Source organism: Astatotilapia calliptera, chromosome 14 (assembly GCF_900246225.1).
Source record: "Astatotilapia calliptera chromosome 14, fAstCal1.2, whole genome shotgun sequence".
Classification (NCBI taxonomy): Eukaryota; Metazoa; Chordata; class Actinopteri; order Cichliformes; family Cichlidae; genus Astatotilapia; species Astatotilapia calliptera.
In genome coordinates this window covers 25,971,802-26,043,890 of record NC_039315.1, presented here as the reverse complement: position 1 = coordinate 26,043,890, position 72,089 = coordinate 25,971,802, and the positions used below count along the sequence as shown (strand labels likewise).

General features: G+C 39.1%; 1 protein-coding gene and 2 long non-coding RNA genes across 4 annotated transcripts; 1 reads left to right on the top strand and 2 right to left on the bottom strand.

The window, feature by feature from the left end:
- Positions 1 to 20,203: 20,203 nt before the first annotated feature.
- LOC113036938 (uncharacterized) lies at positions 20,204 to 22,168 on the bottom strand. Its single transcript, XR_003274524.1, has 2 exons — positions 21,602 to 22,168; positions 20,204 to 20,803 (listed from the first exon to the last, which is right to left on the bottom strand). It is a non-coding gene; the product is annotated as an uncharacterized LOC113036938 (long non-coding RNA).
- Positions 22,169 to 50,587: 28,419 nt separating this feature from the next.
- On the top strand, positions 50,588 to 54,460 carry LOC113036999 (uncharacterized). Of its 2 annotated transcripts, XM_026193685.1 has the most exons (5): positions 50,588 to 50,713; positions 50,919 to 51,024; positions 51,636 to 52,365; positions 53,339 to 53,557; positions 54,169 to 54,460. In XM_026193685.1, the coding sequence occupies exons 2-5, from the start codon at positions 50,922 to 50,924 to the stop codon at positions 54,377 to 54,379; spliced, it is 1,263 nt and encodes a 420-aa protein (XP_026049470.1). In that variant the 5' UTR covers positions 50,588 to 50,713; positions 50,919 to 50,921; the 3' UTR covers positions 54,380 to 54,460. The 2 variants fall into 2 exon arrangements, with proteins under 2 accessions (XP_026049470.1, XP_026049471.1); XM_026193686.1 differs by lacking the exon at positions 50,919 to 51,024.
- A 98-nt stretch (positions 54,461 to 54,558) lies between these two features.
- On the bottom strand, positions 54,559 to 55,665 carry LOC113037000 (uncharacterized). Its single transcript, XR_003274537.1, has 2 exons — positions 55,448 to 55,665; positions 54,559 to 55,331 (listed from the first exon to the last, which is right to left on the bottom strand). It is a non-coding gene; the product is annotated as an uncharacterized LOC113037000 (long non-coding RNA).
- Positions 55,666 to 72,089: the final 16,424 nt, after the last annotated feature.

The window sequence follows — 72,089 nt, the reverse complement described above, 5'->3', positions numbered from 1 at the left end:
AAGATGCCTAGCAGATTTACTTTACCAAGTGGATCATCATGGCCTTGCCATATTGGTACATTTGATTGACCTTTATTATACTTATGTATTATTTTATTTTCAGTTGTTATAGACGGGACAGACATGACTGGGGGATAGGACAGGGAGAAAGAAAGAATGAAAGAAAGAGAGGGAGAGAAAGACAAAATAGATGGGAGAAGAGATAGTGAGAAAGGGGGAAAGAAAAAAAGAAAAACAAACAAACAAAAAAAAGCCACCTGGATCACCTGTCGAGAGAAGAAAAAAAAACAGAAGAGAAAACAAACAAAAAAGAGCATAACCATCACAATAAACTAGCTAACAGTGGATAACAGTAGATACTAAATATTAAATGTTATTGTGCAGCACGCAAGATCGACAGCGCACAATGTGCTTTGAGGTAGCAGCCAAGAAAGGTGTAGTTTGTGTCTGTGAACACGTGTGTGTACGCCTGTGTGCACACCTGTGTGGCTCAGCACGCTTTTATTCAAAAGGTTTCTCCATGTAACGATCTGCTAGGGAGTGTGGGGAGCCATAGCCCTGTCCCCCAGGGCATGAAGCAGGTATGGAGGAGATCCAGGCCCCAGACATCCAGAGGGCCCAGAGTACGAGGACCCAAGGACGAACACCAAAGGGGCAACCGTGCCACCCCCCTGGGAAGAGCTGAGGAGAGCCCCAGACAAGGGGTCACTCAGCAGCCACGGAGGAGAGGCCAGAGGGGATTGCAGTGACGTGCCCGTGGGCTCTGCCGGCAGCCAGCTGTGCCAGAGAAGACCGAGCCCCAGGCCCAGAGTGCCTGAGGAGCGCAGTTAAAACAGTGAAAACACTGTTTTAACTACACTACCTCAGCCAGGTCCATGGCTCTGAACCATAGCAAAGAGACCTCTGGATAATGCTTCAGGTTCCGTGTCTGGCTCATAGCCGGTAACTAGCTTTACTGTCCGGGTCAACTTTACAAAGTGAGAGATAGAGAGAGGTATTGAAAGGCTGCTCCAATGGAACTATTCTTTCTACTCTCCCTCTGTCTGTCATGAAATGGTGCTGATCTGGCAGGCACGTTTAGACCTTAACGCAGGACTCAAAACACAACAGGATTAGCTAAAAGAGGCAGCTTTATTGGTTGTGCAAACTTGAACACTCGATACAAAAAGCAACCAAAAACTAGGAAACTAAGAAGTTAGGAGACTAGAAACAAAGAAACAACAAGGGAAACCCAGCACATGGGGAAAACACAAAGCAATGAGGGACAACGCGACAACGGCAGAGAAAAACACGGGGCTTAAATACACGAAGGGTAATGAGGGGATGAGACACATGAGGGGAACACAACTAGGTGTAATCACACCCAATGAGACAGAGAGGAACCAAAACTGAATACATTGAACACAGGACAAGGAACTATCAAAATTAAACAGAAAACACAAAGACAGAAACTCAGACTCAAAACAAGCGAGCTTAACACAGTGAGTGGGGAGACGTATGAATAACCATGGAGACAGAAGTTAACATGCACGAAAGACAAAAAAGACTAAACATGGAGGCACGAAAAGGGAAAACAGATTAAAAGAAACAAGAAACTCAGAACTGGAAATACAAGTGACTAAAACAGGAAAAACAAGGAAACTGAACCATGAACAAAATCTAGATCAGAGAGGATAATTTAAACCTGAAAATGCAGACCCAGTGCCATGACACACTTGCGCTCACACAAACATACAGCGGAGGAGAGGTCCCTCACATCCTCTCTGTAGCACGGAATAAATTTCCCATCAGGTTACCTTCTGAAAGGACTATGCCTGTAACAACTGTGACAAAGGTGGCTCTTTTTAACTGGTTAGGGTGAACATTTAATTTGGTCCAAATCAGGTTATTTGCAGAGTTTTTGGTTTAAAATAGCCTGGAAGCGCCACATTTTTGCTGATTCTTTCTTTTGAGAGTTTTTCCATGCCTCCATGTTTAAAGCAAGCAGTTAATAGTTTCAGAGATCTAATGTGTGGCTGTCAGGTTAAAGAGTTAATAGTTAAATAAAAGGCAGCACTGTGAGTGCACTGAGTGATGAAATAGAGATACTAATACTAATATTGATATAACTTTACATTACAGTGATAGCAACAGCTGCCATGGTTTCATTTACAAACAGGAATGATCATGCTTAACACAAACTGAAAGGAAATCTGGAAACAAGTAAAAACTGTTGTAAGGCAGAAATAAAAGACAAACAGGAATCATGCCACTATAAATCACAATGTTACATGGAAAATGTTATAATGTTATAATCAGTGTTGGGACTAACACATTATTAAGTAACGCGTTACAGTAACTACGTTATTATTGTGGTAACGAGCACGGTAACTAGTTATTATGCCAAAATCAGGAACGCGTTAATTGTTACTGGGATTTAGATAGGGTCGTTATTCGTTACTTCGTGTGGTGGCTATCGTGGAGCTTCCACAGATTCAGTAACATTAGCAAGTGGTGGAGGCCAGCAGGTGGATGAAGGAAAGGGGAGGCAGGAGGAGCAGAGAACCGAGTGCCGGTGCGAGTGTCAGGTGAACTGAACTTCAGGTAAGAAGTTATAACCTGCAGTCTATCTGGGTCAGATATAAACCGAGTTTAGGTGGAGTTTATTTTCGTTGTGCTGAGAATTCTCCTTTCTGAGAATTCTGACATAAATCTTGGAATTCTAACTTTTTTTTTCTTTTTAGATTTCTGAGCTGAAACAGAGAGCTTTTGCTTTAATGTCAGAATTTTAACTTTAATTCTATAACTGAGCTTTTTTCTCAGAATTGCCATTTCAGTGTTCTGACATTTTTCTCGAAATTCAGATTTTTTTCTCCTCAGAACTGTGACTTTCTTCCCCAGAAATCTTTTTAATTTGAGTTCTCATTTTAATTATATTATTTTGATTTTTTTTTCTCACAGTGTTGAATTTATTCTTAAAATTGTTTACTTTACTTGTTGTTGACTCACACTGATCTGGTCTTGTAAATGTTTGCTGTGTTGATGATTATAAAGTAAGCTGCTGGTGCTCACTGATATTGTTATGTTTAGGGAATTTGCAGCCTTGGAGAAACAAGCAGACCACATGGTGTAGTTGCAGAGAGCCATTAGAGGAGAAGAATTCCCTAAGGTGCCTAAAGAGAAAGTTTCTTGCTGAGGTGGACTACTATTAAGCTCAAAGTGTTGTGTTTTGATCCACAGTAGACTGCAGCTATGGTGATTAGAAAAATGAGTTTTATGCTTTGTGAAAAGTAAAGCCACAAAGCTGCATGACACACTCTGATCCACAGTTAACCTACACAGAACTCTCCTTTTATCTGGAAGAAAGAGATATCCATGTTTTTCAAAGGAAACAGATGGATTTGATTAAGGGTAAATTATTTGCAAAAAGAATTATTTCTTTTAACAAAATGAGAAAAATATGTGAAAAACTCGGGCCATGCTCCTTCAGATGAATATAGCTACACTACATGCAAGCACGTGGGCCATGTGCATGGAACCACATGCATGGCAGACAGATAAGAACTCTAGCTTGCCAAAGCTTAGAGCTGGTCAATCCCAAACTGATACATTAAAACACATACTAGTGCCTTGTGTCTATGAGAAACTGAACAGATGTCAAAAAAGGAAATTCCACACTAAGTAAGCAACTTAAAGGGACAATACGTAAGACCTCACAGCTACACACTAACTGAGAGAAAACTTATGCTTCACACCTCTCTGAGACCAGAGACCTACAAGTTTTCTACAAATGACAGTGTACAAAAAAGGAACCAGCGAAAAAGAAGTCAGCCTGGATGGCAATACGCTGGAAATTTCTGTTTTACATGGAAATTCATTTAAGTGTACATGCAACTGTGATGTTTTAAAAGCTTTCCACATTCCAGGCCAATAGGGGGCATCATACTGTCATACTATTTCATGTGAAAAGAAACACAGCAAGTGTTGCATGTGGACCTGTGAAATGTGTGCTTGTGTTAAAGTTACAGTCTGCCTGGTTATTCTCCCCTAAGTGCATTATTACAAAAGTATAAGAAAATAGAAGAAGGGAAGCTGATACTGAAGATGATTGCTGCAAGATCTGTTTCAACAACTGAATTTCACAAATCATGGGTAGCACTCAAAGAGTTCTCCATTACTGTGTGACCCACACAGAAACATGACTCATATGGAGGACAACTGAGCAGCGAGCTGTTCACTTACACTGTAGGATTATATTCCTGGAGAGTCATTTATCATTGCAGATCATCTGCCATGATCTGTTTACAAACCACATCTGCTCAGTTAACTATATATAGGGAGCCTTGTGTGAGAATATGCTCACAGACATATACAATTCAGTTCAGGCCTCTTGGATAATTTCCATACAGAGAACCACAGAGGTCAGGCAAGTCACAAGGTAGGATATCAAAAATTGGGATGATCTCCTTAGATTTTCAAATTTTCAGTCAGTTAGAAGACAAATTGACATAAAACGTTGAGTTTGGAATCTGACCTCAGTTGACTTTACCATTGTAACATATGTGTTCAACGAAATGCTTACTCAAATTAACAACTTAACCAATACCTAATAGTTGTGATACACTAACTGGTTTCCTAAACCAACCACTTCCAGTACTTTAAGATGCTCACTTACGGTAAAAATAAAAAATGGCAACCTCATATCTGCAAGATCTTTACATGAGTGCGCTGGTCGCTGCTGGTCTATCTTGTCTCAGTAGACTGCTAGGTTTGCATGGTTAGGTTTGCTTTAGAGTAGATATCAAGTTATGGAAAAATGAAAGCTTCTCTTCTCACAGTTTTTGAAGCATATTTAACTTAGTGATCTTTCACACACAGATACATCAACACACATGTGCACACACACATAGACACACACACACTGGTAAGCATAGGTTATTTTAAGCCTATTTTGCTGCTTTGTTTTTTTTTTTATTGTATTCCTCCCTTTTAGCCACTGACAATATAATATTACTACCTGGGATTTTTTTAAAGAAGCATGTAGCATAATGTTGAAATGATTAACTTGGTTTGAACTAGTCCAGCTGGTTTTAACTACATTAGATTCCGAACCTTTAGTAAAAGTGTCACAGGATGAAACAGTGCGTCATATGTTGATAGCTAAGTTCAGGGTTTTTTGTCAGAGACAACAAAACTGTTGTTGAAAAGGCATGAGCCTCTGCTCTTGCAACTTTTGTGCACATACATGCACATCTGTGTGGCCCTCTGCCTTGCTTCTACTACAAATACAGTGTAATTCTGGAGGAATCAGAAAGGCACAAATTGAAATATGCAGAGTAACCTCCCAGATACAGTGGGGCAAAAAAGTATTTAGTCAGCCACCGATTGTGCAAGTTCCCCCACCTAAAATGATGACAGAGGTCAGTAATTTGCACCAGAGGTACACTTCAACTGTGAGAGACAGAATGTGAAAAAAAAATCCATGAATCCACATGGTAGGATTTATAAAGAATTTATTCGTAAATCAGGGTGGAAAATAAGTATTTGGTCAATAACAAAAATACAACTCAATACTTTGTAACATAACCTTTGTTGGCAATAACAGAGGTCAAACGTTTACTATAGGTCTTTACCAGGTTTGCACACACAGTAGCTGGTATTTTGGCCCATTCCTGCATGCAGATCTTCTCGAGAGCAGTGATGTTTTGGGGCTCAAAATCTCACGATACATGGCCCCATTCATTCTGTCCTTAACGCGGATCAGTCGTCCTGTCCCCTTGGCAGAAAAACAGCCCCATAGCATGATGTTTCCACCCCCATGCTTCACAGTAGGTATGGTGTTCTTGGGATGCAACTCAGTATTCTTCTTCCTCCAAACACGACGAGTTGAGTTTATAGCAAAAAGTTCTACTTTGGTTTCATCTGACCACATGACATTCCCCCAATCCTCTGCTGTATCATCCATGTGCTCTCTGGCAAACTTCAGACGGGCCTGGACATGCACTGGCTTCAGCAGCGGAACACGTCTGGCACTGCGGGATTTGATTCCCTGCCGTTGTAGTGTGTTACTGATGGTGACCTTTGTTACTTTGGTCCCAGCTCTCTGCAGGTCATTCACCAGGTCCCCCCGTGTGGTTCTGGGATCTTTGCTCACCGTTCTCATGATCATTTTGACCCCACTGGATGAGATCTTGCGTGGAGCCCCAGATCGAGGGAGATTATCAGTGGTCTTGTATGTCTTCCATTTTCTGATGATTGCTCCCACAGTTAATTTTTTCACACCAAGCTGCTTGCCTATTGTAGATTCACTCTTCCCAGTCTGGTGCAGGTCTACAATACTTTTCCTGGTGTCCTTCGAAAGCTCTTTGGTCTTGGCCATGGCGGAGTTTGAAGTCTGACTGTTTGAGGCTGTGGACAGGTGTCTTTTATACAGATGATGAGTTCAAACAGGTGCCATTCATACAGGTAACAAGTGGGGGACAGAAAAGCTTCTTACAGAAGACGTTACAGGTCTGTGAGAGCCAGAGATTTTCCTTGTTTGAGGTGACCAAATACTTATTTTCCACCCTGATTTACGAATAAATTCTTTACAAATCCTACCATGTGAATTCATGGATTTTTTTTTCACATTCTGTCTCTCACAGTTGAAGTGTACCTCTGGTGCAAATTACTGACCTCTGTCATCATTTTAAGTGGGGGAACTTGCACAATCGGTGGCTGACTAAATACTTTTTTGCCCCACTGTAACAGCTATGACTTGCACTAATGAAAAGTCATGATATTGTTGAAATGATTTGATGAGATATATGTTCTTGCATAAAAATATGGCATTAACATCCTATTCTCAAGCACACTGCAATACAGAAGTATTGCCTATTAAATTTCCTTGTTAATATACAATATTAAATACTGTACACAGCTACAATCACAATCATAAAGTTGCACTTGTTTCCTTGGCACCAGCTTACCTGTAATCTGGCGAGCAATGTGTACACACATGTGCGTGTGTGTGAGAAAGACAACAAAGTAGCATATCAAATGAAGAGGAACATATGAAAGACAGAAGGCAAGGAGAGAGCACAGGTTGAGGGGTGGGGGTGGGGGGGGGGGGGGGGGTGGAACTACCACTGAGAGAGAAAGAAATACAGAGGGCCAGAGGGAGAGGGTAAGTGGGAAGTGGGAAACCCAATCTGTGAGTTTATGGGGCTCCACAGCACAGCAGCAAAATCAATTTGACTGCCGCTGCTTCTGCTTTCAATGAGAAGCAAGGATGATGGAGTGAGAAAGTGGAGAAGCGAAAGGAGATGGAGAGCAGGATGACTGGACAAGGATGGAACTGTGAAGTCAATATGAGTGTGGCAGTAAAACGATGGTAAAAAGATAGACAGAATAAGGAGAGATGGAAGGGTCAGAGAGGGGACAGAAGAGAACGCTGAGGTAATGGATAGGAAATATAACACATGCAACTTGTGGATACAAGGATACAAGAGCATCTTTGAGATATACACTACATAAAACAAAAGAAAACGTGTCCCAGCCTATCAGATACTGACAAATACTGGGAAATTAAGAATAAATAACTAGATAGACAATTCAGTGTCTAAGAATTTAGAATTGTGCACTCAAGCTGGAAAGAACTACACTATACAAAACATGCAGTTTATTGTTTTTTTATACACTGTATCTGCTGACAGTAATAGAAATGCATAGAGTGTCTGCTGAAGGAAGTAGAATTTAATAGCTTCTTTTTATGCATTATTAGTGGCAGTAAATGCACTCATTGCCTTGTTTTAGTGTAAGGAAACAATACATCTGGCCACCATTCCTCATTACCATCTTTCCTTAAAAACAGTATATTATCTGGAGTAGCACTTGAACTAATTAGCTGTACAGCTTATTAGCTAATTGCCAGAAGAGGGACAATGATGGCCTTCATATTACTATCAACAGGTACCAGAATGGCTAGAATCCAGCTCTTCCCCTTATACTGGCTTTGTCTTTGTTTGAAAAGCATTATAATCAGTATGGCTTTGTATAATGTAGGTGGACTGCAAAACTAATAGAAATGCTTTTATCTGCCTGGGAGAGATGCAGCTCTGGTACTATTGTAGACTTGTTGTGCACTGATGTGTGATCTCAGTGTGATGCTTAATGACACACAAGATGAGTTGCAGCAATACAAGTAGAAACTGTAATGTATTTGTGTCTGGGTGTTTTAGATAAAACAGACAAATCTTGAACATTTGGAGTATGGATAATAGAAAAGCCCACAGAAAAGCATAAATTGTTTTTGTCTCCTTGTCTGTTTGCATATCATTTTATTTATTTATATTTATTGATATGTTTTTATTTGTTAATTTGTTTGTTCCATTGTTTTATAATAAAAGTGTCTAGTATAGTGATTGCATATTCATAGCTTAGCCATGTTCTGCAGCAGCAACTGTGAGGAACATGTCATATCACACGTTCTTTTTTGTCTTTCTTTTTTTCTCAATAATTCACCTGAAAGTGAACCGACATGATAGATTGGGATCACCTCCTCAGTGTCATAAAAATTTGTTCAGTTAGACAGGTAGGATAGAGAAGTCTAGCACAGTTAAATACACACTATTTCCAGCCTACTCAAAAGGATACCCTAGGTTTTATTAACAACCATGCATTATATATAATACCCAGCCATTGCAGAAAAAGCTGCGTAACCACCCAGTCTAAGTAGCCCAATGTCACTTACATAATGTGTTGTGGGAAGGAATGTCAGGGAAAGGTAATAAATGGTAATATTTAAAATGTCAAAGTAAATAACATTGAAAATTATTTATTTCTTATAACCATTTTGTCAAAATCCATAACTTAAAGCGACCAGGAATTTAAAACAACTGCTGCATCAATTTTAAGTAACCGTGTGTATTTGTGTCAGTATGTTCCCTCAGCCACAGTATCCTAATTGTATCATGAAGGCTGCTACCTCCAAAATGGAACTCCTTATTTTCTCATTGCTGCTGACAGCCTCAGCCAAGAGGCTGCTATTTTTAAAAAGGAGTGGGTGACTGTGCGAGCTAATAAATGAGCTCACACACAAAAACAGACACACACACACACACACGCTCTCACTCTCTTTCGCTCTCTCTCTCACACACACACAGACACATTCTTATACACAGATACATGTAGGCAAACATCAGTTTCATTAAAAACAGAAATATATATGTTCACCTTAAGTCAGTCATGCAATAACAGGCATTTTCAAAAACATCTGTATTTTCATATATTTATGCTACAGAGAGAAGCACACATATCTTCCGATGGTTAGAATAATGGATATCTTTTTATGTAAAGCTGTCCAATGTTAGTGTCACCACCTGACAACAGCATGCTGCTAAAACTCAGTCATGATCCAATGTAGCAAGAGATGTTACCACATCTGTTCTTGCACAGTAAGGGGCAGAGGGGCAAAGAGGAAGACATGAGAGAGAAAGAGAGTCACAGAAGGAGTGAGCAAGTACAGAGTTCCAACATGCCTTCGCCTTCAAGTTATTACATTGTCATTGTTTTTATACATGGTCAAACATAAAAATATCTGAATCATAAAAGATAACTCTCATGTGTGATTTCATCCAAAACTTGTAGTTCTTTTTTTTTGCCTTCCTATCTCATAATAGATGCTTGACTTATAGGTTGGCATAGTGTTGCTACCTATTTAGTTTCCATTGACATCACTGTATTGTAAGGTTATTGAGTAGGGTCAAATGTATTAGTTATGATGTTGCTAAATGCCCAGTGCATATGTCACCTTTAAATGTGGCACAGTTACTTAGGACATCAAAGTGTTCACTAGAGTTAAGTATGGAGGGTTTCACCCCAAGTTCAGCACCCTGAGGATGTACGCTAAGAGGAAGGAAGGAGGCCGGGGAATGGTGAGTGTCAACACCACGGTCCAGGATGAGACAATGAACATCCACGAATACATCACAAAGATGACCCCAACTGACAGCGTGCTCAGTGAATATCTCAGGCAGCAAAAACCCAAGAAAGAGGAGGAAGGCGAGGAACCATCATGGAAGGACAGGCCCCTGCACAGTATGTACCACCGGCAGATAGCGGAGGTGGCTGATATCCAGAAATCCAACAGTGGCTGGACAAAGCTGGACTGAAAGACAGCACAGAGGCACTAATCATGGCAGCACAGGAACAAGTTCTGAGCACAAGATGCATAGAGGCTGGGGTCTATCACACCAGGCAAGACCCCAGGTGCAAGCCGTGTAAAGATGCCCCTGAGACAATCCAGCACATAACAGCAGGGTGCAAGATGCTAGCAGGCAAGGCATACATGGAACGCCATAACCAAGCGCCTGGCATAGTATACAGGAACATCTGTGCCGAGTATAACCTGGAAGTTCCGAGGTCAAAATGGGAGACGCCCCTCAGGGTGGTGGAGAATGACCGAGCTAAGATTCTGTGGGACTTCCAGATACAGACGGACAAAATGGTGGTGGCTAACCAACCGGACATAGTGGTGGTAGACAAACATGAGAAGACGGCTGTAGTGATCGATGTAGCAGTCCTGAATGATGGCAACATCAGAAAGAAGGAACACGAGAAGCTGGAGAAATACCAAAGGGCTTAGAGAAGAGCTCGAGAAAATGTGGAGGGTGAAGGTGATGGTGGTCCCAGTGGTAATCGGAGCACTAGGTGCGGTGACTCCCAAGCTAGGCGAGTGGCTCCAGCAGATCCCGGGAACAACATTGGAGATCTCTGTCCAGAAGAGCGCAGTCCTAGGAACAGCTAAGATACTGCGCAGGACCCTCAAGCTCCCAGGCCTCTGGCAAAGGACCCGAGCTTGAAGGATAGACCACCCACAGGGGCGAGCGGGGGATTATTTTATATATATATATATATATATATTAGGGGTGCAACGATACACAAAATTCACGGTTCGGTTCAATACTTTGGTGTCACGGTTCGATATTTTTTCGATACAAAAAAATGTTCATGCTTTTTTAATTTGTCATTTATTAAAATTATAAATATATATATTTTAACTCAAAAGTACAGTTTTTAAATTTAATGTTGCTGAAACAACAAAGTAATAAAAAAATAAATCTATCTGATCGAGAAATCCCTCATCTTTGGAAAAGAGAGTTTATTACAGAGAAATGGCTCTTTCCAAAATAAAAGCTATACTATCCGCTTCTTCTGGGCTATATTCTCAGCAGCATATTAAACATATCAGGTCCCCATAAGGAGAATCATGTGCTAACGGCTGTCTAAATGACTCAGGTAAAGTTTGTAGCATGCGTGCTTGTTGTTTTTGTCTGCTTCCACTTGTCTTTGCACTAGGATGATGTCTGCATAAATGTGCAGTCATATTCATTATGTTCCCACTAGTGCTGTCAGCGTTAATCTGAACGTTAACGCCACAACACAGCAAATCTCCGTTAACGAGCTACCGCGGATCGCCCCTTGCTTGGGGCTGGACAGCGCAACACGTTAACGAACTAACTGCGCTAACGCAGTAGTTCCCACCCATGTAATTGAGCATTGCGTGGCACATCCGACATACTGTTTTACTTTTGTCCATGACGCGCTTACCTTCAGGGTCATACGTCACATGAAAACCAAAACAGTTCCAAAGGCGAGATCTAAATGAGCTTGGGGGAGGTTCAATTTGCCATGTTGCAACGAGCTTAGCTTCTGTCTTGCTAGTTTGTGCTGCGCTCAGTGGATCTGCGCTCGACAGTGCAGCCTAGGCGGAGTAGTCGAACGCAGATCCACTGAGCTCTCAACACAGACAGCATCGTCAGAAGAAAAGTTGATAAAATAAATTAAAAACTTTGTATTGTTCGATACATATGCGTACCGAACTGAACCGAAAGCACTGTATTGAACGGTTCAATATCTACACGAGTATCGTTGCACCCCTAATATATATATATATATATATGTATATATATGAGAGAGATGAGAGAAATGAGAGAGTAAAGTATTGCTTGACATTGACACAGTGACAGCGTATGGGTCATGTGTAATGCATTGTGTCTCTGTGCGCTGGTTCTCTGTCTAGCTCCACTCTCTTTTTGTTAGTGTGACATTGAAACTTGCTGCTTATCCCATGATCACCACTATCTTCATTTGTCTCAATTAACTACGACAGCTTTTAGTTTTCTAATGTCCACTTCAGTTAGCTGGTTTCACAACATTGCACATGTACCTATGTCAAAGACAGCATGTGGAAAGCTGCTACGAAAAGTTTGTAACTCTTTTGGGATCACCAGGGTTTCTGAAATGATCTTCACACAAGTGTCAATTATAAACACAAATCACCAACACACAAACTTGACTCTATTGATATTGTTAATAATGATAATCAATTCATTTAAAAAGAAAATTACCCTTACTTCTAGTTTCTTTCTTTCTTTCTTTCTTTCTTTCTTTCCTTTTATTTTTTAGATTTCAATCACTTGTTTATGTTTGTTGTTTTGTACCTGGAGCAGCAAGACTTTTCTCGAGGACAGGAAGACATAGGTTTTAATGTCCTACATTGCCATAGTCTATCAAATCCATTGGTTTTGTCTCCTCTTCAGCTCTGATGAAAAGAATCATTATTACTTCACACAAAGGTCGTAACTAACAGGAGTATGTAACCACAGATATAACACTCTGTAATCCAAAATTCAAAGAGACTTGGCCCTAATTATTATATTACCCTTTTTTGTCAAGGGTTCAAATTTAAAAGAAGTTTATTTATATAATAACAGTCATTCACTCCAGCTTTAGTACCACACTGCGAAAGGTAACAATCAAAATAGTTCTTATGTGGACCTTAATTTCTCTTATGTGGGATTCTATTTGGAAAACTTACCATCCATCTATTGGAGAAACAAAAGCACAACTGGACACATAAGCACATAAGGACACATGCACATGACTCATTTGTGTCAATCAGCTAGATCCTAAGTACCTAAAGCCTAAATGTGTCACTCTAATACTTTTCTCACAAGTTTTGTATCACATTCACCTAAATAAGTGTGAACATTCGTACAAAGAAATATGTTTAACAGCTTCCACAATGTCAGGAACAAATTAAGTCTAACCTAAAAGCACCATATGCTCTATCACCAACAAATATTATCCAATTTTCACACTTCTTATAAAATACTTTCCTTATGGAGTAGGACTGATTTCAAATGTGTTACTCTAAAGTGTGACTTTCTCTCCTTGTAAACACCAAAACATAAATTTGAATGTCATTCCAATTTTCTTTTGCACACTTTGGGCAAATTCTGATTATTATTATTATTATTATTATTATTATTATTATTGTTGTTGTTATTGCTTATATTTAAGTGTTATTTATATTGTGTCAGTCAGTTGTATTGTTTATACTCATTACTGATAAAGTATAATTGTAATTGTTTCTTTTGAATAATTTCAAAGGAGATTAGAGGGCAATTTTTACTTCAGTCATGTTATTTTCACTTGAATTCGAATTTCTCTCTAGTTCAGTCAATACATTTTGGATTTTTCCTTCAGGCTTTAAAGAACCTCTGCTCAAAGTACAGGTTATAGTTATTTGAAGACAGCAGTAGTTAACATTTGTAGTGCATTTGTAATCTCCAGTGTGTGCTGTCTGTATTTATATTTGCTTTCAAGCTGAACTGATTAGGAAAAGAGGGGTAGTTCACAATGAAGACATTGAGTGGCTGCTTGCCCGCAGCACCAAAAGGAAGACAAAGATCCACGCAATAAGACTAGACACATCCTTGGGACCCAAGAAAAGGGATTTTCCACTAAAATAAGGGATTCACCAGTATATCCACCAAAGTGATCAATTTTAGTGTTTGCCATGTAAGCATACGCAATGTTGGCTTAGGACACAAGTCGATTTCATGTTACATAATCTCAAGTTATAGTTGAGAACAGAAAGCATTATGTGCAAGCCTGAGAGTAATTTCTTTCCCTGACTTGAAGTAGCACTTGGGCTCATTCTGAGATAGTGTCACTCTCTTTGTCCCTCAGCTCTGTTCTTCTGTCTTTTTCTGTCTTTCTGTCCTTCAGGTTTTCTCTTTTCACTAGTCGTGGGGGGGCAGTGTTCCCTTTTGTTATGTTGGACCTCCTTCTTGATTTGCTCCCTAGATGTTACCATGGAAACTACAAGACACTACATCACCTCAAGTAGAAGTTTCTCAGAGTGCTTGTCTGCGTGCTTGTTAATGTGTGTATGTGCGTGAGCAAGTGTGAATGTGTATGTGGGTGGAGCTCTTTGCCAAAATGCTGATACTGTATTTCTAATTTACTGACACTAAAATGCGAAAGTAGTAGATGAGAACTCAACAACCACGCCACCCGCCTCCAAACGCCTCGTCCACAAAACAAAAAACAAAAAAAACTAACTAAATGAAACAGACTTGAACATACTCATGCTTATGTAGTACGACTTATTTGTAAAAAGACATTGAATTAAAGTTTAGTGGATAGAGATTATGAAGTGTTACAGGGGTTACACTGAAAAAGGAGGAGTATCCCAGATCTGGAAACAGTTACCATGGTAACAGAGGTACAGTAGAGATAGGTTTAAGAAAAATATGGTCTTTGTGTCATTATTCTATGTCAGAGTATAAACACATCTACCTCAAATGATCTTGTTATCACACTGGCAGTTACAGATATGCTGAGGTTACACATTGACAAGAAACACAAACATCCACAGATAATACTGGGCGTCCTTCTTAAAAGGAAATGTTGCAAGTTACTGACACCATGAAAAAATAAAGGGAGAGTATGAAATTGACTCTAAAGTAAAGAATGAAGAAATTGTGATGCTAAGCACACTGAATAAAATCGATTGTGTATTAAGTCTATATGTGTTATGTGGCTCCACTGACTGAAAAGACAGCATTATGTCTGTGTAGATCTCAGCTCAGATCAGTTAGGCACCACTACTTTTTTAGTGCAGTGGAGCATGGGATTAAATGCAGACTCTGGATCAGCTGCTATGACTCATTCTTTGCTCTGGGCTCCCGATGCTGTGCACCTGGTCAATGAGAAAGAGTAGGCAATTATTATGAAGGAGTGATAGACACACACATTTTCTGCCACCAAAACCACCGTGTCCTTGTTCATTACTCTCTGAATAATAACAACTATTGAAACCTTGACGTGAGCATAGCAACTGTGATGTCACCATAGTTTTGTTTCAAGAGAAGGCTTTGAAGCCTGCAGTTGGGTTTACCGCTCACTGCCCTCTTGGCAGTTGCTAAAAGCCAGGAAATCTGAATTTGGCCAGTGCAATGAAGCCTGAGGGGAGCTGAGGTGGAGTGAGCAAGCAGCATTTACTGTTGCAGAAAGCGATAGCCTGAGTAAAATTAAGAAAAACACATATAAGCTTTAAAAGTCAGCATCCTCAAGTATGTCATTTGTAAAGTCAAAATGACATACTTGAGATAACGAATTACTTACTGAGATATAAGGAGCAGATACCTTATTTAATGTGCTGTTTCTCACTCATTTTATTATATCCAACTCTTTTAAGAGCTAGCACCGGCTTGATGACCAGATCTAAAAACAGCTTTATGCTGACTTAAATACGTAGTTTAGAACTTGTCTGTTTAAACTGTACAGGGGAACCAGCAAAGAAAAAAAAGTAGGGCAGTCAGGAAAAAGAAGAAAGTAGACAGGAGTACTTGGAATCTAGGTGTTCAAGAAAGAAAGCAAAGTAAAAGGCTCATAGTCAGCTGTATTAGAGGCTGGACACTAAGGAAGGATAAAAGAACTTTGTCTATAATTGATTGCCTAAGTAATGAGATTGAGCTAGAAAGGATGTGCAGCATGTTAACATGATTAAGGATAAAAATGGAAGTAAACTAACAAGTGAAGCGAGTGCGCTGAGAACATAGAAGGAGTACTTTGAAGAGAGAGGAGGACAGAAGTCGGACAGTTAGTGAATCAGGAGGTGTAGATGATTAGTAAGGAAGAAGTGTGTAGTAGGGACAGATGGGTAGGAGATGTGGATATGATTGCATCAAGAATTAGTTCTGATCCTGTTTTTGTTTGTTATGGTGATGGACAGGTTGACAGATAAGTTCAGGAGGGGAGTCTGTGGACTATGATGCTTGAGGATGAAATTGTGGTCTGTAATGAGAGTAGGGAGGAGGTAGAGGAGAGTCTAGAGAAGTATGCACAGGAGAGAGGAATTAACGTCAGTAGAAACTAGACAGAACAAGGATAGCAACAAAAGTGAAAAGGACGGTTTACAAGATGATAGCAAGACCCGCCATGATTTGGTTTGGAGATTTTAGCACTAACAAAAGAGTGGATGCCGAAATGGATTTTTGCTGGAAGTGACCAGATTTGTCTGTGTGGGATTCTCTAAGAAGAATAATAAGAAGCCTTTTGTCACGGACCTGGGTCTGAGGGACCCAGGCTCCTTGAGCATTGTGGACTCTCATTATTATTGTTATTATATGTGTTTTCAACATATCAGTAAGTGTAAGCCTGCCGCAGTTGGAAAGTGTCTAAAGTCTGCCTCTGCTATTTCCCAGGAGGAGCCTGGAAAAGAGAGGGCAGCAAGCACGGGGTGCATGGACACTTGGAAGTGAGGACACAGGGCATGGACACTGGGAGGAAGACATGGCACGGGAGTCTGGGGCGCACGGGGATTTATTGTTGTGTATTATTTACGTCACTGTAAATAAACGCACTGCTTGCATTGTAAAGTCCTGCATTTTGGGTCCTACTTTCCCACACACCCACGTTTTGCCAGCGCGAACCGTGACACCTTTATTGTCATTGTACATTTGAAATTTAGAACAAGATTCATAAAACTATTGTGTTCAGTGCAAAACAGTAGGTGAAAAATAAATAAATAAATATGGCTTAAAAATAAAAGCATTAAGAGCAGGTAAACATGTTAGTACATTTAGAGCATGGCTGGAGTTAAAGGAATGACATTCACAACAGAATAGCTATTGCACTCAAAAAGAAATATTGTAAAATGTTTCAGATTTGGAAGGTTTTCTTTATTTACAGCAGTTGAGAGTTCAAATGGCCCAGGGGATGAAATTGTTTTTAAGCCTATTTGTCCAGCTCGTTATGCACCTGTACCACCTGCTCAAGGGCAGGAGGTTGAACAAGTGCTGTTCAGGGTGGGAAGATTCTTTGATTATTTTCTTTGCCCTGCTGAGACACAGAGAGCTGGAGATGTCCTCTAGGGAGGGCAGTGTGCAGCCACTGGTTCTCTGGGCATTGTTGATAACCCTCTGCACAGCTCTTGTCTGCTGCTGAGCAGCCAGTGTACCACACTGTGATACAGTACATCAGTACACTCTCAATGGTGAAGCGGAGAAGGCCTCCGACAGCTTTTCCTCTGTGCAAGTCCTCCTAAGCACTCACAGGAAAACTAGTCTCTGATGTGCCTTTTTAACCACCGCTGCTATTGTTCGCACACCCAGAGAGAGGCTCCTGTGACGGAGTTACACCGTCCCGAGCCGCAGACAGCTGATCTGGGCGCATACACGCACCACCACCATTAGTTTCTACAATTACCGTGGCTGCGCGTCTTTTCGTCGACCGGGCAGATAAACAACAAGGGGTGAGAGGTATATTTTGGGCAGCGCAGAAGGGTGGCCAACATATTTTCCCACTTACCTTCAATAAAGCCGGTCGCGGAGACTCGCTGTGATCGCCGATTATGCGGGGTTATGCAAGCCGATGGTATGGAACTCCAAAGTGTTCAAAATTAAATAAATAAATAGGTCAAGATGAAATAAATAACTATGTGAATAAATAAGACACAGATATGTAATGTGAGAATGATATTGTGAAATAATGGAACACATTTTGAAAACAATGCTCATTATTGTGAAACATATTACATTCTGCTATATAAATTTTCTTATTATTGTGAAATATTATTTCATGGTCATTATTTTTCACAATAACAGAGATTATTCCTGAGGCATTTTATTTATTTCCAGCCGTTTATATTCCAATATGACCTTTTTTCAAAGTCAGTCTTTATTTCAAAATCCCGTTTTTCCCGATGGTCTATTTATTTCATAATGCGACTTTTCAGCAGAATGACTTTGTCTGTCAATCAAGAAAGACAGGGCGGAGCCAGTTGTGTAATTGGTTGCTCCTTTACTCAGACATAAGTAATAGCACATGAATTGTCGATTTAGGTTTAATGGTGCAATGCATCGCCTATGCAGCTGGCGGCAGTATGCAGCTCAAAATAAACTTAAGGCACCGACAAATGCAAAACACTGGGCGCGAATAACGTTACAGGTGTATCAATTCTTGTGAAGGGCATGGCTGCAGGAAACAAGTCCGTTTCTGAGTTACTCAGAGAACTTGCTAACCGCTTAGATTGAACGTCTTCACCTCAGTCTGCGTATTGCAGCAGTGTACTGGAGATGAAGTGGTCCCTGGTCCAAGTTCTCATCACAACCGCACAGTGTTAACGTTAGCAAATGCTAACGCTATCACAGCTAGCTCCACTCCACGAAACGCTGTTCAGGGTAAGTAACGATATGTTATTATTGCTTGGTTAGTCTGTCTGTCTGGCAAAAATGAGCTTTTTAATCAGTTTAGTCACAGATTTTTTTTAATACTGTTTTTTATCATAGCAAAGAATTCTATAAATTAGGTAAGAGAAAATAATTGTCTTCTGGGTTAATGTCTGTATTACTATTTACATTGTTGTAGGTAATAGTTATTCATGACTGTTTTAAAGTGGCTTATCTTCTGTGCTAATATGGAAGACAAGTAATCTATGTGAAAGAAAAGAAAGCAATTTTAGTTCAACGTAGTGATTTTGTAAGTGGGTATAATTTGAAAATGCTTTATCAGTACAGTGGATGTTCTTTAAATATTTAACATTTAAAGTGTGTGTCACTTTACAGACTCCAACTTCAGTTTTGGTTTGGTCTCACCGTTGTAGGTCATAACACAAACAAGTCGTCAAGTCAAGCAGCTGAGGAAAGGGCTTAAGGAAACCATGGTATGGCCGCTTCTGACAGAAAGATCAGACATCATTCCTCCTTTCTTACCAAGGGAATCAGAGACTGCTCCCTGTTGTGAGGTAAGGTCAGGTCACATCTTTTAACATCTGAATAGTAAAGCTATTTGGTTAATTTATGAAGGATGAACATTAATTGTTGACACAAAACACCAATATACTGTTTTGTATGCGTGGGTTACTTGAACAGCTGGGTTACATTTAATAAAAATACACCTAATGTTGCTGATGCTCTTAAGACTACAAGATAAGTAAAGCTATAAAATGACTGTGGCCTGCCACAGAAGATGAAGATGAGGAAGAAGAGGAATGCTCTCGAGGATAAATGCAGAGTGGCAGGTTACCTTCAGTCCTTCATTGAAAATGGTAAGTCTGCTGCGATAGGTATTTTGCCATTGGTTTTCTCTGATTATACTTTGGTAAATTACATACAGTCCAGTGATCTTGGGTCATTAACAAAGTACACTATAGTAGAGCTGGGCGATATGAGATTTTTTCATATCACGATATTTATTTTTATTTATTTTTTTATAAAAAGGACAAGAGCAGTGAGGTCTATCGCAATAGTTTAATTTTTCTATTGAGAAAAAGTTATTTCGCAATACATATCGTTATCGTTCTATCGCCCAGCTCTACGCTATAGTATAATTTTGTTTTGTTATTTGCTCCATGCAATACATAAGAGTGGTGGCATTATCAGTTGCACTAGAATTGTATGTAGACTACTTTTAGCTTTGTTAACATAAAAATATCTATAAAAGCTACAACAGCAATTTGAGTGGGGCAAAAATGTCTGGTGCCCTGTATGTAAGTGGTCATCTTTTATGGTATTTCTCCATAAAAGATTCAAAATAATGAATATAGGATGTCATTATAGTTTAAAACAATCTTCTGTTGCAGCATCTTGTGCACAACAAAAAGCCCTCATCAAGTTTTGGACAGGATGGGAAGTCTTGCCGAGAAATGACTGTGGAAGTGGTCAACAGCAATCTTCCAAAGTCTTCCACCGGTTTTGAAGTACTACGTCTTCCTGCACACTACTGTACCTATGAGTCATTTCTAATGGACATTCAGGTGTGTCTCAACTCTACTGACTCAGGTTTTGGTCTGGTTTACGATTGATTCCATAACCACATGGTAAAATTAGACCATTTCTTCTTTCTTGCATCACATTACTGTACTCGGTGTTCAAAGAAACGGACAATCTAGTGAGTTCTAGTTCTTTTTAATACACTTGACAGTGAAAAATACAGAGTACAGGTGTGCATTTATGGCTTTTTTAATATAAACTGATGAAGAGTTCAGATATCAAAATCAGTTGTTCACTGTACATTATAAATTACACAATATGTTTTGTTTATACTCGCTACTGATACAAAAAAAATTTCTAGAAAAAATTATTTGAATTAAGATGTTACACTACTCTACTGTGTTCATTGTATTAAATCTGCTCAGAGTTGACATGTACTGTATATCCAACCAAGAAATGAATATCATTAAAGTGACAGCTGTATAAAACAAATCCTGTTTTATAGCCACTCACTGTTTTGTTGAAAATGAAATTGGTTATGCTGTTTTGAGTCAGTATTAGCTACAAAGCTGTAGAAATTTAAAAAAAAAAAAATCCTCCTGACATAGAAACTGATTAAATGTAATAATGTCTTTCTACAAGTGATTTTGAAGTATTGGTAGCACAGCAGGGTCTTGTTCATTCATTGCATCTGGGAGCTGAATCTCAGGAATGGTGATCTCATTTGATGGGCAGCGATTATGTTGTCCTGTCCAGTCCACACCATAATCCTCATCAACCTGAAAGAGCATGCACATGTTTTAAATCTAAACTGAAGAGGTGTTTCCTGCAGCTGTTCCTAGATGGACTTATTGAGTCTGCCAGGGCCTATGTGAGTTGCTTAGGCATTGGCTACCAACTAATTATTCATTCACCCATTCTAGGTCAGGATTGGTTCTCTTCAGGTATAACAAATTTAACTTTGTTTAAAGTATTGCCATCTATACCTGACAGGTGGGATAAAAGAGAATGGCTTGGGAGGCGCACAGCAAATCTCAAAGTTTTCCAATTAATGCTGAAAGAACCAAGGATGTAAATGTATTCTTGTTTTAGCTTTACCGAAGACACCAGAGAAAGTATATCTATAATGCTGCTGAAATAGACAAAACCATTTCAATAAACTCGCTATTTAACATCAACCTTGTTATGCGTTATCAGAGAACAATCAACTGCAAACAGCAATGAAACATTCAACTATGTACTATTTAAAGCACTAATGACCCTGTTGTCTAACAAGATGTGATAAGTAAGTAGACTGTGGAAAGCTGGTGGGTCTACTCTCTGTGTAAAAGGTTCCTACAGGCTCCACTGACCCCAGTCTCCGAGTTAACACACTAACAGCTAACACTGCTAAACGTGTCTCAACGCCGAGATGGCGCCGATAGCTTTAGCCGTAGCTGCCCCACTTAGTTTAGACAGTAACAAAACAAAAAAAAGTAAGCGATAATAATTCATTGTCAAACGTCATAATTAAGGTCAACACCTAAACAATGCTGTGTACAGAATCACACAGGTGCTCAATTACAGCATAAACTTACCTTAGACCATCCTCCGTCATTTTCCTCCTAATTGTGCTCGGAGACACAGAAAATGTATCGGCAATTACCCCGACGGTTATCCCGGACAGCACTAAAGTCCTGAGTGCTGCACCGGGATTTCTAGACGTGGACGGCCAACATTTGAAGACTGTTCTTCCTCGGCGTATTCCAAACGAACACGGTGCTGAATTGATCTTAAACCTTTGACAATGCTGTCATCGATGCGAACATCTTGAAGAGCAATTATCATCCCAAGCATTTCAGAAACATCTAAACGACTCAAAACAGTATCTACAGGTAAATGATCCCTCTCTATCTGATTTGCTTAAATGAGCAGAACTGGCTGAAGTTCACACCAGTCCGCCATCCTCCGTGACTTTTGACCTAGCACGCTGTTGCTAGCTGCAGTAGCCGTCCGCGGAGCCGGTATCCAGGAAAACTAGTCGATGGTAAACGATAAGCCAATAGGTGCAAAGGTCCAGCCCACTTACATTGATTGACAGACAAAGTCATTCTGCTGAAAAGTCGCATTATGAAATAAATAGACCATCGGGAAAAACGGGATTTTGAAATAAAAACTGACTTTGAAAAAAGGTCATTTTGGACTAAAAACGGCTGGAAATAAATAAAATGCCTCAGGAATAATCTCTGTTATTGTGAAAAATAATGACCATGAAATAATATTTCACAATAATAAGTAAATTTATATAGCAGAATGCAATATATTTCACAATAATGAGCATTTTTTTCAAAATGTGTTCCATTATTTCACAATATCATTCTCACATTACATATCTGTGTCTTATTTATTCACATAGTTATTTATTTCATCTTGACCTATTTATTTATTTAATTTTGAACACTTTGGAGTTCCATACGATGGCATAGTGTTCCGGGGTTTAAATAATGGGTTCGCGCGCGCTGGGAGGGTCACGTGAACTGCATTATTTTTTGGTTTGTTTTGTGTTATTGTGAAACACTGTAGGCTGCCTGGAAATGGCCATAGATGTTTGTATATACATATATGTATTGTAGGAATACAGCAGGAAATAAGCTGAGGGGGAAAGACTGTTTGATAAAAGAAATAATAAAGAGATGACCATTACGCCTAGTGGGAGGGGCTATGGGGTATAAGAGAAGGCGGTCAGGGCCTACCTGTGTTCTTCTCTCCAGAGAGCTGTTACAGAGAGGGTAACATGCAGACTGTGTTTTTATATGGATGTTTGTTTGTGATGACTTAAGTCAGTTCTATTTTCTTTGTAAATAACTTTTTGTGCACCTGGGAGGCCGGCAGAATAAATTATCCTCACTGAATGCTTTCTGACTACGCCTGTATTTGTTCGGGAGAAGCTTAGGAGAGGACCCCGCGACACTCCGCAATGTAGGTTTCCAGGAATTTAAAGGATGAAACTCTGATGACAGAGTCCCTGTAGAAGTCGAGCTGGGTAGAGTCTTCCGTTAGTGATGGGTCGTTCGCGAACGAAATGGCTCTTAGAGCCGACTCTTTGACGTGAACGACGCGAGCCGGCTCCTTATCGCGAGCCGTCACGTGGGTTTTTTTTTTTTTCTTTCTCTCAGCCTCTCTCTCGCACTTTTTTTCCGCTTCACTCTGCACGCGAGCCTTGTGCTTTACGCTGGGCAGAGGGGGGAGGGGCGGTAGTTACACTCAGTAGCACAGGAACAGAGCCAGAGAGAAAGAGAGGCAGGGACAACAACATTAGAAAGGTATAGTAATCATCCACAACTATTTTCGGTTGCAGATGATAAAGGATTGAGAAAGTTTATTCATGCAGGTCCATATGACAGAGAATATGCATGTTCTTTTAGTTTTCATATTATAATTTATATTTAATTGTGTTGTGGTTTGCAGTGTTTTGTGTTCTTTTCACTTTAAATTTGTGAAAGGAAAAAGCTGAAAATTTAAATAGTTAAAACTTGAAATGTGAATAGTTGATTTTTGTATTATATGATTTATTTATTACATTTTATGTGGAGTGAATAAATAAAAGTATATTTACGGTGGCCCCTAGAGACAAAGCACATACAAACTTCAAATCACGTACGAACTCTGAAGCATGTACAAACTCCAAAACACGTAAAAACACGTACAAACTCCAAAACACGTAAAAACTCCAAAACACGTAAAAACACGTACAAACTCCGAAGCACGTAAAAACTCAGAAGCATATAAAAACTCAGAAGCACATAAAAACTCAAAACACGTACAAAAGACAACAGAAGTGCTCCAGGATGCTGGGCGCAGTGTTGAGCCTTTGTTATCTTGTGGCTACACAAGCCAGCAAGTACCAACGACCGGATTTGGTGTGTGGTAATAACAGGTAAATGAACGTTTTTTTAAATTATTTGAATATATATATGAGTGCCTGTGTATAAATACACAAACAATACACACATGCTTTCAATTGTGTAATTTAAGTGATCTAGTAGCTCTGCTTTGGAAGTTCAGTTCATGCTAGAAATGTGTTTTGGAGTTTGTACATGTTTTGTCTCTAGGGGCCACCGCATATATTTATATATAAACATATATAAATAAAACCACTTTTTACGTTAGTAATTCCTTTTGTGCATAATTTTATATTATTGTTAATAATAAATTAATTAAAGCAACAAAACAACCTGAAGAGCCGGTTCGGAGCCGAAAGAGCCGGCTCTTTTTAGTGAGCCGAACCGAAAGAGCCGGATCTCTAAAAAGAGCCGGAAATCCCATCACTATCTTCCGTATGTCTCCTGTAGTCACTGGCCATCTCTTTGGTTTTATTGGTGTTAAGTGCCAGGTTATTAAACAGAGCACCTACTATTTTATGTTGCTGCAGCATTGCAAAAACGCCTCATCACATCATGCATGATGACATTTGCTTAACACCTTTGCACCCAAAGGCTCATAGGATTTCATTAAATATTTTTCACTGCAATTCCTTTCAAAAATGTAGTTGTACGAAAACAGTGGAACAGGGGGTGTAATTCGCCACATGAACAACAAAAAAAATCAGTAAATGGTCATAATAAATCAGTCTGGTATTTAGTTTGTTGCATCAATTGAAATTACATTGCACATTTTCACTGACTCTTACATGGCTGCTTTTACCAGAAGGGTCATTCAGTCTCAAATCAGCTAATTTTTGGAACATTTTCTTCTCAGCCATCTCTGATTTGATTCAAAATTGTATGGTACAAAAATTGAAGATATATAATGAGTCCTGTGAAATCTTACCTTTATATATCAAATAGTTTTCTAGATATAGGCCTTTTCCCCCACACAATGAACTCTGAGGCAATGTTTGAAAGTAAATACAGTCCCGATCAAAAGTTTAAGACCGCTTGAAAAATGGCAAAAAAAAAATAAAAAATCATATTTTGCATATTATCTTGGATCTTAACAAGGTTCCAAGTAGAGCATGAACATGCAACAAGAATAAAATGGAGTGAGACAAAACATGCCATTTATTGAAAAAAACAATATATAGAAAGTAAAAAGCAAACAAGTCATCTGTCTTTTTCAATATTTATTTTCAAATAGACTGACTTCTTAACTGCAAAACTGCTACACTAAGAAAACAGCCCTAAATTAAATTTAATAATTTATTTGAAAAAAAAAAACAACACATTGATGTCCAAAATGTAAATTGACATTCCTTATTTATTTGGTGTAAATCTCCAATCACAATGAAACAGGAATGGTAGAAATACATTTCATCTCTTCTTCCTGTTCTGAAGACAAACAAACAATGTCTTCATTATAGTCAGCATGCTGTCAGAGTGAAAACAGATCAGTCTCTGCTGTAATTCAGCTGGTTAAACCTTCACTCTCCAGCTGGGCAATATGTTTGCATCTTTAGACAGGTTTCCTCTAAGATGGTAGTTTGGAGTAACATTGATATCTAAATTTAAGAGAGATAGTAACCTACCAAAAAGTGTAAATCTGAATTGTAATGATCTAAAAATAAATATGTTAGCAAAAGATTTGGACCCCTATTGTCACGGTCCGCGTGGCAGACCATGGGGATGTGGAGAAAAATAGGACCCAAAACGTAGGACTCTTCACTGCAAACGGTGCGTTTATTTACCGTGCAATAAATGGCAATAAATCCCCATGCTCTCCCTTTACTCCCGTGTGGTGTCCTCCCCGAAAAGTCCGCGTCTCAGCACTCCCCGTGCTGGCTGCTGTCTGGCGCTCGACACTTCTCCTGGGGAAACAATAGGAGTCCTGGGGCCCGTTCTTCGTACGTCGCTTACTACATCCAAGATCAAATGACACATCCAAGATCAAATCATCGCGCTAACCGTGAGCTCGCTAATCCGGTTCCCCGAACACACCTGCTGTTGACGATTACTACAGCTGGACGCAGGAATGTGACATCACTGGGTGTCGTAAAAGGGGCTACGCATCGATAGTAGAAACATTGATCGGCAACCCGCTGATTGGTCGGCGAAAATGTCGAAGGGGCGTGCTCGGTATTTTCCGGCAGCAGAGCAAGAACTCATGAGTGAGGGATTTCAGGAGTTTCAGAGTTTAATTAAAACGCAAGAGAACACTGCAAAGGCTGCAAAAGCAAGGAGAGAGGGCTGGCAGAAAGTTGCTGACAAATCAAACTCGTAGGTAATTTAATAATAATAATAATAATGGATTGGATTTATATAGCGCTTTCCAAGGCACCCAAAGCGCTTTACGATACCACTAATCATTGACTCCCACATTCACACACTGGTGGAGGCAGCTACGGTTGTAGCCAGGCTGCCATATCGCGCCATCGGCCCCTCTGGCCAACACCAGTAGGCGGTAGGGTAGATCTATCATATGACACTATATTGTCCAATATCATATGGTATTATATTATATTATAATATGTTATATTATATCCCCTTTCACATTAGAGCCACAACAGGACCCACAAGAACATGGGAACAAGTAAAAGTGGAATACAGGAGTATTCTACAGAATGGTAATATTTATCTCTTAGATTGCTTTGCGTCTCTTGGCAAGGTAATACTGGCCTGTAATACTCTGTTAGTTTGTTCATAACAGCAACCAAGAAAAGGGCAGAGGAAAAAAAGACAGGTGGTGGTCCTGCACCCCCTCGTCAACAAGTTGGTTAAGTAAATAATACCCTCACGGGAATATCGATATCTCTCTATGAGCACACTGTCGCGCTGAGCTAAAGGATCCTGTCTATCCCGCAATATACGCTGAATTCTGAGGACTCTCCTTATCAATCTTGCACCTTCCGCAATGGGTTGGTCGCGTATACGGACAGGACATGGCTGCGACAGGCTTCCCAAATCCACCTTCGCTTTTATAGCCGTGGTCTCTCATCTTGATTACACGAAGTAATTTACAATTACTACTCTGAAATATGAATTACATCTGTAATAATCACATACATGTAATAGAATGTTAATAGTTCATTTCCCTTTTTTAGGAAATGACCTGTATGTATCTGTGTGACATCAATAAAAGGATCAAGTGCTGCATTATCTTTAGTTACATTGATAATATTTATTTATGGTGAAACAGTGGAAAAATATCGCTGTTGCTTTCGTATAAATGAAGCGGACATACCTGCGTGGCCGCGATCTAATCCTGTTTACATAAAGTAAACCTGCTCGGGAGCAGGTTTACGCTTACGGCTCTGTTGCTATGACAGCAAGTCCCGGATGAGCTTCGGGGAACCGACTGATCCAGGATCACGCGAAATCGTCAACAATCTAATCCGGCTAACCTACTTAGCGAGGTACGAAGAACGGGCCCCAGGAGTCTCATGCAATAATCCCACGTCGAGGAGCTCTCAGCCACACTGCTTTGTAGCTCCTGATCAGTTGCAGGTGTGTGATCCTCTCCCTCAGGTGTGGCCAGCCTCCAGCCTGAACACACCCACCAGACCTGATGATGCCTGTAAACCGGTGCTCAGCACACACACACACACACACACACACACACACAAGACGAGGGACAGCAGCACCAAAAATATACATGTCCATAACATATTTAATAACACTGGGTCCCTCAGACCCAGGCCCGTGACACCTATACTTACTCTTACGTTAACTGAAAAGAGTGCAATCTGATTTTTATGCATTGTTTGGGGATTCAAGACAGATATGATAAAAAAGAAAAATCTAGACTCGACAGAGCTGAAGAAGTACTTTGCAACACTAGTTTAAAAAGAGAATTGTTTTAAATGTTTGGTTACAATTGCAGCGTTCCAAAAACATCAGCAGTTGGAAGTATTGTACCAAAACAAGTATTTTACTAACACTGTGCTTTTGATTTATTTATTTACTGGACTGTGTTGCCAGAGAGGAGCTCCACTGTGGGTTAGTTAGGTAGACAGCAGTGCGGATATTCTTCAAATTGCTCAATCAAGGCATTTGAACCACAGGGATCAGTCAAGCAGGAATTCTTCATTGCACAGTAAGTAACAAAATCAGCAGCAGCACACAATGCAAACACATTTGCAAAGAAAGCAGGAAGTCAATTAGAAGACAGAGACTTTTGAAAACGCATGAGAGGGTAGCACAGTGTGGCAGTGTTTAGTCCTCACAGCAAAAATGTTCTTGGTTAAAACCTTCTTTGTCAGGTTTCTGTATCATTTGAATCCAGAGTCTGGCAACACTGCTATAGGGATTTCACTTAATATAAATCTTACAAAGTTTGTTAGACTAAAAAGTCATATTTAACTTCCATGAATTTCCTAGTTTCTAGGTCCTTCTGAGATCTTTCTGACTACTCAGTCAGTTAAGATTACAAGTATAAATGTGACTATTGTTCTTTTATTTATTTATTAAGCATCAGGTGTAGAACTGTAACTAATGAACTGTATTTATATACTGGTATGAATGCATTGTTTTCTGTGTGTGTGTGTGTGTGTGTGTTTTATAAGTACATATTTGTGTTTATTTTTGTAGGTTATGCAGAAAGCTTTCTGAAGTGTTTTGCAGTGTGTGTGTGTGTGTGTGTGTGTGTGTGTGTGTGTGTGTGTGTGTGTGTGTGTGAGCGCATTCATGTCTTTATCTGTTTGTGGTTGAGAGCTTGAAGGCATATCCTGCTGCTGGTAAATTACCCAAAGCAACGTGGCATGGAGAGAAAGCAGTGGGAGGGAGTGAGGAGAGGTGAAGTAGGAGCTCGAGAGAGGAGGAGAGAAAGCGAAAGACAGAGGAGTGATCATTTGGAACCCCAGGTCTTATCAAACATTGTTAGTGCACCCTACTGCCTCTCATTTACAATCTTATCCCCTCGTGTAGCACACACAAACAGAGGAACATTAGGAAAAAGATTTCAAAAGGCCCAGGTATGTAGAGCACATAGTAGCTATTCATTGTTTATACAATAAACTACTTTTATACAAATATGGCTAAAGTACTGTGCAAAGGTCTCTTGCCACCCCTCACTTCACAAGTTTTTATTTGGACATTGGCTACTTTTTCATCCAATTTCAATCCATCCTTGTACCTCACCATTTTTAGAGGATTTTTTAAGCAATTTAATATTAACCTTTGATTAATTCAAAGCACCAAAACTCAAGGCATGAACCACTGTTGTGACTACACATTACAGGCAACTTAGCAAAGAACCAATAAGTAGTTTTTTAACATCAGGAAAATATTCAGCAATGACCTGACACAGGACCTGAGAGAACCTGCATGAAGTACTCAAGCAAGGGAAAAAGGGAGAAAAGGCTGATATATGCTAAACTGCACGAGAACTGCATGTGATGAATCCCAAATTAAAATTCTTGTATTGTGTAGAGAAGGTCAGAAAAGAGGTACAAAAACTGAGTGTCTGTATCAGTAAAACACAGTTAAGACTATCGTGTTTTGGGGCTACATTTAAGCTAGTGATATAGGGAATCTTGTCAAAACTGGTGTAATTATAAACACAGAAAAGTACTATTAGACTTTGATACACCATCCAATACTATGCGAAAAGGCATCCTTTTTCAGTATGACAATGATTCCAAACACAGTGCCAGTGCAGTGAAAGAATACCTGAATAGAAAAACACACAATGGAACACTATCATGGATTGGCCTCCCCAGAGCTCAGACCTCAACATTACTGATGCAGTGTGGGATCATCTTAACAGTTAATAGAACAAAAGGCATTTAGCTTATATAAGGAAGAGTCTTCAAAATTCCTTCAAGAACCCTGAAAACCTGGTCCTGAAGACTACTTAAAGAAAATACACACAAGATTACCTAAAAGAGTGTATGTGTAATTTATGCTTACTTTCATTTGTCTGTGTTATCCAGTATAGTGTACAGCATATAAACCATTTTATGTTTAACAACACCTATTCAGTACACAATAGGGATTACACTGTACCTCAACACCAGTTAGGCATGCTGCACATAATCATGTCTGTTCTCTTACCATTGCTGGTATGGATCCATCCATCCATCCATCCATTCGCTTCCGCTTCTCCTTTTCAGGGTCGCGGGGGGTGCTGGAGCCTATCCCAGCTGTCATAGGGCGAGAGGCAGGGTACACCCTGGACAGGTCGCCAGTCTGTCGCAGGGCTAACACACAGGGACAGACAACCATTCACACTCACATTCACTCGCACATTCACACCTAGTGGCAATTTGGATTATCCAATTAACCTAACCCCACAAGCTGCATGTCTTTGGATGGTGGGAGGAAGCCAGAGTACCCGGAGAGAACCCACGCAAACATGGGGAGAACATGCAAACTCCACACAGAAAGACCCCGGCCTGATGGTGGAATTGAACTCAGGACCTTCTTGCTGTGCGGCAGCAGTGCTAACCACCGTGCCACCGTGCTGCCCTGGTATGGATTCCTGGTATGGATTTTTTTTTTTTTTCTTTGGTATGGATTCCAAAAAAAAAAAAAAAAAGTGTGCGTATGTATGTACATATATGTACATGTGTGTGTAGATATATATGTATGTATATGTATGTGTGTTTGTTACTTGTAGTTATTACTGCCTGTTACCTGTGGTAATGCAATTTATAATTTATATATTCTGTATTCAGTTATGAAGGCTCTAATTGTTGTTTGTGAGCTGCCGTTTAGATGCTTGTATGTGCCCGGGGCTGTTGATGGGTCTGTATGCAATGATGGGCGTAGCTGCGGGAAGTTTGTTTTTTTTGTTGATGAGTGAGTATAGGGGTGGGATTTAATAAGTTTTCTTCGTCCCACTCCTTTTTCAGGCAATTTTTGTTTTTTGTTTTGTGCATTTTATGTTCAATATAGGTATTTGTTGTGCCTGAAAATGAACAAATAAATGAAATGAATGAAATGATGACAGATGCAGTGCTTTATTAGGGTGTTAATGATGAGCTCTGTTATGTGCTTCTTTATTACATTGAAAAGGTTAAGACATGAAAAGTACATGATAAAAACATGGGCAAAACAAACCAATCTCTCTTGGACTACTAACAGTATCAAAGTTATTCTCCCATTTTAATTTTTGCTTTTTCTGGAGCCTTTTATATTTTCTATCTTTCTACCTGTGGTCTTTCTTTTAAGCTGTTTTTTCTCTTTTGTTCTTTTTTGTATTTAAAGTTGAGAACTGAGTGTACTTAACCATAAATAAGATACAAAAGAGACACCAAGAAAGGAAGACAGAGTAGCAGTGATAGTATGGTAATGGATTTGTTGAGAAAAACAAATGGCTATTAATTGATGACCAAGAAAAACACCAGAGATGACATGAGATTGGTATTTAGCTAACAAACAAACAAACAAACAAACAAAAAAAACCATAACTTTTCAAGTAGTTGTAATAAGAACCATCTTGAAATTTGATTTCCAGATGTGACCGGGGTCAGAAGTATATAATACATAAAAATAAATGAAAAATAGTTTCTTGTAATGCCTAAAACACTAAGCAAATACTACATGGGGTAAACAACTGCTTAATCTCCTGCTGAATTTGTGACTTTGCTCATTAACATAGAAATAAAAAGCAGGTATTGGAATAATACTAGCACGATAAGATAAATACTTAAGAACATTGCTCCTGTTCTTCAGAAAATACACAGAATATATTTTAAGGTCATGCTTTCCAAACATTCAGAGATGAACTTACACACCTGCTTGTACTTCTCTGGGATAGCTTGCTCTGAGATGAAATGCCAGTTCGGCAGCATATAGCGAGGCTCCAAATGCTCCATTAAGCATCGAAAACCGACATTTTCCACAACAGAAGGGGTTGGTCATCAAGCACAATAAATTCAACAATTTTCTCCATTATCAGCTTTGCTTTATTGCTTTCTGGAGGGAGTTTCTCACGCCTCTGAATACTTTCTGTTTGTGTGTTTCTTCGGAACATTGGAGGCCTGGATAAATTCCATGTACTCCTTTCTCTGGTATTTCGGTAAGTGGTTAATCATGTTTGCGGTGTTAAAGTTCCCAACACTGCTACCACCTTGTGAAACACTTGCATTGCATAAGTTACACTCAGCAGTCTTGCTTTTTTCTTCTTTCAGCCTGAAGTAACTCACACCGCTGACATGACCGCCGACAATCTCGCACACGATAACCACTCTATCACGTGACGCATACTGTTCCGATGTGCTAAGGTCATGACCTTGGTTATGCCATGTCACAAGTTTTGTGAGGTTTTTTTGTGATATTTATTGGATTGGGTTACATATTTTTATTTCTCCCCGATATCCAATCCTGTTAGGTGACTCTAAAGGGTGGACTCATGTGACAGAAACACACAGAGGCTCGGGAGTGCAGTGAATTAGGTTTATTTACAGTGACGGGGTATTTACAAAGGTGAGAGCTATTTGCAGTGACAGGGTAAATGTACAATGATGAGGAGAAAACGAAAGCACAGAGCCTGGCGTGCTGGGAGGACTGATGCCGTACTTGAGCGATCTAAGGGAGAATGACAAATAGAGTAAGACGCTGACCCTAAAAACTGAGAGCAAAACATATGCAGATAGGGAGAATTGGAGAGCTTACTGACTGAAGAAGTCATTAGGGTGAGTGATGAAATGTTTCGCCCACTGAAAACACAACGTCCAGAACAGAATCAACTTTTTGGTACATATCATCATCATCATCATCATCATCAATTATTTATTTATATAGCACTTTAAAAACACACCTGGTAGACCAAAGTGCTGTACAATACTAATATGCACATAGTAATAAAACCAGACATAGCAATAAAGTTAAAAAACAATAAAAAAAATGAAAAAAATAATAATAATAATAATAAAAATAAAATAAAATAAAAATGTCAGTTACCCACAGAGTTAAAAGCCAGGGAATAAAAATAGGTTTTTAATAAAGACTTAAAAACTGGCACTGATGCAGCCTGTCTAATATGGAGAGGAAGGTTATTCCAAAGCATCGGTGCGGGAACAGAGAACGCTCGGTCTCCTCTAAGTTTCAGCCGTGACTTTGGAACAGAAAGCAGCAACTGCTCAGCTGACCGAAGGGAACGAGTGGGGACGTGGGGCTTCAACAAATCAGACAAATAAACAGGTGCCAGACCATTTAGAGATTTAAAAGCCAATAAAAGGACTTTAAAACTGAATTCAATTGGAAGCCAGTGTAAAGAGGCCAAAATCGGAGTGATGTGATCAAATTTTCTTCTACCAGTTAAAAATCGTGCCGCAGCATTTTGCACTAATTGCAAGCGTGACAAAGTGCCCTGCCCAACCCCTGTTAAAAGAGAATTACAATAATCTAAACGTGAGGTAATAAAGGCATGAATAACGCTTTCCAAGTCACGTTTGGAAAGAAAGGGCTTAACCTTTGATAAACGTCTGAGGTGATAAAATGCTGATTTTACCACCCCGTTTACATGGTCATCAAAGGTGAGTGCAGAATCAATTTTAACTCCGAGATTTGTGATCGAACTCTTTAGTTGGGAAGTCAAAGCTGCAAGATCAACATCCAGAGTATGAGAAGAACGATTTGGGCCAAATAAAATTGCTTCTGTCTTCCGATCATTAAAATTTAAAAAGTTGTTTGCCATCCATGCTTTGACATCAGTAAGGCAGTCAAGCAGAGGTCCAGTTGGGAGACTATCAGAATGACTAAAAGGTAAGTAGAGCTGGCAGTCATCTGCGTATAGATGGAATGGCACTTTATGCTTTCGGAAAATCGCGGCAAGAGGCAAGAGGTACAATGAAAACAATAACGGCCCAAGAATAGATCCCTGTGGAACACCCCAAAGCAGAGGGGCCACAGAGGATGAAGCCGACCCCAACTTAACACAAAATGTCCTATTTAAAAGATAGGACTTTAACCACAAAAGTGCCGAACCAGTAATTCCCACACCGTGCTGTAAGCGGGAGATCAGCCAATCGTGATCCACAGTGTCAAATGCAGCTGTCATGTCCAACAAGACCAGCACTGCATATTTACCACGGTCTGTCGCTATCAGGATGTCATTCATAACTTTTACGAGGGCTGTCTCCGTGCTGTGGAATGGCTTAAAGCCGGACTGAAAGATTTCTGACAATTTAGAGTCATTCAAGTAGTCCATCAACTGAGTATAAACAATCCTTTACAGAATCTTACTAAGAAAGGGAAGCTTAGAGATGGGTCTAAAATTTGATATGACTGAACTGTCTAAGCCTGGTTTCTTAAGTAAAGGATGTATGACTGCATGCTTAAATTCCCTAGGTACTTGACCAGACAAAAGACTAGTATTAATAATGTTCAGAATATGTGGTCCGATGATAGGAAATACCTTTTTAAGAAAACGGGGAGGAACAACGTCATTTGGAGAGCCACACGGTTTAGCATTCAACACAAGTTTCTCTAAATCAGATAAAACAATTGGTAGAAAAGCAGAGAACAGACTTGAGCAAGAACCATGCATGGCTGGGTCAGCAATAGGTAGAGTCGGAGGTCTCAAACTAGCAACCTTTTCCACAAAATAATTAAGAAACTTATTGCACATAACCGCAGAAGAGTGCAAAAGAATATAGCCTTCCGGATTAAGTACAGAATTTATAGTGTTATATAGAACACGAGGGTTATGCGAGCTGGCAGCAATAAGTTGAGAAAAATAGGAGTGCTTGGCAGCCTTTACTGCTCTCTGATAGACTTTCCAGCTAGTCTTAAGAGCTTCCATAGAGACGCACAGCCTATCTTTTTTCCACCGTCTTTCACATCTTCTACATTCTTTTCTAGCGGCTCTGGTAAAATCAGTTAGGGTTAGGGTTAGGACTAGCCTTTGGCTTGCATTGTCTGAATATAAAAGGAGCGACAGCGTCGAGGACAGATTTACAAGTAGAATCCAAACAAGAAACTAATCCATCTGAGATGGACAACTCAGGAGGATAAGAAATAAATTGGTCAAACAATATGGAAAACCGCTCGGCAGTATCTGAGCCAAAAGCACGATAACATCGAGCAGGTACAGCACGCTTAAGAACAGGATTAAAAAGAACAATATCACATAAAATAGGCATATGGTCAGAAAACACCGCATCCTCGACAAGTACGTTTTGGACAGATAAACCATGTGATAAAACCAAGTCCAGTGTGTGACCACGTTCTTGAGTGGCACCTTTAACAGACTGAATAAAGTTAAAAGAGTTCACTAAGTCCAGAAAGTCCTTAGCCAGGGGCTTCCCCGGGCAGCAGACGTGTATATTAAAATCACCAAGTAAAAGGATCTGGTCATACCGTGATGCACAGTCAGCAAGAAACTCTGAGAACTCGGATAAAAACTCCTTGTTATATTTTGGGGGCCGATAAACAATCGCACACAACAGCGAAGACGAGTGGCCCAGTTCACACAAACAGAGTTCAAAACTGGTGTGGCGTGTTGATGGGGATAGCTGCTTAAAGTCAAGATGTGCCTTAAAAACAACAGCTAGCCCTCTCGGAACACTAAAAAAGGCACAACCAGCCGGCAGTAATTCAGAAAAGGCACTTAACTCACCGGGTGGAATCCAAGTTTCAGTCAAGCAAAGAAAATCCAGTGCATGGGAAGCGAAAAATTCCTTCAAAATGAATGTCTTATTTGCCACCGATCTGGCGTTAATTAATCCCAACCTGAGAGGAATTGGCTCGGGAGCTTCCGAGGCAGCAACAACCAGATCCACAGGTCGGAGGTTTGTTTGGTCCACTCCACGCCAACGCAGATGTCGGAGAGGAGAGGGTTTTGCAGAACCCTTCTCGAGAGATCCCACAACAGGAACCAAGCAGGAGTCCACCGGGTCCAAAGCACGCAACGGCACCAAGAGTCGCGGGCAGGATCGACAAATTGAGCGAAGCTCATGAGGAAAACAAGAGATCCTGAGTCTCAGTTTGACAAGGTGACCTCCACGGTTACCTCGTCTCCTGCGTCGCTTCCGCACATCCAGTGGCAATGGTAAGGAGCGCCAGTGAGGTGGTGTTACTTCCAAATCGGGAGGCAGAAAGCCTTGGTTGTCATTTCCAAACCGAGCTAAAGCTTGGGTAGATGAGCCTATTTCCAATAATGTCTGGCGATCATAAAACAATGCAGGGCTGACATGTTGCACAAAATTGACTAAAAACAATAAAATAAAACAAATAGAAGAGAGCGATAGATGGCATGCCAAACACACAGGCGCCATCTTTGGCCCTTCACACAACAATACACTAACATATATACATATACTGTAATCAGGGTTCATACGCCTTTTTCAGGGTCAAATTCAAGCACTTTTTAAGTACTTTCAAGGTCCCTTTTCAAGCTTTTCCAGCACATCCCCCCCAGCCAACAAAAAAAAAAAAGAATGCACGTGTCTCAATTCGCATCACCTCAGTAAGACCATGTGAAAATTAAAACAAATCATCCTAGGTGAACTTAAACACCTTTGTTCCCCTTCTGTTAAGACATAGAAAACGCACCACACAAAAATATCTGCAAAATGAAACCGTCACCTTATATACATAGTGTATGAACTGAAAATGCAAATTTCAGTTAAAAATTAAGATCAAATCAACTTGTTAGAGATATTCTTCTCCTGTTGAAAAACAAAAACAAAAAAGAAATAAATAAGTTTTCTCATCAGATATTGATGTGTCTTTCCTGTGTGACAAGAAATAGGAGACAGATGTTTGTTTGTTGTTTCTTTTATAAGTTAATTCCCAATAAAACTGTTTTATTGCTAACTACATTGCTGTCTGCATTATTGCTGAAGTCCTAAATGATCACCTTTAAAGTGGTTGTGCTAATAACATCATGTACAGTCAGACAGGCATGGAGAACAGCACTGACTGGGAGAGGCTTTGAACACATCACATAGTTCAATTTAACATATAAGACTTTAAAAATGCACAAGCATCTACTTAAAATCTATTTAATTTATCATCTGTGATATTATTATGTACAATTCCAATGTATTTTGTTCATCTCCCTTAAATAAACAGGCAGCCTTAAAGTATGAAATATTCATATACAAATACACATAAATGTGTCTACTGTCTCAGTGGCTGATAGTGCCCCACGGGCCTCGGTGTGAGCTTGAAGACATTTATAATGTTTAAGTAGTTTAATGTGTCGGTGCTGACGATAAACATTTTGAGTGAAAGCCGGGGAACTTTGGTAGCACAGAAACAAGTGGCCATTCTTTGTGACCATATGGATCGGTCCCTCATATTACCATTATTTCACCCAAAGGCACCAAGTTAATACTCAAAAAAGCTGCAGCAATACACACAAATAATAACAGTACTTGGTGACAACTTTGCTTTTAGCCTTTAACCCTCTGGTGTCCAGGGTATAATTGGCCATTTTTGACTACTTTTGATTTGGCCTCTATATTTCACCTTTAAAAACTATTTATCTCGCGCCAATCTGTTATTTTCTCATTTTGACAAACTATATCAGCACCATTTATCTAAATTCAGACAAAATTTAAAATACCAGTAGAAAGTGATATTTTTGACTGCAAAAACCACAAGCATGTTTAACGAATAATTTTCATAATTGTAATTGTAAATTTTTTAAAAATATGCACAACTTTTGCAAACAACAAAGTTATATGGTTATATGGTACAATCAGGTGCTCTGCATCGAATAAAAAGGGACACACGTTATTTATGCAACTCCAAAAAATAGTTTGTGTCCACTATAACATAGATGAGAACAGCACAGGGATAAATCCGGCAGGTCTGACAGCAGGTGTATCACTCCTGTTTTCCATGTGGAGACAGCGTTTACACTGCAATATGCCTTTGGTGGCTTTTTTGCAGCAACTGTGACATTCACTAGTAGAACTGACACACAAAACAAAAAAACCACTACACTACACACTACCTACACAAGACAACATACTAACTTGAGACTCCAAACATGGTAAACGTCACAAATCTCTCAAATATCAAAACTCTCTCTCTCTCTCTTTCGCTCACTCGCTTTCTCTCGCCGGTCACTCCTAAAACTTCCCCCTCTTCCCAAACAACCAAATGCCACATGTTGCCATATCATTTTTTTATTGGTTGACATGGTACATTTTTCCACCAATATGGAAGGAGTGTTTTTTCTTTTTCTTTTTTCACTCACAGGCAAAGCGTGTTTGCTAGCGCTCTCCTTAGAAAACGTCGTTTTTACCGTTTCTTCCCAGAGTAAATGCCACTGTTTTATTCAGAAAAACAAACAAACATCAGTTTTACGTGGCCTATCAACACAATTTAAAAAGCAGCATATAGTTTGAAGTCCGCACGTTCGACCCAAGTTGAAATGGAGACTCTGGGTCCGTCAACCCCAGAGGGTTAATCAGAAAGCCTTAAGTTGGCTAGTTATGCATCGGGCTAATGTTAAGTAATGTTAGCTAAGTTCACAGCATATTCCATAATAGCGCTGCCATACTGCATCACACTCAGTGCATTTCTCCAGCGAGTTTGATAGCTGGCAAAATAATAGTCATAATTTTTAAAAATAGCTTCTGTAATGTACACGTACTGGGAAATGATTTACTAGGACTCACCTGTCATGCGACTAGAGAACGCAAACTCCACCATTGTTGTTTTCTGTACCATAAGTGGAAGAAAGGCATAAAAGATGCGAAAGTTAAAGCCAACTGTGGTAACTGGAGCATGTGACCTCCAAACTCAATAAGTGGCTCCAGCAGATCCCAGGAATGACATCTGAGATCTCTGTCTAGAAGAGACTTAGGAACAGCAAATACACTGCACAGAACACTCAAACTTCCAGCTTAAAGGATAAAATGCTGCCAGCAGGGGCAAGTGTCAGCAGGGGCCAAAGGCCTGTACAGAACTGGACTCAAGTGCAGAACCAGGTACGGAGACACCTGAGTTAAATTCACACAAAACAAAGGTCTAAGTGGTGAGTTGGGTGCAGAGATGAAGAGCTGACCTGGATTCCAGGATTCCCTGTGAGTGACGGTGGAAGAAGGGCTGGCAGTGAGTTGTGGAAATTTCCCTCCTAGAGATTGGAGTGTGGTGTAATTCCAATGATAGTTATAACCAGTATCCAAAAGGCGAGTTCAGTTGGAGCGGTGGTGTAACGATGGAACTGTAGCACAAAGAAATCGAGGTAAGTATACACAAAACTGGGACATAGAGCAAGAACTCTATTTATTTGTATTACTTTAGTACTTGCATTTATAATACTCAGGGTGTTGTGCTCTATTTATTTGTATTACTTGTTATTCTGCTTTCTTTTTATTCTGTTTCTTTCGCTCCGGGACCTTGTGCACGTAATTTTGTTCCACCTCATTTTTTTTTATTTATGAGCATTGTATATATGTTTTTCTTCAGTTAGATGTTTATGACAGTTTAAAATTGAGATGCAAGCTTAGGACATAAACATAGCTCAAGCAAATTTCCCCTTTATCTACAATACCGGAATAAAGATTCATCTAGAAAAATACGGAAAAGCTTGGTATTATCAACGATTAAATCTGACAACAGCTGGGAATAGGGAACTTAACCTTTAATGGACATGTAATAAACAATAAAGTTGAAAAATATTTGTGACTATCATAATTACCGGAAACTGATAAAATGATGATAAGGGAGTGGAAATGAAGAGTTGACTTTTTGGAGATTTCTTAAATAAATGTAAAAGAAATAAATCAGAAATTAAAAAAAAAACAAAAAAAAAACAATTATATCATTATCAAAACATCATAAAATGTGAAACTAGGAAAAGAGAAGACAGTTTTAGCCTGTGCTATTTGAGAGAAAGAGAAATTTAAATGAGAAGAGGGAAAAAAAGCTTAATGGACTGCTGACGTGCTTAATGATACATTTGTTGAATGCCCATGAAACATCTTTTGTGTAAATTGCTTCAAGTTTTTGAAAGTGGCTTGAATATCTCCAATCACCTTTTCCAAGTCCAATTTTCATCCATCCTTTAAAAAAAAAAGAAAAACCTTTCTTTCCCCCCTTGTCCTCCCCCCCCCCCCCCACTGCCCACCCTTCCCCCATCTCTCCCAGTCCTTTTTTCACCTCTTTTCTTTGGTTCTTATTACCCAACCTAATGATAGCCAGTCTTCACACAGAGAGGCACTGATGGCAATGTGCGCCTATCGTTATATTTAGATCTAATTAAAGATCATTATAATCTATCACCACAATGGAGACCAGACTGTGATAGAGTCAGAAGAATGGGGATGGGAGACAGAAAGGGAAGCAGGGAGAAAGAAAGACAGGACAAAAGAAAAAAGACAGAAAGGCTTATTGTGGGATCTGTGCAGGAGGAGTTTGAGAACTTGAATGTGTCTCAGTTGTGGAAAACTACTACTCCATATTGTTCCATAACTACACCCTTTTTTCCCCAATTATCAAATTGGGAAATGTGATTACAACACATTACAGTGATTGCGATCCTTGTTGTGGCTCAAGAGGAAAAAGAAAAAGGATAAAAGGAGTAGTGATGAAAAAGTAACAACTAAAGAGAGGTGCAACAATAAGGTGACCCCCAGTAGTTTTACTAACCCTTGAGAGAGGATGTTTTTTGTATGGTATTAAAATTAAATTGGATTTTCTTGGGTAAGGCAATATTTAATACACGAACTGTATATAATCAATATGTACAATACAGTCTTACAGCAACTATTTATAAGTGTGAGCTAAAGAATTCTTGCAAAACACCTTAAGCACAGGTAGCCCCATTGAGACTCAATGTCTCTTTTACAAAAGAGATCCTACCCATAGGATAGAGCATGGCTATTCAACTACGAAGTTAGTTGGGCCAGATTTTCAAACCGAGGAATTTATCTGGGCCAGATATTTTTTTTTAAGCCAGTAAGCAGCAGATCATGATCAATTTCAAACCCACACAACTGTATTGAAAAACAAATAATTGTTTTATTCCTATTCCCCTGTAAATCTGGTGACCTCTCACAAATGCACACCAAAAGGTCCATTTAAAAAAAAGGGAGCTATAACGAAACTATTTTTTGCACATTTGAAATAATAATAATAATAATAACAAAAAACCATTTTGATAATTCCCTTTCAAATTAAAATAAATATTTCGCTGACCACTCACTTTTCCTGCCATGGATGGAGCCCCATCCGTCACAAGTATACAGACACGCTTCATATCCAGACCATTTTCCTCAAAAAGAGCTGAAATCTTCTCAAACATTATTTCGCCAGCTGTGTGTCCCTCTAACGGTAGTAAGCCGAGCAATTTCCCATCCAAAAAACGGACATATACGCACAACTGTGCATTATCAGTTCTGTCTGTGACCTCCTGCTATAGACATTACATCAGTTTTCTTCAGGTCATCTAAAAGCATTTCAAACTCGTCTGACGCCAGAACTTCAACTCTACGAATATTTGAACTGTCTGACAGGGGTACGTTTTTAATAGCAGATGTCACACTTACTTTAAATTTTTTCATCACTTTTCACCGCATCCACCACGGCCAGCATGCAGTATTTCGCTGTTTCAGAATCTGTGAAAGGCCTTTTCTTCTTCGCCAAGAAGCAAACACGAAGGGAAGCTGCTGCCGCTCTCTCTTGGGCTGTACAGGACCCTCACCATGGTAGTACAACTCCGGTTGTAAGATTATTAAACTCGGTAAAATTAATAAGTATTTGTCAGTCCAGGCAGGGTTAAACCGACAGTTTTCATTGTCAATTTTGCGCTTTTGGAGTGAGAAAGACATGCTGTTGTCGCATCATATATAACGATGATTGTTTAATATGTTTACATCACAGTGCATTGTGGGTTAAATATTGCTAGGCTACTAGGAGTGTTGCATTCACAGTCTACACTACGCTGTAGGAATTTTAAATTTTTTTTTTTTAAATTAACTAATTTTTTGCGTTTTCTCTGTCTTTCTGCCAGGACCACAGGCAGGGCCACTCGCAGGTTGCTTCTGGGCCGCATTTGGCCCGCGGGCCGCCATTTGAATAGGCTTGGGATAGAGGCATAATAGGTATGAAGTGACATAGTATTATTGTATTTGAAACTTTTTGCCACATATAGGGCACATTTGAAAAATGGGTATTTAATTGCAAAGAAATTAATGAATTTGAAGAACAATCCAATTCAGCATCTGACAGGAGAACAATTTGTGGCCCTGTTTTAATATTTCTGAGAAAGGCAAATGGAATACTACTACTATGATGATCCCTGTAGCACAATCTGTGGTGCTGATGGTTAAAGCTTGGTGTTTTAATTTTGCAAGTGCTCTCCCTCTCTCTCTCTCTCACACACACACACACAAACACGCACGCACACACAGGGGAAAGGCATTTTGCTAAAAATTAATGGGTGGATAAAGTGATTATTGTTTTGCAATACATCTTTTTAACATCAAAGCTTTGTAATCAAAAAGAGGGAGCATAATCATTTTTGCATTTTCTCTCTGCCTGTACGACTAAAAACACATGCACTCTCCTAAATCCACCCCAACATCACATTACCAAATCACGATGACTCTGTGAATACACACTGTTTATTAACATCTAACAAATTCTCCTTTATTTTAAACAATGTAATGGCTATAAATTAATGTTTAAGAACCATTCATTGTTCCCTTATTAAAAGTGAATTACACAAATGTGTTTTAGTCCTTCATGCTAATAATGTGATTGGGTGTCTGTGTGTGTGCATATTGTGCAGAATGCTAGTTTCTGAACATGTGCTGCAGCTGGATGCTCGGCTAGGTTATGGTCTCCAGTTCAGTCCAGTTCTCTCTGCCTCACTGTGTGCGTGTGTTGCCCTTGTTGTGGCTGTTGTTATTCCCAACCCCAGGCTGAGTGAATAAAACAAGGCCAAGACAATGAGAGGATTAGAACAATAATACAGTACAACACTGGAATATTCAGTAGAAACACCTATACTTTAAAAAGCAAACTACTCTGAGCTAGAGGTAGAGCAAATGTCAGACACATGTGAACAATATGCTTTGAGTGATTCCTCCAGCTATTATTATGACCGTGCCAAGGAGGAGATAGAAATAGTAGGAGAAAAATAGTGGAGGAATTGTATCGTTGTATTGCAGGCAATGATTCAATGCTTGTTTCACTGTATCATCTACATGTTTCAAACTTGATCTTGTACTCAAGTTTACTGGAATAATGCTGGACAATTCGACTAGCAATAAACTTGTATCCAATGGTAATAATGAAATGACAAAATACATATATTAGTATGCGTGCGTGAACAATCTTTTATCTATTTATTATGAGAAGTTCAAACTTATGTTTCAAGTGGTATGACTATATACATTTACATAGTAAATAAAGTGCTCCTAAAGTAATCAACAAATTACATCAATTAGAATTGTTTTCCTCTTTAAATATCATATTTGATAAATACTGATATGCAATAACTGATATGCTCTCCAAGAAATCTCTAATCTCCCTGAATAAACTGCATCTCTTCTACCATGGATTGCTATTGCTGATGGTGGCCCTTATTTTGCTCTGCAGCCTGAGTAAACTCAGCATAACAGAACATGAACTAGCTGTTCACCTGCTGCAGCTTCTGGTTAGAGCAACCTTAAAGCACACAGCAGAGCTCCTGAACAGAACAAGAATCACCATTAACAGTCCAAGATTGTGAGATAAACCCAATAATGAAACAAGATGCTTTCTGATGAAGACACTCGATGATACTAATGTAATGTATACACACACACACACACCCGAACGTCTAATATTTTCTTATGACGCTTCCAATTTAACACTGATTACATAATTCTTTTTACTGATCATTCTTCCAGAAAATTTCACGTCAATTTCAGTCATAGAAAAGATCAAACTGTTATTTTCCTAACACTGTCACATGCCTGCTGCGAGTTAATGCAGCTGAAAACACATTCACCTGTCTGTGTTGCTGTTCTCCACTAAAATGAGATCAAAGAATGAACAGTGACAATTTTCTGACATTATTTGCCTATGTTCACTGTTATTCACTTTGTCATTTTCAACTGGTGCTCATTTGGTCAATGACTGTCACAGAAACGTATTCTTCCTGAGATGAAAATGGTAAAAACAATACCTCAGCCTAAGTCACCTCCAATTTCTGCTCCCTGCACTTCTCATGAATACTTCAACAAACTACAGACCTCACATATCATTCATCCTCCTCTGTTTCTTTTTCTTGCAGCTTTGCCATATCAATCTTCAGCACAACGGATAGCACATGGCTTCACACTTTTTGTTTCTCAACCCAGAAATTTATGTTCATAACTACGCCTGCTCGTCTCATCACTCAGGATCTATCTCGTCTATGTACCTTTTCACTCTGTCTGTGTTGGGTTGTCAAACTCTCATCCTCCTTGCTCTCTATTGCCCCATGAGAGTGCATTATAGAAGAAAAGATGACAAGAAGAAAAGAAAGTGGAAAAATATTTATTAATTAGCGTTAGAGTTCTATTGTGAGCAATAATGAATTTAATGAATACAGAGATGAAGAAAGAAAATGAACCACAAAGGCAGAAGAAGTGCAGAGAAAAAGAAATGCACTACAGCTCTAATGTACAAACACTTGTTTATGCACATAAACAGAGACAGATCATTTGGCAGTTAACCAACATGTTTGTATCAGTCCATTGTGTCTGTAATGAAAGGGAAATCTCAAAACAGTTTAATCTAACAAGCAGCAATTTGCTTGGTTTACTAAAAACTTAAAACAAGCAAAAATCCTTTAGCTTTAGCAGGAATATGCAGATGCTTTGTGACTTTAGTTTGAGTTGAGTTAACGGTTTAATTTAGAGTTGTCACTCTTAGGTGGGGCAATGCTGGGGGAAACAGGGTGATTTGATATGCAAAAACTCAGCCATTCTCTTTAGATATATGGCAAATGGACAGAGATGAATAAAGACAATTTTAGGAAGACAAGAAAATAGAAAAGAAAAATGTTTTATTCCTTTTCCTTTGACACACACACACACACACACACACACACACACTCATGCATGTATATATATAAAATGGGGGAAAAGGGTGAATCCAAATTTTAATTTCATTTTTTTAAAAAGTATATTGAGAAAGAAAGGTTGCGCCACACACAAAATGGATTTAGGTCTGTGTTTTTATGAACACACCATTAAAGAGTAAATATATGACAGCACTAATGGGCTATTGGAGTTCCCATCGCACATGATGGATGGAATTAAAGTAATTGCCTCTGTGTGTTTAAATCAATTATAGAAAACTGCTGCAGAGAGGCGTGACAAATTGCAAGAAGAGTCCTCACAATATTCCCTCCTGTCTTTATGTGTGTGTGATACACACCCCAATGACATTTTCCTTGAAATTATCTTTCCCATTCATTTCACTTCATTGCTCTCTTTGCACTAAACCCCATCCATATACTTCACCATGACTATGCATGTTGCATGTAGACATTTATAGTATAAAGATATTTGTGTGGGCATGTGTGTCCATACCTGCTGGTGTGCACAATTTGTGTACCAGTGCACATGAGCAAATGGCATCAACTTCTTTCATCTAGTTCAGTGAGTTTCACTTCGGGAGTTATTGTGTCCTGAGGGTAGGACTCCTGCTGACATAATGATTTAAAGGTAACTCTCTATGGACCTAGACAATTTAGGTTAGAAATAATGCTCACTCCAAGTCTGGAGAGTTGCATTCCTTGCACTGTTTGTTTGCAGCAACAGCAAAGTGTATATTCTTTCTAAAGGAAACTGTAAGAATGTATTATAAATACTGATTTCTAAACAATGAATAGCTAGAAAAACAGGGAAGTAAAGGAATACTCCAACACTAAGACTTGTTTGTGATGATTATCAATATTGCAGTCTTTATTGTTGGCACACCTTCATTTACTGGATATATGGAATTTGAAGTTAAGTTTAAGCAGTGGGAGTATTGGCCTTAAACTAAAGAGGTCCTTAGGTTAGGTGCATTACATGGTGAGACCCCTAGCACTACACCTAGCATTCAAATATGGTAAGCCTACTTTTGAAATTATTTTAATATATGATATATGAAAATGATAATTTCAGAGTATTTAAGTTGAACTACAGTATATGCAGTCGGCAGATCTAAAGCTAAGCTAGCTACTAACCATCCATAGCTGTCTACAAATTATTAAATGAGTAGGTTAATCTGCAATTACAGTAAGTGCAATTTCTAAGTTATTTACTATTTTGCAAATGATCCTTTTTCTTCCTGCCCATAGATATCCATGCAGCTATGGCCCAGTTGATGCTAACTAATTCCATTCCTGTCTTTTTAGTGGTTTTAGATAAGATATTGAAACCCCAAAACTTCTCTTGAATTCTACCAAAGTCCACTATTTAGATTCAGAAAAGTTTATATAATTATTTAGCCTTGTTGTGCAAACAAGCCTGCATCATTTCATAAATATAGAATTTGAAAAGTAATAAATTGTATCTAAAAAGTTACACTATGCACTAGATACATGTTCTGATGAGTTTTGGCAAACACCCATTTGACTAACATGTGTGTCTCACCTGCTCTTGTTCCCTCTCTGTTCTGTCCTCATTCTCCTCTCTCCCTCCCTCTCTATTCCTCTCTCTCCCTCTTTGTGCTGACAATCAAGCCAAACACCAACATCATCAAATATACAGTTGAAACCAGATATTTATGTACTCTTCTGATAAAAACACAAACACTTTTTTAATTGTAACATCAAATCAGACTAAATGTTTACTTTTTTAGATTGATAAATATAAAAAATACATTTGTTAACTTTAGGAGTAGAGAGAGAAACTATCTGTATTTCTTAATTGCACTAAATTGTATTCAAATTTGAGCCACACTTACGGAGGTCGACAATTCTTTTCCTGGTGTTTTGGCTGATATCTCTTGATTTTCCCATGTCAAAGAAACAGGCTCCAGTGTTGCCAACTTAGCGACTTTGTCGCTATATTTAGCGAGTTTTCAGACCCCTTAGCGACTTTTTTTCTAGAAAAAGTCACTAAAAAAGACGTGAAAGCGCGTATCGCTTTTACTCTCAACAAGCAGCGGGTGCTGTAACGCAGTCAGTTCTTCTTTTACTCTTATGCTGTTTTGTGGATCACAAGGTTTAAAACTACTTATAAACACACACACACAAAGTAACTCCACCAGAGTGCCTATTTCGGGTCACTTTTGCCGGTGCAAGCCCAGGTAAAGGAGCAGGGTTGGAATTGTGACATTAAAAAAAGCAATAATTGCTAAAATAAATGTAATTTGTAGTTCTAAATAAACTCTAAATGCATTTAGGATGTTTTTTACTCACTTTATGTCTCTTATGTTATTTCTCTCTCCAACAACATAGATTACAATTAGATTAGCATGACCAATTATGCAAATTAGGCAATGACGTCTTTAGCGACTTCTAGCGACTTTTAGGACAACCAATAGCGATTTTCCTTACTGAGGAGTTGGCAACACTGACAGGCTCTGTGTTGGGGTGTCTTGTATGCATCCACAGGTTTGCCACCAATTTACTCACATGGACTCTACTAACCTATCAGAAGTTTCTTCAGCTCAGAATGGAATCATCTGGAGTTTTCTTATTAATTAACAATAAACTTAGTGTATATGTACTCCTAAATTTGATGAAAGTGATTAAAATAGACATCTCCCTCTTTTTATTCTGACATTTAACTAATTAAAAAGATATTTCAACATTTATTTATCTAAAACAAAACAAGTTTACTCTAAATTGATGTTTAAAAGTAAAAAAAAAGAAGAATTATGTTTTCTCCCTAAAGTGTCCTTCCAATGATTTACTTTCCTAGTGAATGTTTCTTGTTTTGAGATAATTTTTTGTTTTACACTCTATCTAAAAGCTATTTTTGCTTGAAATAAATGTAAAATGGTTCATTTTTAGATTTACAGACTAAATAAGAAAAAAAGTAATATATACTTGAAACAAGTCTAATCATCTAACACATGAGACTGGAAACTAGCTTGTAATGTTCAAAACAAGATGGACAAGATAATCTGGCTAAATCTAAGACAATAAATCTTGTTAAGCTACAAGAAATTTGCAGTGTATGTAAATATCTGGTTTCAACTGTGAATATACTATTATCTATTTTATTTATTGAATTTTATTGTTTTATTTATATTTTGATATTGCTAGGGATGATGCAATGATCGGGGACCATTCTTCATTTCGTTGTTCTCGTGACAATGACAATAAAGTTTCTGATCTGATACTGCTGTGTATTGAAATTTCTCTTGTTTTGCGTAGAAATATACTGAACAACATCCATCCATCCATCCATTCGCTTCCGCTTATCCTTTTCAGGGTCGTGGAGCCTATCCCAGCTGTCATAGCTGCCCACTGAACAACATACAAAGCATAATATATAAAATAACATCTACCTGAGTTTTTTCTTTGAAAGACGCTCCTTATGTCTATTGTTGTGTTCATCAGTACACAATTGAAACGGATTTAGAGAGTTTGTTTAGCCGTGGAGGGTAACAACTGAAAATATGAAATGTAAGCTAAGGCTCTCTCAAAAAATCAGCATTGTCATTCGGCTTTTTATTTATCCATTTGTTGATTCACTCGAAGAGCAAGTAACGCAACCAAGTGATCAGTTTGATATCAATCTTTTGTGATATATATTTGTACAGTAGGGGAGACCGGGGATAGTTGTAACGTGGGTCAGTTGTAACACTTCCAATTTCTCCAATCAGGGCTAAGTTTCAAATGATGTGACTCATCCTGTGCACGCCCAATTCAGTTCTGCTATCACATGTGAAAAATCAGCACATTTTGTCAAACACAGACAATTTAACACGAAAAAAAGTAATTTGTATGCCAAAAAGTATGTTTTTCTACTTTATTTAAACTTCTAATAGCATTATCTGCTTTGCAGTTAAACTCATCAAACCTGAATTATGTTATTTGTATGTCTATGGGGATATATTCTGTGTAGGTCTTTAGTGCTAATGTTTTAGCCGTTGGCTGTAATGTTAGCTAGTTCATGGCTATAGGAGTCTGGGTCAGTTGTAACAGCAACAGTCTGGGTTAGTTGTAACAATAATGCAGATGTTACAACTTACCACACTATTACTTTAACTTATATTAAACAAGTTGGGGCAACGACATCAGCAGAGAGAGGTTCACTGGTCACATTTGTATATGTGGTTAATGCCATTGGCAACACAATTCCTCCACTGTTTGTGTTCCCACACATACATTATGCAGACCTCTGTGTCAGAGATGGACCAGTAGGAAGTACTGGTAGTGGAAATATATCAGGATGGGTGCAAGAAACAGATTTCCTCATCTTTCTGAAGCAGTTTGCAAACCACACCAAGGTATGATAAAAAGTAATGGAATTGCGATGCTGGTGAACAACTACATTTTTTCAGCTTCATTGTTATGTTCAAAATTGGTGCAAGAGTTGTAGGTCATAATGCCCACTGAGCCAATGAGGCCAAACTCAAGGAAGACCAACCAAAATTAATGAAATATTCAGTTGCAGAAAATTCCATAATTTGTCTTTTTTGGGGGGTTGGAATATGTTCAAAAGCTAGATTTCTGCATTCTGTCACACACACACACAGCTACATAAATGGCTCTAAGTGCATTCATGTGTTGAATAAACAAAGATTACATGTTAATATTTTGTTAGTACCCTTATTTCATTGTGTTACATTTCACCCCGGGATATGTTACAACTAACCCAGACTATGGGGTTAATTGTAACATTTCACTCTTTGTGTTTGAGACCATACCATGCAATGGGTAATTGTGCTGCAGAGAAAATAGCTGCACTATTTAATAGCAGAGACATGTAAATACTTTGCATTACATTTTGAATCCACTACCTTAAAAGAGCTTCAATTTACAGACAGAAATGTCAAAAATGTTACAACTATCCCCGGTCTCCCCTACGAATGATTTGCTTTGGTACCTGGTAAAACTTAAGCTCTCCTCTGTCTGCAGCAAACTCGCAGGCAGTAGTGATGTGTCTGTCGCAAACGAAATGGTTCTTAGAGCTGGGTCTTTGACATGAACGACGCGATCAGGCTCCTTATCGTGAGCCGTGTTTTTGTTTTGTTTTTTTCTTTCTCTCACCCTCTCTCTCGCACTTTTTTTCCGCTTCACTCTGCACGCCAGCCTTGTGCTTTACGCTGGGATGAGGGGGGAGGGGTGGTAGTTACACTCGCAGTAGCACAGGAACAGAACGGGAGGGAGAGACAGAGAAAGAGAGCCAGGGACAACAACGTCACATCAGAAAGGTATAGTAATCATCCACAACTATTTTCAGTTGCAGATGATAAAGGATACAGAAAGTTTATTCATGCAGGCCCATATGACAGAGAATGTGCATCTTCTTTTTGTTTTCATATTTTCATTTATATTTAATTATATTTTTTGTGTTGTGGTTTGCAGTGTTTTGTACGGTGGCCCTGAGAGGCCACTGCAACTTCAGAAAACACTTGCAAAAAGAAAAATGCTGCAAAAAGGAAAACGCTGCAAAAAGAAAGACGCTACACTGCAACTTCAAGAAAAAAGCTGCACTGCAAAAAGAAAAACGCTACAAAAAGAAAGACGCTGCACTGCAACTTCAAGAAAAATGCTGCAAAAAGAAAAGCAAGTGCTGCAAAAGCACACAAAGCACAACGGAAATAGGAAAAAAGACAACGGAAATGTTCCTGGGGAGACAATAACCCGACTGACCAGTTGCACGAACCAAAACATGCTAACCAGTGCGCTAGGACTGGGACACACTTCAAAGAAGTGGAGGAGAGGTAAATGTGTTGTAATCTCATGATTCTAATAATACTACAGATATCTGGAATATATATTCAAAGATAATTCTAACAAAGATAATGTTTAATGTAGCCTTAGAAATGAAGCTTTTTGAAACTCGAGAACAAATACTAATAAGTCAAAGTCATTAAGGAATATTGCAGTTAATGTGTTCAGGTTTTAATTTGGCATTGTCTTCATCAGGCAATGTATTGTCCATATTGTGGAATCCAGCTAGTGGGGCAAATTGGAGTTTTTTGTGGGTCCTGTGGAACTAACATTCAAGTTTTAGCACCTTTTATAGAGAATGGTAAGCACTTCACTTTCCTAAGTTCTAGTATTTATTGCTCACCTTTTAATTGCTTCATAATGACTTATATACACCACAGTAGCTTCAGTAGTGCGTGTTAAACTTTTTTTTTTGGGGGGGGGATTATTATTCATGTGCCATTCCAAAGTACTATATTCATTTCCTTATTCTAAGGTTTTTGTATTGTTAAAGACTCTGTATGCAAAGATAAATCAGAATTCCAAAAACGCAAAGGCATGAACTGGTAGGTACTAAGAACTGTATTCTGGTTTAAGCCTGCCACCGGTTCTACGGCATAATTTTAAAAACTAGTTTACGACTTAATAGGGCATATGTACACAGTGACGAAATTCTTCTAACTTCTCTAATTTTGCTCATTTTGAGTTGTCAGCATAGAGGTCTTAATGAGAGTGATAAGTCCTGAATCCTGGTCCATGTTCTTTGAGCTTTTGCTGGCCTTTATTTAAGCACACATCAAGAAGATTAAATACTTGAGTCATGTTTATTGAGACTTGTTTCAGATGTGGTATTTTTTTTAAAAACACTTATTAAGTGCATTTGTGGATTCCTGCGTTTGTAATTATCTTTTCATGTTTTCTCTTCAACCTTAGGCCCAGTCTCAGTCACAGACATCATCAATAAGTATTTCTCTGAGGGCCATACATATGAAGTGATCCTGGATTTTCTTGAAAACAAGCATAATATTTGTATGAGTCTGAGAACATTAAAGAGGAGGCTAAAAGATGCTGGAATGACTAGAAGGACAGACTTTACTCCCACTGACATTGTCATTTCCACTGTTACACAAGAACTGAGAGGCTCAGGTCAGCTTCTGGGTTACAGATCCATGTGTCAGACACTGCGACAAAAGTATAATCTGAAAGTTAAAAGAAATGATGTAATGCACATACTCTCAAGACTAGATCCATATGGTGTTAAGCGTCGCTGTAAACGCAGGTTTGTTCGAAGAGGATATTTTTCAGAAGGACCAAATCAAGTGTGGCATGTGGATGGTTATGATAAGCTGAAGCCCTTTGGTGTTGCTATTAGTGCATGTGTCGATGGATTTTCAAGGAAGGTTATGTGGCTCAGCTGTGGCAGCTCAAATAATGACCCAGGTATCATTGCAAAATATTATATGGAGTGCTTGTCACGGTTTGGTCAACTTCCAGCATGCCTTCGTACAGACTGTGGCACAGAAAATGGCACAATGGCAGCCATTCACTGTGCTTTAAGATCAGACCATGGAGATGAACTTGCAGGAGCCCACAGTCATATGTATGGTACCTCAACTACAAATCAACGGATTGAAAGTTGGTGGTCTTTGTTCAGAAAGCAAAGGTACATGGCTTTTAAAATATATTCTGAAACTAAAATTGAATGGTTCTGAAGGTGTTTCGTGGTCAGCGATATACTTTTTTTTGTGGGTGGGGTTTTATACTCAAATATTAAATTACAGTCACAAACAAACAAAGAAAAACATAGTCACCTACACATTTTTCTCATGTGATGCACAACTGCTTCAAAAAATATAATAAATGGTTTGGTATACCAGTGACATTTGTTTGTATTAAAACAACACACTCAAAAAGAAACTCCTACTCAGACATTCCACAAAAGTCCTAAAAAGGAACTATAAAAAACAACAAACAAACTGACATTCAACATTTTAATAAATTATTATGAATTATGAAGATTGATGTATTTAAAATTGAGTAAAATTTATTCAAATTTGTGTGCCTACGTAGTACCAAACTAACATCTAGATCAAATAGTTTACCTGTAGGGAGTCATATAAATATAAGAACAAGGGTTTCTTCAAATTTGAGAACTGTAATATGAGTAATATAAGAACATTGATCCAACATGACAGAAATTTGTTAGAAGAGGTCATTCGTTTCAGACATTTCTTCGACTTTGTGTGCCAAAAAAAAAAATACTGATGTTTTCACTAGCTTTTGGATTTCTGTGTGGTATCTAACAAGTGATAACAGCTTCAGTGTTCATGTAGAAATAAAATAGTACATTTATATGGACAGACCTGTATATTACAACTTTTCTTAAGTTCAACCGCCAAATGCAGGAATAACAGAAGGATTAATCATTTTGTTAAATTTTGTTATTTGTGTGAAGTTGCTTTTTTTTTCCTGCAGTGCATTGATGAAACACTTCAGAACATGTGAATAAGCTTTTCTTTGAACGAAATTGCACACATTTCAATATTCTTAAGATTACGACTATTTTTTTAAAGAGGACAATTACATTGAATTACTTGTGTTATTAAATTTTATATGCCTTGTCATTCCACCATTAGAACTCAGTTCTGGATTGAACTCTTCAGTGACCTGAGGGAGAGGCATCTTTTCAACGGCAGTCATGAACATAAATGCCTTCTACGATATGTCTTCCTCAATGTCTTGCAAAAAGAGCTTGACGAGTACAGAGATCTCTGGAACACTCACACCATCCGACCTGTGCGCCAATCTTGTTGTCCATCTGGTAAACCAGAAGCCATGTATCACCTGCCTCATAGGTATGTATTTAGTCCATGTATTTTATTTCATAGTTTTACTAAAATTTTTCTTCCTCAGTATAGTGTATTGTATGTGCAGGATACCTGTCCAGCTTGCTGTTATTAAACCTTTTGTTCATTTATAAAATGGTTCAGGAACAGTCCATCCATTATGTGCACTCTTTTCTTTCTTGACCTAACCACTTGAGTTAAGTAAGCAGTATATCATTTAGGTTTAACAATTTGCCCTAACTGTTACTCACAGCAGGTATTACACACACTTTAGCAATTGAATAGTGTATTTTGTTGTTTTCACCTTTTTGCTGAATAGAAATTAAAGCTGCCACTTGTGTTTTGCCATTAGTTCTGTTCTCTGACTTCATGCACATACTTTTTATTTTTATATTTTTTTCCAAAAAAAAAAAAAAAAGTTAGACAATCATATTTTAACTTTGGATCACATCTTGGCTAAAAATGACAAATGTAGATATATGCATAATTAAGATTCTTTAAAATCACAATTTCCAGAACTGACTTTTAATTATAAGATTGACTTTGCGCTTTTGCTGTAACCTTGAAGGATAGTACCTGGAGAAGTGACTGAATTTGTTCATTTTTCTGACTGACCTAAGGTATGGTGGAAGAGAGTGTGGATTCCAAGTGCCTCAAGACATCCTGCACCAGTTTGATGACATTCTACCTGCTCAGTACAGTCTATGTGGGGACGACAATCTCCAGGTTCATTTCACAAACTTGGAAAGACAGAGTGAGCTCCCTCGACCAGTCAACTGGACTACTGCAGTTGAAAATTATATAACACTCAAAAATATGACTGGACTTTAGAAGTCAATGTAAAATCATCTGCTAGATGTGGGTACAATTACCACTGACACTAATTGTCACAAACCAACTTTAATGAGTATTGAAAAAAATAGTACCATAGTTTTTATATAAATAGTTTCACTACCGTCAACTTTTCAGTGTGTACGCTTTCGACCTGAAGAAATCAAAAGACCATACTGTACAAAATAACTTGTTCCTTTTAATTAGGTGTTGTAACAAACACGTTGATTAATTTGGAGATCTGTTTTACAAACAAAGGTTTACAAAAGCATTCAGCGAGACCTGTATTTATGTGGGTTTTTCCTATTTCTTTTTTTAACTCCAAGAACAACTTGCATATCGTACAAAAAAATGTAATCAAACACAGAAGTGTTTGATTAAATAAAGCCTTTTAACTGAATTTATCAGATTTTTTTCCCTGTGTTATTATACTAGCGTGTCTCAGTGCATTAGAATACTTCAGAAATGTTTTATTTTGTTACATTGGCAATTTCTTAACACAGTGAAATATGTCTAACTTGTTCAGCTGTCCCACTATGATACTATGCTTTTGAAATTCCAAAACCTGATTGAACTTTCTGCGATGCATTAAACTTTATGTGATTTACACAAATTATTATAAATTATTAGAAACAAAATTTTCAGATTTTAAAATCACAAACTTCAAATGTTTGCTAAAACCATAAATGTGGCTTAAAAGCAAAAGGACTTGGACCTTAGGGAAGCCCAAACCCAGGAGAGTTCTGGATGCCATAATCTATGGCTTCTTGGAAGTCCTCATAACTGTGTAGCACTAGGATTTTGATAGTATTTGCACAGACATCTACTACAGGGAAGCGTGAAGTGGTCTGGAAAAGAAGTTGTGGCTTTGGCTGAATTGCTGCAGGAGGAATTTCTCTCAGTCCAGTTGCAAACATAAGGATGTCTTCAAGAGACAGACTTCCATTTCTCTCTGAAAATGTAAAGAGAATAAAAGTTATTTCTAATGATAATAAACAGGGAAAAGGTGCCATTACACTTTGCTGACATAAATGTACTCATTTCAACCTTTTCAACCAAATTTAATACCTTCTACAGAAAGCAGATAGTCTTGCCAGTAGCTTAGTACTCGTCTCCTCTTGACGCCTAGAGCTGCCAGGTGGACCAAATTGCACATGGAAGATGTTCTCAAGAAGATCAGCTGTCAGCCTGGTCTCAGTGTAGCACATGAATGAGAAGAAGAGTGAAGGATGCTGTTCCAGAGCGTTTAGAAAAATACATGACTACATGAGGGCACATCCTTTATCGCTATGCCTGTAATACTCTGCCTATTGCCTTAATATTAAATAATTTTTTGAACAATAATTATTGAAAATATTTTGTCATGTCATTATACTGCCGCAAGTAGTGGTGGCATGGGCCGCGAAACTGAGACACAGGCATTAGAGCCTCTTAATGCTTGTTTTGTTTGGGTTTCCACCAGAGTGGAATTAACAAAAAATAGAGAGGGCATAGCCTAACATACGAAATAGGAAAATAATGATGTGTAATCTATTTATTTCAACAAAAAAACTGTATTCTGAATACCACCTATTTACACAGTAACTGTAACGGAATACAGTTACTCGTATTTTAAATACGTGACAGTGTTACATGTATTTCGTTACTCCCAAACACTGCAAACATATCTGTAGTATTATTAGAATCATGAGATTACAACACATTTACCTCTCCTCCACTTCTTTGAAGTGTGTCCCAGTCCTAGCGCACTGGTTAGCATGTTTTGGTTCGTGCAACTGGTCCGTCGGGTTATTGTCTCCCCAGGAACATTTCTGTTGTCTTTTTTCCTATTTCCGTTGTGCTTTGTGTGCTTTTGCAGCACTTGCTTTTCTTTTTGCAACGTTTTTTCTTTTTGCGGCATTTTTCTTTTTGCAGTGCAGCGTTTTTCTTGAAGTTGCAGTGCAGCGTCTTTCTTTTTGCAGCGTTTTCCTTTTTGCAGCATTTTTCTTTTTGCAAGTGTTTTCTTAAGTTGCAGTCCGTTTGGCCTCTCAGGGCCACCGTAGTTTTGTGTTGTTTCACTTTAAATTTGTTTAAAAGGGGAAAGCTGAAAATTTAAATAGTTAAAAGTTGAAATGAGAATAGCTGGATTTTGTATTATATGATTTATTTATTACATTTTATGTGGAGTAAATAAATAAAAGTATGTTCATGGTGGCCCCTAGAAACAAAACACGTACAAACTCCAAAACACGTAAAAACTCAGAAAGCACATAAAAACTCAAAACACGTACAAAAGACAACAGAAGTGCTCCAGAATGCTAGGTCCAGTGTTGAGCTTTTGTTACCTAGTGGCTATACAAGCCAGGAAGTACCAACGACCGGATTTGGTGTGTGGTAGTAGAAGGTAAACGAACATTTTTTAAAATTATTTGAATATATATGAGTGCTTGTGTATAAATACACAAACAATACACATATGGTTTCAATTGTGTAATTTAAGTGATCTAGGTAGCTCTGTTTTGGAAGTTCAGTTAACTCTAGAAATGTGTTTTGGAGTTTGTACGTGATTTTTGGAGTTTGTACGTGTTTTGTCTCTAGGGGCCACCGCATATATTTATATATAAACATATATAAATAAAACCACTTTTTTTTACATTAGTAATTCCTTTTGTGCATAATTTTATATTATTGTTAGTAATAAATTAATTAAAGCAACAAAACAACCTGAAGAGCTGGTTGGGAGCCGAAAGAGTCGGCTCTTTTTAGTGAGCCAAGCCGAAAGAGCCGGTTCTCTAAAAGGAGCCGGAAATCCCATCACTAGCAGGCAGCAGCTTCTCTCCCCTCGCTCACAGGCGTAAGTGCTGTGCTGAGCTCGGATCATACCAAAATTAGGGGGGATTTACGACGGTGCGCTCTGTGCTTCGTGTGTTGTTTTTGTTTTATAGAGCTGTCAGTCAGGCATCTAACTAACAAATTACACTCCAAAAGACCCAATGCTTCTGAAAAAATGGCCCGGGCTTCAGCCCAGTAAGCCACCCCCCGCTACGGTGATGGTTGACTCCAAATCTCCTCCCGAACACTGTCGATTTGAGAACGCAAGACCGAGACAGCGAGACCAAGACCACGTAAAAGTGGTCTTGAGTCTCGAGACCAAGACCGGTCTCAAGACATCCAACTCTATGTTCTGACAGGGGTTTCTGAAAAAATTAAAACGTACAGCTCTGCTATCACTTCCGACATAAATCAAGACAGGAAACTAAACAGCAGTGACATTTGTAAGGTTAGTGAAGTTGGGCTAGCTGGTATATAATGATGTGCTACGTGACACAGATATGTTAGCATAATATAAACACAGTGAAGCTGGAGGATGAGCGCTACCTTTTTTCCACTCGATAAAAGTTAACGCGAGGGTTCCCAATGGTTAAGGACAAAGGCAGGATCCTGTAAATGGACCAAACTTAAGTCAGCAGAACAAATGAGATAATCCATCCACAATAGGAAGTTAGTCATTAATTTACTGCTGCATGGACTGGGCTGTAGTTCGTAAGGTTTTAAAAACTGAGATGGAAACTGGTTTTAAAAGGTGAAGCCAGCTAAATGAATATTTGTAATATAAACCAAAAGAGCCCGTCAGTGATCACTGCTTTTTTTAGGGGCCGTTTAAATTTAAATAGAACAAGACACATAGCATTAAAACATCTTAAAAACATAACAGCCTTAATAAAAGCAGAGTAGTTTGGACCCGGAAGCAGTGATCATATGTCATCACTTAAAGGCTGGTTATAATGTGTATATAATTCAGGAATGATTGACAACTCCAAAAAAACATTGAAAATTTAAAACAAAGCTTTACATAACATTTTGCAGTACAGACCGACCCCAGTCTGTGAGGGTGGGAAAACAAGTCTCCCACTCTATCTCACTCAATACAGGAGTACCTCAGGGCTGTGTTTTAAGCCCTCTGCTGTACTTGCTGTACACGTATGACTGTGTAGCCACATCGGACACCACCTCCATTTGTCAAGTTTGCTGACGACACTGTTGTTGTGGGCCTGATCTCCAACAACATCGAGACAGAATACCTGGAGGAGATTAGGAACCTGGAGACCTGGTGCCAGGAGAATAACCTCCTCCTAAACGTGAGCAAGACTAAGGAGCTGATCGTGGACTGCACTACAAACCAGGCAAGGAATTACAAGCCCCTCATCATCAGTGGCACGCCAGTGGAGAGAGTGGACAGTTTCCGATACCTGAGTGTCCACATCACTCAGGACCTGTCATGGTCCTCTCACATCAACACCCTGGTTAAGAAAGCCTGCCAGCATCTCTTCTTCCTCAGAAGACTCAGAGACTTCCATCTGCCACTGAGAGTGCTCAAGAACTTTTACTCCTGCACCATCGAGAGCTGCAAATAGTGGTGCGCTCAGCCGAATGTATCATTCAATCAGAGCTTCCTGACCTGCTGTCCATCTACACCAAAGCCAGGAAGATTACGATGGACCTCTCCCATCCCAACAATTGACTCTTCTCACTGTTGAGGTCTGGGAAGCACTTCCGCTCTCTTAAGGCCAAAACAGAGAGAATGAGGAGGAGCTTCTTCCCCCAGGCTATTCGGGTCCTGAACCAGGTGTAGGACTGGACTCCCTCACACACATCACAACACTATAGAACTGGACTCTCACACACATCACCACACGCACTCTGGTTTTTCTTCTTGCACACTTCCTATAATTTATAATTTCTTTTGTCTAATAATCTCTTACGTAAAGTGTTATTTGCACATTTTTACTGTAAATTTCTAAGTTAAAGCTGTAAATTTTGTAGTAACCCGTAAATTTGTATATCTTACTGTAAACCTACTGTCATTTAATGGTCGGCACTGCACAGCTATAAGTCTTTCACCTCATGTCATACTGTGTATGGTTGTGTGTGTGACAAATAAAATTTGAATTTGAATACTTGCCATACCTTTCACTGTCCTAATGGTTGGTCTGCTTTTACCAGAATAAATTGTAATCTCATAGTTAAGTACTTCAATTACAATTCTTCATTCCATTTTTAGTAGTGACTCAAACTAAATTCTGTTTTAATGCAAATTTTGGTGAACACTAACTGGCACTTGAAAAAAACGGAAACCGTAACATCACATATGTAGGGGGATGAGTCAATGAATATAATATATGAAAACCAAAGAAATGGAATTTGCCATTAGTCTTTAGTATGTATGACAATGTTCGCACAAAGTTAAGGTTTAAGGTTGGACCACCCACCCAATCACTATCCTTTGTATTTTTTTTTCTGGCACGCTAGCCCTTTTATTGTGAATATACTATATATATTGTGAGATATACGTAAGTACCGTGTTTTGTCTACTTTTCCAATGAATACCAAATGCACTTTGACAGCATTTATCTTTAATATATCCCTGTGCTGTTGTCAAGCTGTCATGTTAGGAATTCGGTGTAGAGGAAACCCTAAGATCACGTGGTTTATACTTCAACAGGAGAGCAATGTTATTTAAAAGCAATTGCCAAATGAGTTCATGTTGTGTGTCTGAGAGTGGCCTGCTGCTGTATTGTGCTGCACTAAGCTGTACTGCTGGTTTGGTCCTTTTCTTAAGAGCCATTGAAGCTGAATGCTAGAGTATATTGGCAAGTGTTAGAAGAACTCCACTAATGAGAGTGCAGATCAAATACTTTCCAACCACTAACCACAGTGCAAGTTAAGTTTAGCAAGTGATACAACAGAGCATCATCTTTCATCTCTATAGTGATGACCTGCAGTACTGGAAATAACCATGAAAACAATATATGACCTTCCCTACACTACTTGTTTGTTCCACCATATGCTTTTGACACAATAGTACCCCAAAGGGATTCTGCTAATGTATAAGATTTGATCAAAAATAAAACTAGAAAAAGAACCAAACAAAACCAGAACCTGGTGAGCCACAATTCCGAGGGCTAAATGGGTCGAATATTTTACCAATTTGGATTCATGTAGATGAGAGCAGGTGTATACGAATTACTCCTGAAAAGCACTGAAACACAAAATACCAAAAATACACTGGATCAGAAACATTACATTGAACGTGCAGAAACATGCTAATCATGTACCCATTCTATACCAGAGGCCAGAGGCTGTTTCTCTGCTAACACAGGGTGCAGCGTTGAACCTGGGATCTTCTTGCTAGGCAGCAGTGTTCACCACTACACCACAATGTTGCTCTGATTATATCATATAGTCATTACAATTCAAACATTGCATTCATAAATGCTACAGCGATGTCGTTTTTCCAAATATTCTGTGTCATTGCTATTTTTTCCAGGGCTTTTTTCTTCACATTTGACAGTTAGTTACAGTAAATATTATAGTAAGTGCTGGATTAAAATTGGAGGCCCTGGTACTGCTGGTGGCTTTGACTGTCTTAATGCAAGGTTGAAACTTCATGGTATTATAATGATACTTATCAGTCCTTGTGAAATCATACATAGACCACCCACCACAATTCTTTTTGCATGCTTTTTCATGAATGTATGTTATGTAGCTACTGGCACACATCTATATGGGAGTAAATCTGTCATACCACAATCTGAAATTTAAAAGCCATTGAGTCTATGAAATTGAACCAGCTGTGGCAGCAAAGCTGGCCGTGTTCCTGTAATTTCATAATAATGGTCTAGGGCTTTGCCGTGTCATTTCTGATTTATTGAGTGAGTAAGCAAGCTGTAAGGATGTAGCACACAAAAATGAACTCGCTAATGCACTAGGATATCATGCTAGATTGTTTCAAGTCACTTTTACACAGCACCTGATGTCTTCCTTCAGGGGTTCCACATCTATTAAGGGCAGTGCATGGTCTGATTTTATCAGCTTGCTAATTAGTGTAGATGTTGGTAATACTTCCTGTCCTCACAACGGGAGTCTGTCAGTTAGATTTAATTCCTTCTTTCCCCCTTTGCATACCATTTTTAAGGATACTGAAAACTGCCACAAAAAGTGGATGCTTTAGACAGACAAAACTGTACACTCCCACTAATGCTTTAATGTATTTTTATTTAAGGAAAGGCATCTCTATTAACTTTCCACCCTGACTGTACATAATACAAGCACTGAAATAATAGCTATTTGACATCTGCAAACAGATTTTAAATAAGCCTGGCCACAGCAAACATTGGGCCAAATCGCTTTTCACCCAGAACAAACCAGAATGACACCAGAAAACCCAGAGCATGGCCTGATCATGGGATTCCAGCTGTGATTGGCTCCCCTTTAGTCCCCATGTGCAGGGATTCTCAGGGATAAGCAGGACAGGAGAGGGACTTTGAGCTTTTCTGAGTTGTGGGCAGAGCTTTAGTTATTTTTCCCCCACCATATCCCAGATAGACTAAGAATGTGAAAGATTCTGGATTTGTGTTGGGCTGAACTAATTGAGTCCCTTTAAAACCTTGCCGCCCTCACTCCAGGACAGTGCCGGCATGCAAATACACATCTACACCCACAGGTACACATACACATCAAAACAAACACACATACACACGTATGCTCCCCTTTGTCTCTTTCTGTGCCAAGCCTAATCCTGCCTTACCAGCTGTAGAAAAAGAGACGGAGAATCTCCTCCCTTCATTCAGTTCCAATTCACTTTTCAATTTCAAGGTGCTTTATTGGCAAGGCTTTGCCTGAGCGATGCCAAGGCAATTAACAAAAAAATGGGTGCTTTCAAAGCAAAAAGAAAGAAGGGAAAAAAACAGTGGCATTATAATATGACAAGCACTACAATGAGAACAATAATAATAAGCATTGAAATCATTTCAATTTGCTTTCCGTTTCCCTTTTCCATGCACAGGTTCTCTGGGGGGGTCAGTGAAGTATTTTCTTGACTCTACTAATTGTGATGGACCATGGAAAGTGCTCAATCAGTTGTGCAAACACATGTGGAAGCAAAGAGGAGGCAGCAATGGAAGAATGATCACAGCAAATGAATTTCTCAAGAAATGATTGGGACTCTTTGATAGCTCAAATGTAAGTCCCCTTATCCAACATGGCACCTGGGTGCAGGGGTTTGCATAATAAGAATATGGAATATGAAGTATATTAAAAAGATACATTTTCTGCTACAACGCATTAAAGTCAAAGCAGCTAAACTGGAGTAACAATGCAAAGTATTTTGCATAAAAGTAAGTATTTGTATTTTAGATCCTTTGAACTAAGCTTTAAAATTCATTTTTAATTCTCAATAATTCATTCTTTATTGAAATAGAGTAAAACTGTCATAGTCCCTGGGTCTTGGATCCAGAGTTCATGATGGTTTTTCAAAAGGGATTATACTCTAGTTCCATGTTGTTTATATTCTTCTGTTATTGTCTTCTTTGCTTAGCTGAAGATGGTGATAGGTTTCGTTAGTTCCCTTTCCTGATCCTGTTCTTTCACTCCAATCTTGCCCTTTGTCATGTATCAGATATGTGAAATCCCTGGTTTGTGCTTTTCCTTTTTACAATCAGATTTAAAGGCTCGCTTTATGTTTTAAATTCTGTGTCCTGAGTCCTGCACCTGTGTCTGCAACCCTGCCACACAGCTAAACCTGACAAAAATAATAAATTGTAACAGAGATTAATTGGCATTATTTTAGCTGAGTGAGTAGGCTGGAGTAAAAGTATTAAATACTAAGCTAGGGGAAAATTTTATTGGTGATTTTTCAAGCTTTTCTCTTTAAACAAGAATGTTTCTTCTTTTTTTGACTTTTTGTCACTGATTAAATGAACTTGCTCAACCAAAATTAAGTTGGAGTCAGTGTTGTAGCTAGCAACAGTATCGTTTGTGTAAGTGAGAGAGTGACAATGTGTTTTCAGCTGAAGTGTTAATGGAATTAGCCAGATTCATCCACTCATAACTTGCCAAAATTATTGCAATATTCAGTAACATTCTGCACCCTAGGTTGTCATGTACAATCCATTGTAAATAGTAGTTTGTCCTCTGGTGTTGTACCTGTCAATCTCAAACATGGTGATTCAGCCTCTACTCAAGAAACCTGCTCTTGATCCTGATATTATTGCGAATTACAGACCTATTTCCAAACTGCCTTTTATCTCAAAGATTCTTGAAAAGGTAGTTTACAAGCAATTAATGTCCTTCCTAGAAGAACACGGTATTTTAGAAGTTTTCCAATCTGGTTTTAAAGCTTTACATAGTACCGAATCTGCCCTTTTAAGAGTTTTTAATGATGTGTTTTTGGCAAATGACTCAGGTGACTGTGTTATTATCGTGCTGTTAGATTTAACTGCTGCTTTTGATACAGTGGATCATAATATTTTAATTTCCCGTTTAGAGCAGTTGGTGGGTATGCGGAGTACCGCACTGCAGTGGCTCAGATCCTATTTGGCAGAGCGAACTTTCTCTGTGAAACTCGGGGAGTTTGTATCCTCTGTTGCTTCTCTTCAATGTGGGGTCCCACAGGGTTCAGTTTTAGGCCCGCTTCTTTTCTCTCTATATCTCCTACCCCTTGGGTCTATTTTCAGGAAACATGGGATTTCTTTCCACTGCTACGCCGATGACTCCCAGATTTATTTCCCACTTAAAAAGATAAATGGCTTCTCAGTAGACCCGCTGCTCAGATGCCTTGATGATATAAGGGCCTGGATGGCTTTGAACTTTTTACATTTTAATGAACAGAAAACAGAAGTGATGGTTTTTGGTGGGGCTTCTGAGGCCACTATTATAGATCTTGGTTCACTGGCACAGTATGTTAAACCAGTCATCACTAATCTGGGAGTTAAAATAGAGGCAAATCTTAAACTTGAAAGCCAGGTCAGAGCTGTTGTAAGATCTAGCTTTTTTCATTTGAGGGAATTAGCCAAAATAAAGCCTATCTTATCGAAACAGCATTTTGAGACAGTAATCCATGCCTTTGTTACTTCTGGGCTGGATTATTGTAACGCACTTTATTTTGGGGTTAGTGATGCGTCCATTAGGCGCCTGAAGGTTGTGCAAAATGCTGCAGCACGTCTTTTAACTGGAACAAAAAAGTTTGAGCACATTACCCCAATTTTAATTTCACTCCACTGGCTACCTGTACATTTTAGGATTGTTTTTAAAATTCTCTTATTTGCTTTTAAATCTCTTATTTATGAGTGACTTATGTATGTATGTATGTATATATATGTATATATTGTACTATTCTTAGTTAGTGTATTGTCTGTCTTGTCTTAATGTTGGTTTAAAATGGAGCACTGTAACAAAAAATAATTTCCCCCAGGGATCAATAAAGTATTCTGATTCTGATTCTGATTTAAAAGTCTTCTTAAAACATATTTATTCGCTGAAGCCTTTGGCATTGATTAGAGGGGTTGACTCAATTTGTTTTGACATGTTTCAATTTATTTTCGTTTTTTAGTTATTTATTTTATCTTATCTCATTTTAATTTTCTTTACTTATGCTTTTAGCATGTACAGCACTTTGTGAACTCTGGTTTTATGTTAAAGTGCTTTATAAATAAAGGTGGTATGGTATGGTATGTGAAAACAGAATTTTCATAGGTCATCATGAATTATTAATTATTTTTGCAATGTTATGGGGAATTTGCCATTTATTGTGATAAGCACTCATAAAGAAGATATGTAGTGTAGTAATTGTGCAAAAGCTGTTAATAGCTCAATGTCTAGACTGCATATGCAATCTATATTTGTAGGTGTTAAAATATGTCAGGTGAGGTGAGAGAGGAGTGTGAGGAACAGCCACCTTGGTGCCAAAGAGATGGTGGTGACATCATCTGTCATCATTTCTGCTACACTGGCAGGGCTAGGGCCAGGACTCTCCTTGGGGTTTTTGGGGGATGTTGCTAACTCCAGGTCCGATAACAGGCACCACACCCGCAGTAGATGTGCTCAGTGTGAGGTCTTGCAGCAAGCTATCAAATATGGTGCATTTCTCGGCTTTAAAAAAAATAATACGCTATGCGTCGCCAGGTGTTTCATCTGCTTCCTTGGAAAGGTAAAATGATTGGCTAGAATCCAAAGTGTATGACATTTCAGGGAAAAAAAGCACTGAAATAAAGCACCGAAATAAAGCACCAAAGTGCGCGCTGCTTTTCGGTCTGGTTACTAGACTACTACTAGGCCATAATGGCACCGGATACCAGCAGTGTTGCCAACTTAGCGACTTTGTCGCTATATTTAGCGAGTTTTCAGACCCCTTAGCGACTTTTTTTCTAAAGAAAGTCGCTAAAAAAAGACGTGAAGCGCGTATCGCTTTTACTCTCAACAAGCAGCGGGTGCTGTAACGCAGTCAGTTCTTCTTTTACTCTTATGCTGTTTTGTGGATCACAAGGTTTAAAACTACTTATAAACACACACACACAAAGTAACTCCACCAGAGTGCCTATTTCGGGTCACTTTTGCCGGTCCAAGCCCGGGTAAAGGAGCACGGTTGGAATTGTGACATTAAAAAAAACAATAATTGCTAAAATATATTTAATTTGTAGTTCTAAATAAAATCTAAATGCATTTAGGACGTTTTTTACTCACTTTATGTCTCTTCCACGATGTTATTTCTCTCTCCAACAACATAGGTTACAATTAGATTAGCATGACCAATTATGCAAATTAGGCGATGACGTCATTTAGCGACTTCTAGCGACTTTTAGGACAACCAATAGCGATTTTCCTTACTAAGGAGTTGGCAACACTGGATACCAGTACCCATCCCTACTCCTTTGGCGTCAGCACACCCATCATGATGACTTTTTACTATGCCTTCCTGGAAAGCATCATGACCTTCTCCATCACCTGCTGGTTCCACTCCCTCAGCCTACAGAACAGGAACAGACTGCAGCACACTGCATCAGTGTGCTCTAATATCATTGGCCTGCCTGTCAGAACTCTGGCACAGGTTTTCAGCCAACAGGCCCTTAGACAGGCAGCCAAAATCATCAATGACCCTTCTCACATTCTTCACCCCACATTCCAATGGCTCCCCTCTGGGCGACGCCTCCACTGCATTTCCTGTAGGACTGAGAGGAGGAGAGCCACCTTTGTCCCCAAAGCCACTCTGCTTTTTAACTCCAGCCGATAAGACCATTTCCCAGACCAGAAACATAAACTACTCTACACTCATTTTATACTGCCGACACTTTATTCACTTTAGTCACTTACAGTTATTTATTCATCTATACAGTCACTTTAATTTTAAAACTGTGTATATACTGTATATTCTGTGTGTATTTATTATCTCACTCTTATTGCCTGTTTATGCCGTGTCCTTATTTTAAACGTCATGCTGCTCTGTTGCATCTTAATTGCCCCTTGGGGATAAATAAAGTCTTTCTGATTCTGTTTCTAATTCTGATTCCAGTATGCTCCGTGCCCCTGATGTAGCCATTTCACAGACATTGTCACTTGGATTTCTACAACTTATTTATTTTCATTAACATGTAAGGTGAGAAGGACACTTGTGGTTTAGCTGCAGTAGAGGGGTTGAGCAGTGGGTTCAGGGTGCGGTGTCAGGGGAGGCTGACCAGGACAGCTGAGGATCATCGTCTAACCATGCTTTCCCTATTTGAGGACACAGGGAACTGATGGGAAAGCGATGTGTGGTGTGCAAATAAAGGGATGCAGCTGGAAAGCTGCCTGATGATAAACACATTGTGGGATATGTCTGTGTAGGTTCTCAGTAATCCAGGTCACAGGTCACAGTTAGAAAAGAACATTGTCTCCGTCTCCACGGCAGGTGCTTCCTGTCCATCTTCTGACTCTCACTTATCTCTGGAATCATCAGACGCACATCTTATGACAACTGTCCCTCATGCAGACACAATTTTGTAGTTTCAAGCTTTTACAAAACATTATTTGAACCTTCACCTACCCCTGAGTCTAACTGCTGTGTAAGTGTGTGTATGTGTGTGTGTCGACCTTAAATGCTCTCTGGTTAGTTTCACTTTCACAAACACGCTCAAAAGCCTGCAGTTTCCTATCTACTTTGCACAGAGTGTACTCAGAGTTAGGCCCTTCTTTTATAACCCAACAGAATCAGCACATACACATTTAAGATTATTGATTTAACTCAACAGTTTAAAGTGGTTGTAACTGCACCTGTAATAAAGGCTAATTGGGTACCAATATGTTTAAACATCTGAATGCAATATCAGTATTAATTATTAATGCAATGGTAATGATGATGATTATTAACAATAGCAGCAAAATATTTCTCTAATCCCCACATAATCTATGAAGCTAAGAAAAAAAAAGCAATCGGACTTCTTCAAGTTTCTTGAAAACGTTTCACTTCTCATCTGAGAAGTTTCTTCAGTTCTAAGACCAATTTTGTTATCATAGAACATCATCAAGACTAAGGAGAACTGCAAATTGGATATGACAATGATGACAAGTAAAATACTAACTATAAAGGTTTAACCCTTTAAGACCTACCATAGAACCAAGTCCGCCAGAGCTTATATTATATTTTTACATGCTGTGGAGCCATTTTTGGGAGCATTTCAAGTTGCTATACATCAATACAACCATTATAGCCCAAACTTTAATAATATGTCTGCATTAGGTGCATAGTAATTACATAAATTGCAAAAAAGTGCAATAAACTACAAAAAAATTGAAAATCGTTTTTGTTTTTTTAACATATATTTCTAGTTAGAGAAATTTAAGAGGCTTATCCCTCAAAACTGTAAATACAAAAAAGTTACACAAACTAGTTTCCCACCACAGGAAATTTATTTTGAGTGTCTTCATAGTTTTATTTTTGAAATACACCAATTTTTATATACTGCAGGAAAAACGAAAATAAATATTATAGTGCAAATTTGCAAAATAACAGCATATGCATCAAAATAAACTATTTCCAGCAGTGCAATATGAGTCCTAAGCATCCCAGAAACGACACAGAAAGTCATAAACTCAAACATAACTTTTTAAAACACATAACAAGTAAAACACAAGCTCATAAGGGCCCGATCGTAAAAAACTACATTTCCGCAAAATGACGTCACTTCCGGTTTCGGGCAGGTCATGCGGTCATGTGATAGTTTGCGCTGATGGACGTAGGAAGTGTTACAAACAGCTGATGGATCGGCGAAGCGTGTTTCTGGAATATCATGTTTTTGTTGCTGCAAGTGATTTTTATGCAGTTTTTGCAAAGCTATATGTGGAAGGAAACTGTGACCTAGGACAAGCTGATGGCATAAGATGTAAGTACAACTCCTCCAGTTTCATATGCAAAAAAAATTATTGTGCTAGCTTAAGTGGTTGCAGAGCTACCGGGATTTAAAAATAGTTACGCAAAACAGAGCGTGCCCGCTCCGATCGGCTGTAAAGGGTTAACAACAGAAATAAGTACTTTTTCATGAACGTCACAAAAGAAAATGTACATTTTGTATGCGTATAAAACAGTATTTCATTTTAGATTTTGTAGTTAACCGTTACCAGCTGACAAAGCCAAACAAGAGCTTGCAAAGACACCTTTCACATTCTCACATTTGGTTTACAGTTTGCATATCATGCTTTTATTTTTACACATACTGATGTGTGTGTGTGACATCTAGCATACATTTTGTGCATACAGCATACATTCTGCATTTGTATTTGAAAAAAAAAAGGCATTGATTTTGCAACCCCATTTTTGCCACCCTCATGCCACCCTAAGAAAATTTCCCTAGATCCGCCCCTGGATCTGTCATGTGACCCTTATTTGATTCTTACACAACTATAATTTTCTTAATATATGTTTAGGAAGAACATGGAAAACAAAATGTATATAAGCACTTCTCATCTTCAAGAAGAACATGAGAAATGTGTAATAAATAAATAAAGGAACAATATACACACACACACACACATATATACATATATATATATATATACAGTGGGGCAAAAAAGTATTTAGTCAGCCACCGATTGTGCAAGTTCCCCCACTTAAAATGATGACAGAGGTCAGTAATTTGCACCAGAGGTACACTTCAACTGTGAGAGACAGAATGTGAAAAAGAAATCCATGAATCCACATGGTAGGATTTGTAAAGAATTTATACCTAAATTAGGGTGGAAAATAAGTATTTGGTCACCTCAAACAAGGAAAATCTCTGGCTCTCACAGACCTGTAACGTCTTCTGTAAGAAGCTTTTCTGTCCCCCACTCGTTACCTGTATGAATGGCACCTGTTTGAACTCATCATCTGTATAAAAGACACCTGTCCACAGCCTCAAACAGTCAGACTCCAAACTCCGCCATGGCCAAGACCAAAGAGCTTTCGAAGGACACCAGGAAAAGTATTGTAGACCTGCACCAGACTGGGAAGAGTGAATCTACAATAGGCAAGCAGCTTGGTGTGAAAAAATCAACTGTGGGAGCAATCATCAGAAAATGGAAGACATACAAAGACCACTGATAATCTCCCTTGATCTGGGGCTCCACGCAAGATCTCATCCCGTGGGGTCAAAATGATCATGAGAACGGTGAGCAAAGATCCCAGAACCACACGGGGGGACCTGGTGAATGACCTGCAGAGAGCTGGGACCAAAGTAACAAAGGTCACCATCAGTAACACACTACAACGGCAGGGAATCAAATCCCGCAGTGCCAGACGTGTTCCGCTGCTGAAGCCAGTGCATGTCCAGGCCCGTCTGAAGTTTGCCAGAGAGCACATGGATGATACAGCAGAGGATTGGGAGAATGTCATGTGGTCAGATGAAACCAAAGTAGAACTTTTTGGTATAAACTCAACTCGTCGTGTTTGGAGGAAGAAGAATACTGAGTTGCATCCCAAGAACACCATACCTACTGTGAAGGTATGGGGGTGGAAACATCATGCTATGGGGCTGTTTTTCTGCCAAGGGGACAGGACGACTGATCCGTGTTAAGGACAGAATGAATGGGGCCATGTATCGTGAGATTTTGAGCAAACACCTCCTTCGATCAGTGAGAACTTTGAAGATGAAACGAGGCTGGGTCTTCCAACATGACAATGATCCAAAACACACCGGCCGGGCAACAAAGGAGTGGCTCCGTAAGAAGCATTTGAAAGTCCTGGAGTGGCCTAGCCAGTCTCCAGACCTCAACCCCATAGAAAATCTGTGGCGGGAGTTAAAAGTCCGTGTTGCTCGGCGACAGCCCCAAAACATCACTGCTCTCGAGAAGATCTGCATGGAGGAATGGGCCAAAATACCAGCTACTGTGTGTGCAAACCTGGTAAAGACCTATAGTAAACGTTTGACCTCTGTTATTGCCAACAAAGGTTATGTTACAAAGTATTGAGTTGTATTTTTGTTATTGACCAAATACTTATTTTCCACCCTAATTTACGAATAAATTCTTTACAAATCCTACCATGTGGATTCATGGATTTTTTTTTCCACATCCTGTCTCTCACAGTTGAAGTGTACCTCTGGTGCAAATTACTGACCTCTGTCATCATTTTAAGTGGGGGAACTTGCACAATCGGTGGCTGACTAAATACTTTTTTGCCCCACTGTATATATATATATATATATATATATATATATATATATAGTAGCACGGAGGGAGGTTAGCCAACTAACGGAGTTGCAGAAAGGTGAGACAAATAAGGTGCATAAGAAATACAGCAAGCTGTCCATACCTGAGGCCTTGGAAACTGCCAAGCAAAGACTCACAGCCTTGGCCAGCCGCTTGAGGAGGTACACCAGAGAGATAGAAGGCAGGAGAATAAACCAGCTGTTCTCCACAGAACCAGCAAAGGTGTACTCTCAGTGGCAAGGGAACAATAAGAGAACAGCACCACCAAGGCTGGAGATGGAGCAATACTGGAAGAGCATATGGGAGAAGGATGCAACCCATAACGGCAATGCTCAGTGGCTAGAGGATCTGAGGGCAGACCACAGCGACCTCCCTGAACAGGGTCCAGTAACCATCACAGTGGCAGATATCCAAGAAAGGGTCTCCAGTATGAAGAGTTGGACAGCACCAGGGCCCGACATGGTTCACGCCTACTGGCTGAAGAAGCTGACTGCACTCCACGAGCGTCTGGCAGCACAAATGAACCAGCTGCTAGTTAACGAGAGACACCCGGAATGGCTAACTGAAGGCCGGACGGTCCTGATCCCCAAGGACCCCAAGAAGGGACCGGTCCCCTCCAACTACCGACCAATAACCTGCCTCAGTACTACATGGAAGCTCCTGTCAGGCATCATATCGGCTAAGATGAACAGGCACATGGGTCAATACATGAGCGGGACACAGAAAGGAATTGGCAAGAATACCAGAGGCGCAAAACACCAGCTACTGGTAGACAGAACAATCAGCCGAGACTGCAAGACCAGACTGACCAACCTGTGCACTGCCTGGATTGATTACAAGAAGGCCTATGACTCAATGCCCCACAGCTGGATACTGGAATGCCTAGAATTGTACAAGATCAATGGGACCCTAAGAGCCTTCATCAGGAACTCAATGGGGATGTGGCATACAACACTAGAGGCCAACTCCAAGCCCATAGCACAAGTCACCATCAAGTGCGGGATCTACCAAGGAGATGCTCTGTCCCCACTGCTGTTCTGCATAGGCCTGAACCCCCTCAGTGAGATCATTAACAAGACTGGCTACGGATACCGACTACGGAACGGAGCAGTTGTCAGCCACCTCCTGTACATGGATGACATCAAGCTGTATGCCAAGAGTGAACGAGACATCGATTCACTGATCCACACTACCAGGCTATACAGCAATGACATTGGAATGTCGTTCGGACTGGAGA

What these genes read in the sequence shown, in the direction of transcription:
- LOC113036999 (XM_026193685.1), top strand. Translation starts at nt 50,922, where the DNA reads ATGTATTGTCCATATTGTGGAATCCAGCTAGTGGGGCAAATTGGAGTT. An exon ending in AGCACCTTTTATAGAGAATG is followed by an intron (nt 51,025 to 51,635) that starts GTAAGCACTTCA and finishes CTTCAACCTTAG; the next exon opens with GCCCAGTCTCAGTCACAGAC. An exon ending in ATGTATCACCTGCCTCATAG is followed by an intron (nt 53,558 to 54,168) that starts GTATGTATTTAG and finishes GACTGACCTAAG; the next exon opens with GTATGGTGGAAGAGAGTGTG.